Source organism: Vitis vinifera, chromosome 8 (genome assembly GCF_030704535.1).
Source record: "Vitis vinifera cultivar Pinot Noir 40024 chromosome 8, ASM3070453v1".
In the NCBI taxonomy this organism is placed as follows: domain Eukaryota; kingdom Viridiplantae; phylum Streptophyta; class Magnoliopsida; order Vitales; family Vitaceae; genus Vitis; species Vitis vinifera.
In genome coordinates this window covers 4,927,707-4,999,795 of record NC_081812.1, presented here as the reverse complement: position 1 = coordinate 4,999,795, position 72,089 = coordinate 4,927,707, and the positions used below count along the sequence as shown (strand labels likewise).

At 33.8% G+C, this 72,089-nt stretch overlaps 3 protein-coding genes across 4 annotated transcripts; 2 read left to right on the top strand and 1 right to left on the bottom strand.

The window, feature by feature from the left end:
- The first annotated feature begins 11,438 nt into the window (after positions 1 to 11,438).
- Positions 11,439 to 13,037, top strand: LOC104879997 (uncharacterized). Its single transcript, XM_010654974.1, has one exon. It carries the CDS (start codon positions 11,439 to 11,441, stop codon positions 13,035 to 13,037), a length of 1,599 nt encoding a protein of 532 aa, XP_010653276.1.
- Positions 13,038 to 51,857: 38,820 nt separating this feature from the next.
- Positions 51,858 to 55,258, top strand: LOC100247849 (putative pentatricopeptide repeat-containing protein At5g06400, mitochondrial). The gene has a single exon (XM_002269247.4). It carries the CDS (start codon positions 52,016 to 52,018, stop codon positions 55,160 to 55,162), a length of 3,147 nt encoding a protein of 1,048 aa, XP_002269283.1. The 5' UTR covers positions 51,858 to 52,015; the 3' UTR covers positions 55,163 to 55,258.
- Positions 55,259 to 56,602: 1,344 nt separating this feature from the next.
- LOC100254709 (iron-sulfur cluster co-chaperone protein HscB homolog) lies at positions 56,603 to 66,847 on the bottom strand. Of its 2 annotated transcripts, none has more exons than XR_786349.3 (8): positions 66,338 to 66,847; positions 65,651 to 65,747; positions 65,482 to 65,571; positions 64,438 to 64,503; positions 58,510 to 58,578; positions 57,929 to 58,071; positions 57,618 to 57,708; positions 56,603 to 56,975 (listed from the first exon to the last, which is right to left on the bottom strand). XR_786349.3 is itself a non-coding variant. In XM_003632513.3 (8 exons), the coding sequence occupies exons 1-6, from the start codon at positions 66,679 to 66,681 to the stop codon at positions 57,934 to 57,936; spliced, it is 804 nt and encodes a 267-aa protein (XP_003632561.1). In that variant the 5' UTR covers positions 66,682 to 66,847; the 3' UTR covers positions 56,603 to 56,975; positions 57,618 to 57,659; positions 57,929 to 57,933. The 2 variants fall into 2 exon arrangements, 1 of the variants encoding a protein (XP_003632561.1); XM_003632513.3 differs by having other exon boundaries at positions 57,618 to 57,659.
- Positions 66,848 to 72,089: the final 5,242 nt, after the last annotated feature.

Sequence of the window (72,089 nt, the reverse complement as noted above, 5' to 3'; positions counted from 1 at the left end):
ATGAATTTCAACATTAAGGATTCAAGGCAAGAAGCTTTTACCCAAAATATTGAGCATTTGGTCTTAACCCTTAACATGTAACTCGTTTTTTCTACTTGTGATATAAGGTTTTTTTAACTTAGTTGATTTATATACTAGTTCCTCTTATTAGAAATATTGGCAATTTACGAAATTCATGAACCCCCATCGTCAACTAGTTAAAGAAGAAAAATTTGTTAAAGAAATAGAATAAATAAAGCTAGAACAACATAACCTAAAAGAAATATTACAAGGAGTAAGGGTAGCAAACTCAAGCTCAATAATATTTGAAATTATCCAGTAATTATTTAAATAATTAAATTAGAATCATGTATAAAGAAATTTAAAATAAAATATTACACAATTGAATATAATATTCATTTTATTTCTAAATATTGTAAATGAATAAAATAAAATTATGGTCACATAAGTAGAATAAATAAATAAAATATAAAAAATTTAGTATTTCAAGAACATAACCAACAGCCAAATTAAATTATTTTACATAACTTCTAACTAAAAAAAAATTGAGAGTAATAGCTTATGGCTAATACTAATTTTCTTATTTCTTGTTTCATAGCTTTTGGTTATAACCAATTAACAAACAATAATGTAACTAATGGTTGAAAAAAATTAAAATTTTAATTATTACAAGCTTTTGGTTTAATCATATAAAATTTGTCTTACATAGATTATAGTTGTGAATGGTTTTTTAAAAGAGCTTCTAGCTATATATGATTTTAGAAATGATAACTTTTAGCTATACAAGTGATTTTTCAAAATTTTATAAATATTTTCTAAAATTTTCCAAACTCCTAGGGTCCATTTGACCATATTTTTTGAAACTTTGTTTTTTTAAAAATTGTTTTTAAGTTTAAAACAAAAAATAATTTTTTAGTGTTTTATAAAAAGTAGCGGGGTTGGCAAGTTAGTTTTAAAAATAAAAAATAAAAAACAAAAAACTTGGTTGGATAAGTTGTTTTTGAAAATATTTATTTTTTGTTTAATTTTTTTTAAAACATTGCAAATTTAGTTGTATAATATAAATTAAATTAAATTCAAGTCTTATTAAAATGAAAATGGTTTTTTAATTACAAATAAAATAAAATAAAATAAATAGTTTTTGGAAAAACATGAATAATAGTATTATAATAAAATCATAAATTATATATTTATATATATTTAATAAAGGAATACTATTTTAGTATATGTTACACACATAGATGTTAACATCTTCGCCAATTTTTTTTTGGTTAAAAATGAATAATAATAATTTTTAACAATAGTTCATTTAAAATGAATAATGAATAAAGTTGAACTTTTTTAATATATAAATGAGTCACATTTTTCATTTCATATACATATTAGTGCTAAATTAGGAACATAATATTTTAGAATGTTTTGATTTAGTTTACAATTAAATTGATCAGATTTTTTAATTCAAAATTATTCTAAAAAATTAAAAAATTCTTTATAGAATTTAAATTATTAATTATGTCTTACTTAATTTATAATTTATTTACCTAAATTCAAAAAAAAATATTTATGTATAGGAAAAAATAATGACTCATAATATATCAATTTTGATATATTAATTTTTAATGATTAGATCCATTTTTTTAGTTCCAAATTATTTTAAAAAAATATTAAACACATTAATAAATTCAATACAATGTGTCACTTGATTTGAAGTTCATTTTTATAATAAAAAAATTTATAAAAACATAATTATGTGCAGAAAAAATAATAAAATCGTGATAAACCAACTTTTATTTATAAATTTTCAATATTAATGAATTTATTATTTGAGTTTCAAATTATTTCTAAAAATTAATATACTTGTTAATGAATCAAACAAGTTAAGTATTGTTTAATTTGGAGCTTATTTTCATAGTTAAAATAAAATAAAATAAAAAATAATACTTTTATGCAAAAGAGAAATAATAGTCTTTTTTTTTTACCAATTTTTATCCATAAATTTTTAGTATTGATTGGATCATTATTTCAAATTTAAGTTATTTTTAAAAATTACTAAACTCATTAATGAATCCAACACATTAAGTCTTGTTTAATTTGAAGTTCATTTGTCTAGTAAAAAATAATAATAGAAAATAAGGATTCTATGTAAAAGATAAACAATAAAGTTGTTCTAAACCAATTTTTGTTCATAAATTTATGGTATTAATTGGTTCACTATTAAAGTTTTAGATTATTTTTAAAAATTACTAAACTTGTTAATGAATCTAATGGATTAAGTCTTGTTTAATTTGGCATTCATTTGTTTAGTAAAACAAAATAAAAAAAATAATGATTTTTAAGTAAAAGAGAAACGATAAAGTAGTCATGGACTAATTTTTGTCCATAAATTTCTAGTATTAATTGATTTATTATTTGAGTTTTAAATTATTTTTTAAAATGACTACAATTATTAATGAATCCGATATATTAAATTTTGCTTAATTTGGAATTTATTTTTCTAATAAAAAATTTTTAAAAATAATATATATACATAAAACATAGATACATAAGGAGAAATATCTTACAATGGGAGGAAAGCTTTGAAGAAAGCTTGGGGCTTGAAAGACTTACATGTTGAGAGAGAAAGAAGAGAGAAGAGAGCATAAGCTTAGGAGAGAAAATGGAAAATTTCATATGCTTACAAATGAGGATCAAGCCTCCTTAAATAGCCAAAAAGATGAGACAAAACACTGTTTGCTTTTTGACTAACTACCATGAATAGTGAATAGTGAAATTCACTTTTCCACTGAATTCCACCGAAAAACCTACTTTCGACTGAGAAGACTATTGACAGGCTACTTTAGATTGTGTAGTCACATGCTTGCTACTTTTGGTGTTGAAACTGCCAAGCTGGAAAATATTCTTGATGATAGGAAGACATAAGGCTGATGATTACTTGGATCTTCTTATTGGAGGAAGGATACCTTCACAATCATCGCCATTGTCTGGAAGGTAGCTTGTTGAATCATCAGATTCTGCATAAGAATTTTTCTTGGGAAAAGCTTGAGCTTCCTTCTTCAAGGATTTTCTAGAAATCTTGAGGGGTCTTAGCTGCTGCAAGCATGGCTTGTAGCTATTGCTTTTTGAGGAGAAACTGAGACATATCATCACTGGCTGAGACTTGTGTGGGGTTCTTGAGGAAATATTGCTTAATTGCATCAATAGATGCATCATTTTTCAAGGCATCCCACCATTTAGTTTTAAAAGTCCTTCCCAGAGTTGGGAAGGCTGCTGACTCATTTGCAATGATAATATAGTCCCATTGGACTATCCAAGCAAGGTCAAATTTGATGAAAAAGAATAGTAAAGGGGGAAAAGCTGAAAGTTCTCTAAGGATAACAAAAGAACTGCTGAATAGCTCAAAGCCATCCAAGATGGGCTTAGGAAGAATCTTAATAGTCAGACCATAATAAGTCCACCAACTGTGGAACCAAAATGGGAAAGAGGAAAGTTGATTCTTAGATGGAAAATAGAACATCCATGAATGATGGAAGTTCCTATTCTGGATCAGAAAAGCATTGAACCATGCTCTCTGATAATCCCAATAATTAAAAAACCTTGGCTTTGATGGTTCAGAAAATTCCCTTGGAAGATTAGGATTTCCACCCCATTGTTTGGCAGTAAGAATCTTATAGATATGGCAGGTGGAGAATGTCAAGCCCATATTGCTGAATTTATCAGCGTTATGCTTAATTTTAACAAAACCAGTTTCTGTAAGGAATGTTTCATAAAACTCTCTTGTTTTTAAAATATCACCAAAGGAATAATGAAAATTTTCTTGAAAAGCTTTTACAGCAATCTCTCTAGTCTCTAGGGTTTTTAGAGAAAAATTCTCCTTTAATAACCAAAATAGGTTGATTTAAATCATTTTTCCAATATCTTGATTTTGTTGAAAGATGTGTGGGGTTGGTAGCCACCACAATTTGCTTGTTTGAAAAAGAGGAGCTTGATGCTAATTCCTTTTGAGAGGGATTAGCCTTAGTGACTTGCTAGAAGGTCTGAGACCTTGAAATGGCTGGGTATTGGGTGGCCTTGACTGGATTAGTTAGATCAGAATGATCATAGTATAAGGTCATCATCTTATTAGGCATAAGGTTAGAAGAATGAAGCCTTACTTCTTCTTCTTCAACTTGTTGGCTCCATAGCATTTTATGGGGAGAAGAAGCTTGACTGGATTGGGTTTTCTGGTTAGGAGCTTGGGTATTCTTTTTAGGGTTCATGGTCTCGTGAATCCTACAAATTCCAAGATTTGAGTGATTAGGAATGGAACTTTCTCCTTTAATAAACTTAATTTGAAAATTAGGGTTTAAAATAATCTAATCAGTTAAATTATACTTAAAGGCTATATACTTAATTGTTTTCTCAGATGTGAAAACAACTTTTAAAAATCCTTGGTTCAAAATATCAGTTTGATATTTTGAAATGCATAAAGGAATGCTTAAAATATCATTTATAATGAGATTATGAATGAATTGGGTACCTAATATCTTAGGTAGATCATCTATTCCAACAAGATTAATTTCTTGATCACAAGGAGTGATGTTTACAATAGGATTAGCAAATTCAAAAAGAATTTCCTTATCAAAAAGCTTTGTTCTTATACCTTGGTTATTTACCCACAAGGGATAAATATAGCTTAAGAAGGGTATTCCTACAAGGGCTTTTTCCTTAAGATCCTTAACAAGGATAAAGGTTTGCTTAATATAAATGTCATGGTTACGGATATGAACATCTATTAATTTATACTTAATGGCAAGTCTTTTGCCATTGGCTCCAAATAGAGACTGACTAGTCTCTTCACATAAAGGAATAGGTACAAGACCTTCTTAAAGGCAATTTTCAACTGCTCCTGAATCAATCAAAGTAATAATATCAAAGACAAATTTATCTTTGACTACTATAGTAAGGGGGACTTCCCACCTCTGGAAGATAACCCTACTCACAGTATTCAAAAAAGTATCTATCTCATTATCATTAACATGAGAAGATTCTGGAATATCCCTAAGGTTTCCTTGGTTGACAATTCTATTGATTTGTTCTTGGAGATTAGAAAGACCTAAACCTATGAATTGTCTTAACTCCTTAATCTCCTTTCTATACTGTCTAACTTCATCATGAAGATCCTTAATGCTAACTTCCTTGGGAGACTACTAGTCAAACCTGTTTAAGATATCATTAAGGTTATAAGGATTTGCAGTCTTCTTAGCTTATGTCTTAACAACAGATTTCTTAAAAACTTCATAAAGATTTTGCTTAGTCTTTTCATCTTTAACTTTCCTTAAAGTATCTAGGATAAATTCCTGATCTTGTCTTATGACATTTATAGTTTTAGGACGGCAATTACAATTACCCTTAATATATTCTGCTTGGTCACTAGAAGATTGGTTAGAAACTTCACCACTACTGTCTAGTTGATTAATATCATCTTCATTATCTGAATCAGTCCTTGATTCAAAATCTGTGGAGTTTAACATTACCTTACAAAGCATATTTTTTAGGTCATCTGAGACACTTAAGTTATTAATCTTTTGCTTAACTCTACAATCTTTTTTATAATGGCCAACCTTGCCACATTTAAAACAGATAATTGGTTTGACATCTAAAGGGGCTTCCTTTTTCTGGGCATCTTTGTTGACTCTTCTTTGGACGTGTCTTGACTGCTTAGTATTATTCATCCTATAGTTGTCATAAGTACCTCTCTTACTGTGGTAAAACTTATCTTTGCTAGGCTTCCTACTTGGTTTTTGCTTATAAGGAGGCATAGTTTCTTTTTGGCTGAAACCAAATTGGCTACAGAATGATCCAAATTCATTCTTGTAGATTTTTTGTTTATTTTTCATTTGTTGCTTAAGCTTGAAGTCATTGCACAACTTAATCCCTTCAACTGTGACAATGCTTATAATCTCACCATAGGTTAGCTTATCATAAGGGATTTGACCATTATACTGTTCCCTTATCTTAATCCTAATTCTCTTAGAGAAAAGCTTGGGTAATCCTGAGATGAATTTTTCGTTCCAAAAAGACTGGTTACAATTTGATCTTAGCATAACTTTGGTTAGGAAGACTTCCTTATACCACCTAAAATCATGAAGCTTGGGACACTTAAGGTTGGTTAAGAGATTTGCAATTTTATCTTTAATTTTTGCAGGATCTCCAATGAAGTGTTTGGCTATTAAGTAGGTTAGAGTAGCCACTGCATCCTCTATATCTTGGCCATCTTCATCCTTAACAACGTCACTATTCTCATTAATCCTATAGGCTTTTAGGATACTATTTCTATCATCAAAAGTGAGATAATTATCCCACCAACCCTTAAGCTGACCCTGTAAACCCAACAACAATGGTCTGAGCTACAGCATGATCTAGCAGTCTATTGTTTAATTTATAGGTTGTACTTACCATGGTCGTTTCTTGAAGCTTAGTGAGTATGTTATACTCGGTCATACCATCTATATTCCATTCATAGATAGTGCCACTAGTGTATGAGGCTTGAGTATACTGATTTCTTTCCTCAAATGACATGTCAAGAAAGGTAGGTCTAGGATAGTAATTCCTAGTTTTAAAGGCTTCCAAATTGTTAATACTTTTTGAAATAGTTTGATTATGGGGTTCCTCAAACATCTTAATCAGTTCATCAGCTTCTTCTTCTGAACTAATATCACCTTTAACCATATTGATTCTCTTATGAGGCTGGATAGTCAAAGGGGCAACAAGATTATCCTTAATCTTCAGGTTAATCCTATCAACAAAAGCCTAGTTAATTTGGAGATTTTCCTGGAATTCCTTAGAAAATTCAAAAGACTTAATTTTATCAGTGCTCTTTGTGTTATTAACATGCTTATAGGGATAATCTGGATATTCCTCTTGTTTAAAGAGTTCAAACCAAATCCAAAACTTAATATTTTTCTTTTCTTGTCTTAAGTAGGCATAGAATTCTTCCTGGTAAATGGCTCTAATGACTTTAAGGATAGTGCTAAAGAACCAATCATTTTTTTGCTTATTGACTTCAGAATAGAAGTCCTTTTTTAAGAGATCCTTGTTGACCTCAAAGTCCTCATCACTTAGGCTTATAGTGTTAATCATCTTGGAATAGGTAGGAGACATAACAGAGGACTCATCCTGTTGGGATTCCTGAGTAGACTCATTTTCCTCTATGTAAAATGGTCTAGCTACGTTGGTGTGACTTCTAACACCTGTTAGCTTAATGTTCTTAGGATTTCCTGAGCTGGAACCTTCCTCTTTCCTAGTGGTTCTAACTAGGATAGAAGAGCTTGAAGCTCTAGAGGGTTCATAAACTGAAACTCTAGGGCTGCTAGAATGTCTGAAAGAGTTGGAGAAAATCAGATCTCCTCCTCCATCAGGATATTGAACAATTTGTTCAATCCTTTCAGATCTCTGTTCAATGGCTGGAACGGCATTAGCAAAATTCCAGTTTTCTGGAAACTCAACATCTTTCCACAAGATCTTCTTGGGGATGATGAAATATGATTTATCTAGCATATCTGAGTGAAAGTAAGTGGTCCCACCCTTAGGACTAGTGCAAAGAGCCCCAGATCCAACGCTTGTGTTCATGCTCTTATAGGCAAACCTGGTTATGATTGAAACAGGATTGTTTCCTGGTTTGATCTTAAAGCCATGGGTCTTAATATGTAGGACAACAGAATCTAAGATGTCTGCATCTCTTATTCTAACTATGAAGTTAGGGAAACACTGGAAATAAACTAGGTCATCATTCAGTCCAACTTGGACTGCGCCTATAATAGAATCTCGATATTTGAGATGTCTATTATCCCTTAAACACATGACAATAGAGGTGTTTAAACCTAATCTTGTCAAAGGCTTAGCTCCTACTTGAATCATACCAAATTGTATGAAATTATAGCCATTTTTCTTATGCTTTTCAATGGACTTGTTATCTAGGAGTCTTATGACTTGGTCATCTTGTTCTAAGCTAACTAACATTTAAGAGGTTTTGATGGTATAATCTATGAAAAACTTAAAGGTTCCTTTCTTATAAATTTATTGATTAGACACCTTGGGTAACTTCCAATCATCTAAATCATTTTGGATCTTAGGATAATTGATCTCTTCACTGTTTACAACAGTATCTTGAGAATCACTGGATCTCCTAGACATGGTTTTGAAATTTGAACTCACTTTAGGGTTTTGATCTAGAGCCTAATAATAGATTGACAAACCTTATGAGACGTCACCCCAACCCTCTTACAGCCTAACAAACTCCTATCCATGGCTAACAACGGCTCAACCGGTAGGGCTCGTGCTCCCAGGCACACTACTACCTATCCTAGGATAGCTCAAAACACCCAAAACAAACCCAAAACAATATTATATATATATATATTTAATATTGAAATTTATTTGCTTGATAAATTTTTTTAAAGAAGTTAAAAGAAAAAAAAATGAGTGTAATTTAAAAGAATATCATATTTTAAGATTTTTTTGTATTGACAATAGATTGTGGAAAGCGAGAGAATGATACCACATTCAATTTTATTTTATTTTTATGGTTTTTTTTTTGTAATAAAAAATTTCTATATTTTCCTTTTTTTTAAAAAAAAATTAGTCAAAACAATTTGTAGTTGTTTTCTAAAAATTGTTTTCCATTTCACTTTGTTTTTAAAAAACCCATTTTTAGAGATCAATGACTAAACAATGTTAGGAAATTTTAAAAACAATTTTTTGTTTTTAAAAAAGAAAAACCTATTTTTAAATCATTCAACCAAACAAACTCCTATTTTTTTTATAAAAAAAAAAACGCTTTCTATAATTACAGTCAAAGGACTCTTAGTTTCTCCTTTTTCGATTTAAATATTGATGAATTATAATTAGTTTATTATTCTTTTGTGTTGTTTCGAAAAACATTGGTCGAACAAACTCTAACATAGGTATTGCTATAATTTCCAAATTCAAAAGAGATATAGATTTAGTTGTTAGGAATTTAGAACATGCAAATAAAAGTTTTGCACTTGAATATAATAACTAAAATTAGAAGATCTTTTCTAAGCACATTGGATTTGATCATATCATGTAATTTGAAAAAACCCACAACTTATTCAATCATAAACTTCAAGTTACTTACCATCATATTTTTCATTTGTTGGCTTTTCTTAATTAGGAAAGTTGTACAATTATATAAAATTAATTAATTTTAATGAAAATGAATTATATTCAATTTTTTTGACAATATTATTATTCATCTTTGTACTTTGTACTTTTACTTTTTAGAATAAAAATGAAATTATCATAAAGAAAAAAAAAACAAAAAAAAAATCCATTTTTCTCCACTTAAAGGCCTTTTATTAAGTTATTTAAAATATAAAGGGAGTGTTTGATAAAATATAATACTTATTATTCAATTACTTAAGTTAATTTAAGTTAAATTGTTATTAAATTATTAACTTAAAACTTCTTACTTATTTTTTACTTTAAATATTAAGGTTGTTTAGTAAAATTAATTTAAAATTTATTCTAAATTATCAAATTGATATATTTACCTTTGTTAATTTAAATAATATTTATCTTCAATGATTTCAACTCATATTTATTTTTATCAATTTTAAGCAATAAATTCATTTATAAAACATTCATATTTAAAGTCTTGTAGATATATAAAATAACCATAAAATATTAATTATAAAAATTGAATCATGAATATAGAATCATAATGTTAAAATATATTTTTTATTAGTGTGGACAAATAAGGTAAAAAAATATTTGAGATTAATAATAAGTTTAACTATTTTAACTTAATATTTGAAGTTAAAAATAACTTTAAGTTATAATATTAAGTTATTTTATTAAATATGTTTAATCTATTTAATAACTTAATTAACTTATTAAGCTATATTAAGTCATTAAATTATTTTACCAAACACTCAAATGTATAACTTAAATTCATTTTCCTATTTTAACCCCTATTTATAAGCTCTTAAAAACCCAAAATTATAAGTCAAATTATTTTTTCCAGTTTAAGCCCTACTACTAGCATGTTGAATGTAAAAAAATCAATTTAAATATACACCTTTTGTAATCATCACACCCAGTATTACTCCATTATAAATAAAACACCAATTTAACTCTAAATCATCTTCAAAGAAAAAAAAATTGCAACAAGGCTTACTAATAATAAAGCAAGTTAACTCTAGATTGGTATTGTATATAAAACTTAATTGGTATGTTTTGCCATCTATATATCTCTTGATCTGTCATATATCTAAATGTGTTGGGTTTAAGAATTTTTATTTAGACTACATTTAATAGTGATTCTAAAAAATGTATTTAACATTTCTAATATTTGAAAATCTTTATTTTTTAAGTATTAAGTATTAAAAATGTTAAAAACACTTTTCAGTTAATATTATAAAAATTTTATTTTTCAAGTATTAAAAATATTAAAAATAGTTTTTAGAATCAGTGTCAAATATACTCTTATTACATCATAATTAATTACTCAATGTTTATAAATTTGCATTGTATGAGACGGTAAAGCAACATAAACAATATGTTGTATAAAAATTTAATTAGTAGAAATTTATCAATTATGATCCAAATTTTTGTTTACAAAATTACTAGTGCATTCGATCGGGAACTCCTCTTATATGTGTAAATATGGTTGTAAATGCATGGATAGAGATAGGCATTTATCAAGGAATTTGATTACAAAGAAACCAATCTTTAAAATGAAACTCAAATGGTTTGTGCCCACTTATATTCTATATATTTGATTTGGTTTTATTGACCGATTAACATTTATATCTCTTACACATGAATTATCCATGTATAGACAATATTCCTTCTAATAGAGGAGTTTCTGTTTTTGGTGGTTTTTTTAATTATCTCATTTGGTAAATTGTAGGGTGCCCAACCAATCATGGAATAAGCTTACTCTTAATTGCATGAAATCTAGGATAAATTTCCATTTGAATATGTAATAATTGGATTCATTAATGGTGAGTTAAGATAATTAGAGACCAAATTGAATGTTGTTTTTGAATTGTAGTCTCATGTAATAAATGCTCCCTTTTCATGCTTTCTATTTCTTTATTTAACACCCTTAATGTCACAACATTAATCCATTTAATGGGTGATGAAACTAGAGATTCAATCGTTATAAAATCCACAATCTAGATATGATTATGAAATATCTTATTAAATAGTTATGATAGGTGTTTCCTACAACATCTAGGAAGGGAAATTTAAAATCTCACGTGTAAAAATGCTATCAAAGAATCATCAGTTGGGTACGTTTTTCACCCAGATACATTACTTGCCTGAGCAAGACTGCATTTATTCTCCACTCAGTCGTGTCTTTTTCTGTTTTCTATATATGAAAGGGGTGGTGGATGGCTAGGGCAACACAGTAGCCATCAAAAAAATTAGCCATGGCGAGAAAGAAGGTTAGACTTGCATGGATAGCGAGCGATAGTGCTAGAAGAGCTTGCTTTCGGAAAAGGAGGGCTGGCTTATTGAAGAAAGTGATGGAGTTGTCTACTCTGTGTGGGGTGGAGGCTGCTATCGTCGTCTTCTGTCCAGACGACGAACCAGCATTTTGGCCTTCTAAGCCAGCGGTGGAACAGCTATTCAGGAGGTATGAGGAGATTCCTGTTATGGAGCGAAGCAAGAAGATGTTGAGTCAAGAGAATTTCCTGAGGGAGAGGATAGCCAAGATTAGCGAACAGACAAGCAAGTGCCTGAAGAGGGTTGTAGAGATGGAGATGAATGACCTCGTATATCAGATTGTTAACGGGAATCGAATGTATGAACTTCCCATTAGTGACCTGACTAATGTGATGCGGTTCTTGGAAGAGAAGAACAGTGAAATCAGCAAAAGGGCCCAACATCTTCATGAGTTTCCTCCCCTTTCCGGGAATGGTACTCCATCATCATCGTCTCTTCCTCCTGCCCTTATCTCTGCTCTGGAAAGGGCAGCCCCATCTGGAGGCCTTGATACAGAGGGAAGGGGTGCCATCGACAATCCAAGGAGGGATAAGTGGATCACTGATAAGAGTTTGGTTAACAATATTGCTGCTAACGGTGGTTGGAACGAGATTGGGATGCAGCAATACAAGGATATGCTAGGGTTGCTCCATGGAATTTCCAATATTCCAATGCAGCCAAGCAGTGCAAGTAATAATATAGAGTTTTCCCAGGGTAATACTCATATTCCCATGGCTGGAGAAGAGATGTGGCTACCATATGGAAACATGGGTGGTTCCGGTACTGGTGGGATTCCAATGGAGTCACTTCACGGAAGTACTGATTTGACAATCAACCTGATGGGGCCCCGGTATGGATTTAACATTCGCACATCATCTGGTGGAAATCAGATGGGGTTACCCCATAGGAATGCTGATCTAGTGGCTGGGAGTGAGATAGCGTTTCCATATGGAACAGGAGGTGGAAACATCGATTTTCCCGTGGCTGCCAATCAGATGGGGTTGCCGGACAGATCCAATGGTAGTTTGATCACTGGAGTAAATCACCACGGAAACACTGATTTTCTCATGGCTGGGAATCAGATGGGGCTGCCATATGGAATCAATGATAGTTTCGCTGGTGGAAATGAAATGGGGGTGCCTCATGGGAATAGTACTGGTATGACAATGGTGGGGAGTGAGGCGGGACTTCCAACTGGAAACATAGGCAGCTCTACCCGCGGACATCAAATGGGGGCTGTTGGCCTTATGCTAGGGAATGAGATGGGGCCGCCATATGGAAATTTCGGTGTTGGGGTACCCTATGGAAACAATTCTACCGGTGCCATTGTCGGGAATGAGATGGGGCAGCTGCCATATGGGGATGTTGTAGGAGGTGGAATGGAGCTACTTCATGCAAATGTTGGTCCTAGCCGTGCTAGTTACAATGGAGTGAACATCATGGGACTGCCTCGAGGAAATATTGCTAATAGCAGCGGTGGAAATGATCGGGGGCAGCTGTATGATGTCAATTACCAGGCATGGTTTGACAGTTTGGGTGTTTAACAAAGCTAAAATGTTTTTCTCCAGTCCTTATTCCATGTAGTAGCTAGCAAATGTGTTATAGGCCTCCTGGTTACTATTTGTTTCAGTTGAATAATTTGTGGCCTAGTGTTTCCTTTTTCAGTGTGTGTTGTTAGTACTTCTGTTTGAAACGGGTGTTTTTTCTGTCATAATTTTATATGATAAGTATTCTTTCTTTTCTGTCAATAACATTTGTATAACCAGGAACAATCAAATAATTAAACTGAATGGCAAGCTTTACCTACATTTATAATTGGAAAGCAGTCAGCAACCAAATCAAACTTTTGCATACATAAAAAGGTTAAACAACAACTTTGTTTGCTTGGACACATTGGCAATAAATTAAAATCAGTGCTAAGGCTCTCTTTTCAGTTGTAATCATGAGTTACCATAATAATAAACAGAAAAAGCTAGCAACATATATACAATCCAACTAATACTTGGAAATAATCAGGATATGTACTTACTCTAATTTGGTTATCCAAAGATAGATGTGCATGCAAATCTCTTGGCTTTAATTTGTTTCAATAATTGTGCTAAGTATATGCAGGATCTGCAATTGTTAGGAGTTTGCTTTTGAAGTATTTTTCACTCCTTCCGGGGTCTTTGAATTTTTGTTTAGATAGGAATTTGATAAGCACCAACAATTCACTACACAACAACAATTTTATATAAGAGAGGCCTCTATTCCTTCCTTACGGAAGGAATAGAGTGAGGCCTATAAGATAAGCCGTGTTCAAGGGTCCATAATAAAGTTTGAAGAGCCCTTTCAACACCTACCCAACCCCCTCATCATTGGATGAAGGGTAGAGTTTCCAACTCTACCTCAACATCGAGAGGATTGTTAACGGGGTTTGAGCTAAGAACAACCTATATGGAGCATGTGAGTTTTACAAGCTCTTTTTAGAGTTTAACCCCTTTTTGAGTCTGGCAGTTTAGGAGGTCTAGGGGTAAGAGAAGAACTTCTAAGGTAACGAGTAAGTGACCCTTATGCCCAAGGTAACAAGTGAGTGACTTTCGCGTTTAAGGGTCACGAATGATAAAGGGCGACTATTCCTGCAAGGGATATAGGGGGTTTAGGAGTCCTTCCCTAATAAGAGAAGAACTACTAAGGTAACAAGTGAGTAACCTTTGTGTCTAAGGATCGCAAATGATAAAGGGCGACTATTCCCGTAAGGGTAATGTACATATATATCGTTAACCATATGTTGAATTTTAGTTTAATTTGTTTGTACATTGGTCTTTGTAAATTACTTCCATGAAAAATATTAAGGTAGGGTTATGCTATTGAAACTACATCTTAGACAAATATAGAAAACCTTCACCATTCTTGACATGCGATTTTAGGGATGATAAAACAATGTATAAACCTTGGAGGGGTAACTAGAGTACTTTAGGTTGGATCCAATACTCTTTAACAATTTACCCTAGATTTTACCCAATTTGATTTTATTTTACATTTTGGTGAAAGTAGAAATACTGTCACAATTTTGATTTATTGAGAAATTACAAGGATCAATTAAAGACAATCTATATGATGTTTTGATTGCTTATAAAAAATGATGGTGTTCAATAATAAGTTAAACAAATCATATTTATATATCTTTAATAGATTTAACATAAATTGGTTCATCTTATTCAACCATTTTGTTTGTTATTAATTTTTTAATTAGTTACTCATAATCCTTACAATTTATATAGGAAATTCTTGTGGGTCTTTGTTTTCTTCTATATATATTAATATGACTGGTTAAAATTGTGATTTTGATTTTAATTTAGAGTGTATTTGACAGTAATTCTAGGAAGCGTTTCTAACACTTAGTAAATAAAAAATTTTAAGTGTTTAAAATATTAAAAGCACTTCCTAGAATCACAACCAAACGGACTCTTAGAGTATATTTAGGAATGATTCTAGAAAGTGTTTCTAGTATTTCTAACACTTAAATGATAAAAATTTCAAGTATTAAAAATATTAAAAGCGTTTCTTAGAGCCCGTTTGGTAGTGATTTTAGAAAGTGCTCATAACCTTTTTAACACTAAAAATTTTTATCTTTCAAATATCATAAAAATTAGAAACGCTTCTTAAAATTACTACCAAATATCCTCTTAGTAAACCTCTTTGAAATTTAGACTTAGTACTACCTCTCAATTTTTGTAGTCCCACATGAATTCACAAGAATTTCTCACCTTTCTATGTTTTCTTTTAACACTAATGACCTTTTTTTTAATATATACAACTACAAAGGATTAAAATGGATAAAACAGGCTAATTATAATTGGATAAATTCATTAATTTTATTGAGACTTATTCATCCACCTTTATTGTGGGCGAGTTATATGAGTTACAAAGATTATCATAGGTTTTTTCATATATAAAAAAGGGTGAATATCAAAGAAAGGCATAAATTGTTGTTACAATTAAGGCTTCTTTTGGATACAAATAGAAACTCTTATATAAAAGGTATAGATTTCTCTTATATCTTAAAATTTAATTTTAAAGGTTTTAAAATTTGAATCCCTTAATTTTTTTAATCAATGTAAGCTTCTTCTATTTTATATAAAAGTCATATTATTTTTATTTTTAAGAATAGAAAAATGAGAAGTATATTAAAAATATACATTTAGTGTCTGTTTAGATTCGCTTTTTATTTTCTGTTTTTAAAATAAAAAATAATAGTTATGTTTATACAAGATACAAAATTCTTAAAGGCTTATATTGGAAAATAAATTATTTTAAAAGTTAAGGAATCAAAATTTAAAACTTCTAAAATTAATTTTTGAAAATATGAGATGAATCTATCCTTTTTGTATAAGACGTTAAGCACACCATTTTTATTACTTGCAACTCCTAGGATTGACGACGGTATTTAGAAAGCCGAAGAAGGATATAAGAGCTCTTAAAGACATAATGTGCAAGGGTAATGGTTTTAAAAAGTGTTTAAAAAATTTGAGGTATCAAAATGTTTTTAATATCTCAAATTTTAAAATTTTTAAAAATATAAGGTAAATTTATACTTTTTGTACAAGATGCTATATAGAAATTTCTAATTTTAAAAATAAAAAAATGGAAGTATATTTTGATACCTCAAATTTTAAACCTTTTAAAAATATAAAATAAATTTATATTTTTTGTACAAGATGCTTTATTTATATGTAAAAATTTCTAATTTAAATTTTTTTTTAAAAAAAAAAAGTATATCTAAATGTTACTCATTTATTCAACTTTTATGTTATTTTACTCTTTCAAATATATATTCTTATTTTCATCCTTCAAAATTTATTTTTTAATCATTCCTTTTATTATTAAACAAAATCAATTTAAATTAAAATTACTTATTGCAAAAAGGTCCAAACCCTTTGGATCATATAACATTTCTTTTATTTTAAAATTTTCCACATAGAAACTATTTAAAGCATACTCTTTAAATTTTTTGGATTATGCGCTATTTTATTTTTCTTAACTTTTATTTGTGTCCCTGCTTCAATCTTTAAAATTTTAATTTCTCATGATTCTTTTATGCACACCTCTTTATTTTCATGCTTAAAGAAAATCAAATTTAGGTAAAATCATTCCTTGCATATAGGAAAAAGTGTGTTTTCATACACTCATATAAAAAAGCCACAAAATAGGAACTCAACTTTATAAAATACCAATTTCAAGCAACTATTTAAAAATAATTAGCATTTCATGCACTTTTTGGTCAAATGTGTTACCTTTGGCCATTCGGGTACTATCTTTTAATGATATAGATACTACCTTTGACTTTCTTAGGTACTACCTTTATTTTTAAAGAGTTTCTATTTTATGATTATTTTTATACTAGTGTGTGGAAACTCAATTTTTTCCTCACACATAAGTGCAAACCTTTTGGATCTATACTATTTTATTTTATTTTACTGTAAAATTTTCCACATAAAATTATTTAATCTTCCCTATTTCAAGCTTTTTTTATAAGAAAAAATAATTTTAGGAGCATGGTGAACAAACTCTTTGAAGCCAATTTTAAAACAAAAGAATTACATTTAAAAGGAAAAAAAAAAAAAAAAAGAGGAAATAAGAATTTTTTATTTTTTATTTTGGGTAAGTATACAAAAATGGAACAAACAATATATTTCTATTTTTGTTTCTATCTAATAAACATGAAATATATTTACTTGATATTTTCTAAAAGTAGTTTTCAAGAGTAACCTTTTTAAAACTCTTTACTAAATTGTTTTAAGATAATTGACTTCATTATTTTTGTTATCTAAAAAAATTTCAAATAAGATTTTGGAAATATAAATTTTTTTAATATGAATAAAATATAATCTCTCTCTCTCTCTCTCTCTCTCTCTCTCTCTCTCTCTCACACACACACACACACACACACACACACACATATATATAATATTATTTTTAAAAAATATTGTAAGTATTTTATATTAGAAAAATTAGGCTAATCTAACCTATGGTAATCACCCTAGAGGGGGGTAAATAGGGTTATGGTATCTTTTTGTAAATTTAAAATATGTGAATGCAAGAGACAATTATATGCAAGTATATAATAAAACAATTGCATATAAAGTAAAAGAGTAGGAAAGAGATAATGTAAACAAAAGATTTTATAGTGGTTTGGCGTAACTCGGCCTACATTCACTCTCCTCTAGCTTCAATCCCAAGCTTGAGGTTTCACTAATTCGAGACTTCCAAACCAAGCCTTCAAGCAATATAATTGGATAATGGTTCCAATCCACCCTCTTGGACTTTTAGCTTCAAGCACTCTTTACACTTCTCAAGAGATACCCCACTCTTAAACAACCTCTCAAGTGATACCCCACACTTGAGAATCCCTAAGTGATACCTCACACTTAGATTATTCCTCTCAAAGATATACAAATAATTTCACAAACTCCTAGTACAAAACTTTAGGTTCAAATGATACAAGTAAACTAGGATTGAATGGTGTATTAATAATATGCAAGTTTTAGAATAATGGTACACTCAAAACTCTCTTCCAAGGCACAAATATATTCAAGAAAGGTTTGGGAAGGTTAAGCTCACAAACAATGAAGATTTGGAGCCTTTTTATATAGGAAAAAAGCCAAACTAGCCATTGAGGGTTCAATCGATCGAGTTGGGGGTCGACCAGTTGACTAGTCGTTAGCATTTAATACTTGGCAAGTAACTGTTGGACCTTGACTGGTTACTGTTCACACCTTGACCGGTTGAACAACCATTCTGGAAGAGAGATAAGGTTTTTTACATTCCTCGATCGGCATCCGGTTCAACCGATTGAGCCGTTTTTTGCTCAACAACCAACTTTTTCAACTTAAAACCTTTTAAACAAGTTTGAAAAACATTTGACACAAGGTTCTATTTGAAAACATGAAATCATCCTTTTTTTTTTATTTTTAAACAAAATAACTCTTGGATGATTTTGGTGCATAAGTAAAGAATGTAATGCATGAAAATCCTAATGCACCAACAACCTTACAAAGAGATCTTGTGAAGCTTGGGTCTTGAAAAACACTTCTCTTTGAGGTCTTCTTCTTCTTCATGATTTCTCTTTGGCTTGATTTGTCTTTGTGATTGCCACTTTGGAGATCGTCTTGCCTAATCACACTTGAAATATAATCATTAGTTCCAAACCTTGTTTTGTTATCATTAAAATCGAGATTAACCAAACCTTGGTTTCACATTTTATTTATTTATTAGACTTTAAATGATTAAATGATTATAAGAGGATGCATCTTTATATTAAAAAAAACTAATTCATTCCAATTGATTAATTATAAGCATACTACAATATTTTATTGCAATATATTCAAATTGAATATTATTGATTTGAAAAATGATGTGGATACAATTGGATTTTATGCTCTAATTCTTTTTTTTTTCTTACTTGATTTAGTTTTAAGTACCAACTTTGATTTAGGTTTTGTCTTGACTTGGGTCTTAACATTATTTGGACCTTGGCATACTTTTGGTCTTAGTGTGCAAACCTTGACGTGACTTGAGCCTTGATGTTGCTTCAAACTTTAGCATAACTTGAACTTTGCCTTAATTTGGGCCTTAGTGTAAGTTAGGCCTTAGTATAACTTGCTCCTTGGCATAACTTAAGTCTTGATGTGGCTTGAGTTTTCATTTGACTTGAACAATGTCAATCAAGATTTGAGCAACTTGATCCCAAGTCAAAGAGGTCTTTTGTAGATTTTAATGTTAGGGCTTGAAACTTAAGGCTTTGAAGATCATGACATTTTAAAGATGCTTTGAAGAAATTAAAGATTTATTAAAGTCTCCTTTCAAAATTTGAAGAAACTTTGGATCGCCCTTGAAGAGTATCCTACCAACTCTTTTGAATAATTTTTGACTTATCTTGAAAGCTTTGAAAATGACTATTTATGGATTTATAGGGACAAAAAACATTATATCTGAATAATTTTCTAATCTTACCATTTTTTTGTTAGTATATACACATGAATAAAAATCATGATATAATTATGTACAATAATACATCCCATATCATGGTACATATATTGTACAAAATTTTATTATTATTATATATGCATTATAAAAAAGTAATGTGATCATTTATAATAGTATATTTTATAATATTTTTTACCATTTTTTAGTAGTGGCTCCTGATTACTACTCAAAAAGAGCATATTTTAGATAATAATTCTCATGAGTTTCATGTCTTTTGAGTAGTAATTATGCCTAAAATACTCAATTAGCATGTTGTTGCCCTTGCAAGAGTTACTAACAAGTTTTATGAAGTTTTAGAGTCATTTCAAGGTATGTTTTTTATAAATTGGTAATAAAAGGAGATGAATCAAATTGAAGAAAACAAATAAAGTTGATGATGATCCAAATGCATAATGAAAGAAGCAATGCAATCGGTTTGGATTGGGATTTGGAGCTTAATTGAAGGTGGTGGAGATGGATTAAAATTGAAGAAATGGGAAAAATTGCAAGGAGGAGTCGGAAAAGCATATTTCTCGAGTTCGCATGACCATGCGAAATTTTCGCATAGTCATGCGAAATGAAACGGCATGGGTATTGGCTACAGCACATAAGGGAATTGTGAAAAGCAATTTCGCATGACCATGCGAAATTTTCGCACAGTCATGCGAAACACTCCAGAAGAACGAAAATGAAGTTGATGGACTCTCCACTTTGCACCATCATGCGAGATTGCTAGGGGCTCGTGCGAAAATGCATTTTCTCCAGATTCCTTGATGAAGAAGCATCCGGAAGACCTCTAAAATGTTGCCAAGTGTCCTTTTAACCTTGGCCTATAAATAGAAACGGGATTTACTCATTTAAAAACCTTTTGATATATTTTCTAATTATAGAACTTTTCATACTTCTTATCTCTATATAATTCTCTACTTTCCTTCATTTTCTCTCATTTTCTCGGTAGCCAAACATGTCTTGTGAGATCAAATCTCCAAGTATGAGTGGTTAAATCTCGTTTTTCTCGGAGAAAGGAAGATCTAAAGGCAAGATCTATGGTGAATTAGAGAATTGAGCTTGATTTGCAAAGGTAATTTGATCCAATTGATTGATTAATTGAAATTTGGGGATTTTTCTCTTCAAATTATCTTGGATGATTACTACAATGCAAGCTAGATAAATTCATCAAATTCTTAATGCTAGATTTGATGAGATTGAATAGTTGCATTGTATGAATCATCGGAAGATAATTTAAGATGAATTGAATATATGATTCGAATTGATCTCTTGGATTAGATTACCTAATTTGAAGATAAATTAGATCTAGACCTAAAGCTAAATCAAAAATCGGTTTAGATGAAAATTTAGGTTTTCAATCTAACTTGATGAAAATTAGATCTCAACACTTATTCACCATGGAAATTGCTTTCTAGAAAATCCTAACTCCGAGAATCTCACATCTTATTAATTTTCTTCTCTTTTACACTTCATTTTCCTTTCAATTTGAATACATTGTTATCTTGAGATTTTATCATGCAATTTCAAGTCAATTTCACTTGATCACAATCATTTCTTATCATCTCATTCAATCCTTAATTACCGAGAATAATCCATCCTTGTGGACGATACCTAAATACCACTATACTACAGTAGTTTGTACTAAAATCACTTTTTGATCCGGTACAAATTGCTATAGAATAGTGAATTAGGTTATAAATTTTGTTTTGATCCAATAAACGACAAAATCCGAGCGATCAGCTCCCTTCCATGCCTTACATTTCATGGAGAACCTTGAAGTGACTCTACTTCATTATATTTCATTCATATCCAAATTCCATTCTTTTAATATCCCTATGGTGTCATTGACATAAGAGATGCCGTTTTTAGTTTATATATTTCTATAAATGGAAAATTAAAAATTTATCATATAATATCCAAAAATTACAATAGAAAAGAAAAAGGGAGGTCTATGATGATTATAAAAATTTTCTACTAGGTTATCTAGACTTTTGACATGAGAAAATAGTAGACTTTTCTCTTTAGAAGAAAATTAGGATTCACCCTTTGGAGCCATTATAGAAAAAGACAATAAAAGTATGTAGGAAACGCTTAGGTACATATAGGGCTCCTAGTAGGACTAAGTGACTCAAGCTCAATTGGATTTGGGTCGTCTAATTCAGCCTATCCAAGTCTTAATTAATTAATTAGCCCTATTGGCTTTCAATTAATTAATCTAACTCGTACTAGAAAGTCAATTCATAAGATCTAGTATAGCCTTATGAGCCTAAAAACCAATATCCTAAAAATAAAGGTGTCTCCTTGATTTAGGAGCTCAATCAACAATCATTGGGACCCATGGGAAAATATTGTCTTCCTCAAAATCCAATTTTAAAGTTAATTCAATATTCTACTATAGAGATCAATTGTATATCAGTATCCTATGTAATTACAATGAAGTGAATACTTAGGTTCGTGCCCTATCATCTATTGCATGCAAACTCCCCATAAACTGGTATCCGTAATCTAACAAGATAGTGCTATCACCTATCAAGATTACCTCTCCAATCCTTGAGTTTCAGATCCCTCTTGTTAAGTGATCAATTAAAATACTTTAACTTGAATGAGCATACGTTAAATTCTATTAAATGAAATGCTATGACCATGGTCTTCGAAATCACATGTCATTTGGATCATCGAAAGAGACACATTGTCTTAATACTATAAGATATCACGGTTCCTCTATTGAGAATATTTGTTGCCACTAATCTCCATCAAAAGTGACTCAATCCATAGGGATATATGACCACATTAAAGTATCATCCATAGGTCAAAGACACTTATTGATTTGGGCATAGACTCAATACCCTTTCAAGGTTGAGAGTCCATGCAATAAAAGGAGTTTGGTCAATCATGGTAGTTGACAACCTTGTATCATGATTCGTTGTAGGTCTAATCCAATGAGCATACACATTAGTGCACTAATCATGGGAAACCCATCTCAATGACCAAGATGAGTCATCTCTTCAATTATGTGGTAATGTACTACAATCTCTACTAGATTGTCCAAATCCATGAACTAACTATAAATAACTTATCCACTTATAAAGAACTCATGAGTTGTATCATTTTTGCAACTCATAATGCACCCAAATCATATACAATGTAAGAGATATGAGCATGTATGCTCCAATATCCAATTAATGCATATGGGATAATAAAAAAGAAAACCAGAAACATAAATAAATAAATTATAAATGAATCTCAATCAATTACATCATGTCATGCTTTCTAAGACTCAATCCCGACTAATTCCCACTAACCTTAAAACATGTTAGGAACACATCTGACACCTAAGCTATCTCTATAACCATCAAAGACTCTAGTGGACAAAGTCTTCGTGAAGGGATCTGCCAAGTTCTTTATAGAAGCAATCTCCACAACCACGTCTCTTTTTAAAACTATCTCATGCATTTATCAAGTGATACTTTCTCTTAATGTGTTTTTCCTTTTGGTGGTTTCTTAGTTCTTGGATTGTATTATCACCCCATCGTTATTACAAAACAATACTAAGGGTGATGCAATAAGGGGTACTACCCTAAGTCTTGTCAGAAATTTTCAAAGCCAAATGACTTCATTTGTTGCTTTAGAAGCAGCAACATACTCAGCTTTCATGGTGGAGTCGGCAATGCAAGGCCGCTTTTCTATTTCTTTATTTAACACATTTAATGCCACAACATCAATTCATTTAATGGATGATGAAACTAGAGACTCAATCATTATAAAATCCACAATCTAGATATGATATTGAAATATCTCGTTAAATAGCCATGAAAGGTGTTGTCCTCAACAACCAAGAAGGAAATTTAAAATCTCATGTGTAAAAAGGCCATCAAAGAATCATCAATTGGATACATTTTTTTACCCGAATACAGTATAGCCTGAAAAAAACTACATTTATTCTTTATGTAGTGGTATCTATTTCCTTTTTCTATATATACAGAGGGTAGTGGATGGCTAGGGCAACACAGTAGCCATAGAAAAATTAGCCCTGGCGAGAAAGAAGGTTAGACTTGCATGGATAACGAATGATAGTGCTAGAAGAGCTTGCTTTCGGAAAAGAAGGGCAGGCTTATTGAAAAAAGTGATGGAGTTGTCTAATCTGTGTGGGGTGGAGGCTGCTATGGTCATCTTCTGTCTAGATGATGAACTAGCATTTTGGCCTTCTAAGCCAGCGGTGGAACAACTATTCAGGAGGTATGAAGAGATCCCTGTTATGGAGCGAAGCAAGAAGATGTTGAATCAAGAGAATTTCCTGAGGGAGAGGATCACCAAGATTAGATAACAGACAAGGAAGAGCCTGAAGAGGTCTTTAGAGATGGAGATGAATGACCTCGTATATCAGATTCTTAACGGGAATCAAATGTATGAACTTCCCACCTGACTAATGTGATGCGGTTCTTGGAAGAGAACGGTGAAGTACACAAAAGGGCCCAACATCTTCATGAGTTTCCTCTCCTTTCCGGGAATGGTACTTCATCATCACTGTCTCTTCCTCCTAGCCTGATCTCTGCTCCGGAAGGGGCGGCCCCATCGGGAGGCCTTGATACAGAGGGAACCGGTACCATCGACAAGCCTATGAGCAATAAGTGGATCATTGATAAGAGCTTGGTTAACAATATTGCTGGTAACAGTGGTTGAACGAGATTGGGATGCAGCAATACAAGGATATACTAGGGTTGCTGATTACTACCCAAAAAGTGCTATTTTATAGCTTGTAAGTAACTCTTTTAAACACTTTTGAGTAGTAGTTATTACCTTTTAACTCAATTGGCATGTTAAGGACCCTTGTAATCAATTCTAATCAAATTGTGTTAAGTTTTGGTGTTTTGATAGCTTTTTGATCACCAAAGCAATCTGAGATTGAGGAGAGTTCTTTGGAATACATGGGAAAGCAATGAAGAGCTCAAAAACATGAAGAACCGAAGCTTTGAAGTCCTTTGCCAAAAGCAAATCCGGAATGCAAGGAGGGAAAGCAAAGAGAAATCTAACATGAAGCATTCTAGATGACAGTTGTGTCAGCCACTTTTGGAGCACTTCCTGGAGTTCAATTTATGCATGCTATATGTCGTTTCGAAGCTCAGGAAGTCAAAAATCCAATACTTCAAACGGTACACGATTCGGAGTTGAAATGAAGGAGTTACAGCCATTGCAAGCAGATCACTCCAAGCTAAAGGAAATTTTTGCACGGCTGCGAAATCAGCCTTGGGCTGCGAAAATGTTGTCCTTTTGCTGCGAAAATTTCGCAGCCATTTTGCAAAGTGCAACGGAATTTCTCCTGAAGCTTCCCGATATTTGCAATCGACATTTTGAGATTTTTTGCTTTAGATATTTGATGTCTAAATCCCCAAACTCTCCTTGTAACCCACCTATCATAGGATTCCTTAGTCTTTAAGTAAGAACAAAGGGTGAATAACCTCTTATAAATAGTTTGTAATTTTCTTTAAAGAATCGAGTCGAGAGCTTGTTCTCAGAGACGCATCCTTTGTACAGTTTTGTAAGGAAGTAAAATACAAAGCCTTTGCTCTGCCTTACCTTCTCGTTTTGATTGTATTGTATATTATTTACTTTTTCTTTCTAGCCAACCAAACTCTGAGGATTTTTCCTCAGAGGATGAGAGGCTAGGCTCTTCGTCTCTTGGAGTGAAGAAAGTCGGGTAAGTTTCCACATGCATAAATTGGAAGTTTTGTTGTTTTAGTTTTTAATAAAGAGAAAGTGTGACCCGTTAATGGTTTTTATCTTTTTAGTTAACTTAAAACGCCTTTAAATCACCTGGGCCAACACTTGGTAAGGCAAGTGATCTCCGTCTATTGAGATGCACTAGTTTATCTCTTGCAAGCCTTTGGGAGGTGGTTTAAAGGTAAGATTTTCTAGAATAGCCAACACTTGGTAAGCTTTTGGACTCTAAGGAGACATCCATTAGTTATCTCTTGTGAGCTTTTGACTGGTAATCCAAGGTTAAAGATCACCTTGAATGGAAAATGCTAGGTGAGAGGCATGAGCCATTGCAAGATGCATTAGTGGGAGGGATTTAGTATTTGAACCCATTAAGGGGAAGCATCTGTACCACACCGGTTAGAGAATTAACTATATGTTAATTCTCTAATGCGAGGAAAAGAAACAAGTGACCGGAACTCCCTTTTTGTACAAGGAATCTGAGCCTAGTGATCTAAACTCCAAGAAACACTTTTCTTTGTAATTAAAATCAATTACTATTTTTGTTAGCTTAAAACCAAACTTTTTTCACTCAAACATCTTTATGTTTTCTTTTAGAGCTAACCTTGAAATGAAAAATCACCAATTCATCTTTGAATTGATATCAATTGTGAAGTGAAAACCCATCCCAGTGAACGACCCTAGAGCCATTATGCTATGCTAGCTAAGTGTCACGGACTTAGTCGTTCACTAAGCTCGTGCGGCACTTAGACAAGCCAAAACGCTTGATCTTGCTAAGTAAGCCTTGCTCCCAATACTTAGCTCGCTCGGCTAAGACACTCGCGACTCAAAAAGCTTAAGAAGCTTGGTAGGCAACTCCTTAAAGAATGGAAGCTCTTTATTACTCAAAGAAGCTTTTACAAGTGCTTGGAAGCTCACTTGCTTGGTTAGGAAGTGATTTGGGTGGTGCCTTGGCCAAATGAGGCCCTCACCTATTTATAGGCACCAAGGGAACTCTCTAGAACCTTGGAGGGTTCCTTACAAATCAAGAATATTCTAGAACATCCTACCCTATTCTATGTACAACCCTATGTACAAGAATATACAAGAGATTCTTAGAAGTCTCTAGAAAGCCTTGGACTCCTCTCATGCCTTCCACCATAGTGTAGCGATGTGTGGACATCTCTAGGCATTTCTAGAACCTTCCACACTCTTCCCACCAATGGCTTAGTGTAGATGGCTCCAAGAGTCTCCAGAAACTTCCCTCCTCCTATAAAAAGCCCATGGGGAGGGTCATTTGAAGCATCTTATGACACTCTCCCCCACCGATGCCGTCGACGTCCTCGTCGTTGCCTCATTCTGAAACTTCTCGATGTGTTTCCAGAATTTTCTCAAGGCATCCGCATGTTCCCATCTTACCTGCCTCTTAGGTAGTCCTTTCCATCGGACTAGATACTCTATCACAGGAGGGACTCCTTGTCTCTTGGTGACCCGTTCAGCCAGGATATTCTTCACCTCCTTCTCTTGTGAGGCCTCAGATGGATGCAAACCCGTGCACTTTCGATGCTTAGAGTGTTGCTTCCTCTTACCCATTGAGTTCACCTTTCCCTCGGTGACCTCTTCCATGTGTGTGCGGGCTACCTCAGCTCGCTCCTCTTTTTCCTCCTTTACTTGCACCCCTGCTAGTAAGGAGGTCTCAGGCGTACTAGGCTTCGGGTTGAATTGGAGGGCACCTAGTAGCTGCATTGAGCCCATATGTGCTTCGCCCTCCTGCTCCCTCTCCTCGATCATGGCACTGAGCGCCTTCCTCTTTGGACAATCCCGTGCCCAATGTGGACCGTCACATAGGAAGCATTTGATTTTAGGCGTAAACTCCTTCCTTTCCTCCTTATCCCTTCCTTCTCGGACGTTAGACGTCTTGCCTGATCCCTTTTTTGGAGCATTGTGGTCCCTTGGAACCTCGTCTCTCCCACCCATGGCGTGGCAATCCTCTAAAGACTCATTCTTGGAGGAGTCTCCCCTCTTATGATCCGTTAAAGATTCTGCTATTGCCATAGCAGTGGCTAAGTCTTGAACGCCTCGGCGCCTTAATTCCTGCTCGGCCCACCCTTGTAGGTTATCCATGAAGTTGAATAGCAACTCCTCCTAAGTTATGTTAGGAATCTCAAGCATGAGCGAAGAGAATTCCTTGACATAGTCGTGTATTGAGCCTGTGTGCTTATGACGCCGCATGTTTTTCCTAGCCAGGTAAGCCACGTCCTCCGGGTAGAACTGCCTCTTGATCTCCCTCCTGAAGTTCTCCCACATCTCTATGGTGCAAATGCCTTTCTCCATATCGGCAAGCCTTCGACGCCACCATAGAGTAGTTGTGTCAGTAAGGTAGAGGGTCGCAGTTCTCACCTTAGCCGCCTCATCCGTCAATACGATAGCTTCGAAGTATCGCTCCATATGCCATAAGAAGTTATCCAACTCCTTGGCATCCCGCTTGCCACTAAACCCTTGTGGCTTCGACACCTCCACCCTAGATGCCCCTTGTGTGGCCATGACTCGAGCCGACACAGCAGCCTTGTAGATGGCCAACTCCTGCCGAATCTCCTAGTCTCGGGCCTCCATGCGCGTAGCCAAGGCCTCCATCCTTGACTCCACACTAGCGAACATGCTCATGACCTTGCCTTGGAAGGACATAAACTCCTCGTGTGACACCGGCTGAACTTGTGAGCCTAGCACCCCCTCGCGAAGGTCTTGGATATGCTCCCTTAGATCCTTTAATCCCTTCTCCATGCCTTGCTCGATCAAGTCCACCCCTTCCCGAGTGTCCGCCATGGCTAACTCCACCTTGGCTAGCCTTGCCTCCATGTTGGCTAAGGCGTCACGAGACTTATCCTTCCTACCCCTGCCCCCTGCAGTAGGCTCGGTCTCCCTCCCACGGGTTTTCTCGCTACTCTCTTCCATGTTAGAGCCCGACATGCTTCCTTTGCTATGCCCACCTTGTAACCGTGCTCTGATACCACTTGTCACGGACTTAGTCGTTCACTAAGCTCGTGCGGCACTTAGACAAGCCAAGACGCTTGATCTTGCTAAGTCAGCCTTGCTCCCAATACTTAGCTCGCTCGGCTAAGACACTCGCGACTCAAAAAGCTTAAGAAACTTGGTAGGCAACTCCTTAAAGAATGGAAGCTCTTTATTACTCAAAGAAGCTTTTACAAGTGCTTGGAAGCTCACTTGCTTGGTTAGGAAGTGATTTGGGTGATGCCTTGGCCAAATGAGGCCCTCACCTATTTATAGGCACCAAGGGAACTCTCTAGAACCTTGGAGGGTTCCTTACAAATCAAGAATATTCTAGAACATCCTACCCTATTCTATGTACAACCCTATGTACAAGAATATACAAGAGATTCCTAGAAGTCTCTAGAAAGCCTTGGACTCCTCTCATGCCTTCCACCATAGTGTAGAGATGTGTGGACATCTCTAGGCATTTCTAGAACCTTCCACACTCTTCCCACCAATGGCTAAGTGTAGATGGCTCCAGGAGTCTCCAAAAGCTTCCCTCCTCCTATATAAGCCCATGGGGAGGGTCATTTGAAGCATCTTGTGACATAAGGCTATCCTAGTACATGGTGTAGTAGGTTATAAATTTTGTTGATTACTCCCTTATGAGGACCGCAATCAAGGGACACCAGCTGGACACGAATCAAATGGCACCATTATCAGGGACCATTAAGAGGACATGAATCAGCTGAGACACCAATTGGGCACGTATCAGTTGCTCCATGGAATTTCCGATATTCCAATGTTGCCAAGCGGTGCAAGTAATAATATGGAGTTTCCCCAGGGTAATACTCATATTGCCATGGCTGAAGAAGAGATGTGGCTACCATATGGAAACATGGGTGGTTCCGATACTGGTGGGATTCCAATGGAGTCACTTCACGGAAGTACTGATTTTCCAATCAACGAGATGGGGGCCCAGTATGGATTTAACATTGTCACTTCATCTGGTGGAAATCAGATTGGGTTACCCCATAGGAATGCTGATCTGGTGGCTGGGAGTGAGATAGCGTTGCCATATGGAACAAGAGGTAGCGTCACGGCCCCTGGAAACATTAACATCGGTTTTCCCGGGGTTGCAAATCAGATGGGGCGGCCGGATAGATCCAATGATAGTTTGATCACCGGAGTAAATCTCCATAGAAACACAGATTTTCTCATAGCTGGGAACCAAATGGGACTGCCATATGGAATCAATGATAGTTTTGGTGGTGGAAATGAAATGGGGGTGCCTCATGGGAATAGTACTATATTACAAGGGAAAATGGAGAGAAAAATTAATAGATTCTCCTTTCATTGATTGAACAAAATGAGTTGTATAGAGAGCCCTAAAACAGAGGAGCCAAAGATGCCCTTTATAATAGAAGTCACACATAAGGAGCTGTAGAGCTTTATAGATAAAATAACAACCTAACCAACTATTGGTTATAACAGAAAAAAAAAAATAAAAAATAAAAAATAAAACTATTATGCTAAAATTCCCCCTCAAGATGGAGAATATAGATCATGAATTCCCATCTTGTCCAAGAGACCATGAAATTGATTGGGATGGAGAGCCTTAGTAAGAATGTCAGCAAGTTGGTTTTCAGAGGTAACATGTAGAGTCTTGAGTCCCAGCTTGAATCTTCTCTCGAATGATATGACAATCAATCTCAATATGCTTGGTGTGCTCATGGTAGACTGGGTTTGCTGCAATGTGGAGAGCAGCTTGGTTGTCATAGTAAAAAACAGTTGGGCCATGATGGGCTATCTTCAAGTTATGAAGAAAAGATAAGAGCCACAAAATCTCACAAGTAGTGTTGGCCATGGATCGGTACTCGACTTCAGTAGATGAGCGAGAGACAATCGGTTGTTTCTTGGACTTCCAAGAGATGAGAGAGGTCCCAAGAAACACACAAAAACCAGAAATAAAATGATAAGTGTCAGGACAAGAGGCCCAATTAGAATCTGCGAAGGCTTTGAGTTACACTTTGGAATTTGATGAAAAGAAAAGTCCTTGGCCCAGGGTTCGCTTAATGTACTATAAAATGTGAAAAACAACCTGAAGGTGAGGCTTGTAAGGGGCTACTAAGAATTGGCTGACACTATTTACAGAATAGCTCAAGTCAGGACAAGTAATAGTAAGATATAGCATCTTACCAATGAGTTGCCTATAGCTAGTAGGATTTTCAATCAAGTCACCATCATCTTGAGATAGTTTCAAATTAGGATCCATGGGAATGGTGGTAGGTTTGCAACCCAAATGTCCAGTGTCTGAGAGCAATTCCAACGCATACTTATGTTGACGAATAGAGATACCAGTAGTAGATCGAGCCACTTCCAAGCCTAGAAAATACCTGAGTGGCCCCAAGTCCTTCATTTTAAACTTGCAGTTGAGGGCATGCTTTAAAGTATCCACAACAAGTTGATCATTACTAGCAATAATGATGTCATCAACAAAGATCAAAAGAGCTAAGAAAGAAGTATCTTGATGTTTTATGGACAAGGTGTGATCACTGGTTGATTGAACAAAACCTTCTAATAAGAGAGCATTGGAGAACTTATGGAACCATTGACGTGAGGCCTGTTTCAAGCCATAGATAGACTTATGCAACCTGCACATAGCATTAGGAAGCAAATGTTCCCCCTCACGGCAAGTGCATCCAGGGAGAAGACTCATGTAAACTTCCTTTATAAGGTCACCATGAAGGGATGCATTAGTGACATCAAGTTAGTGAGAGACCAGCCATGAATTATAGCTAAAGAAAACAACATTTTAATAGTAACTAGCTTTACAACAAGAGAGAAGGTATCAAGATAATCAATACCTTCTTGTTATGTAAATCCCTTAGCCACAAGGCGTGCTTTATACCTATCCACAATGCCATCAACTCAAAATTTGACTTTGTACACCCATTTACAACCAACCGCTTGTTTGCCAATGGAAAGAGAGCAAATGGATCAAGTGCCATTACTTTCCAATGCCTGCAATTCAATATTCATAGCATCGTACCACACTTGAGACTCAATGGCCTGGGAAAATGATGTTGGTTCGGTTTGAGGACTAATGGCGAAAACAAATTCATAGTATGGCTTGGAAAGCTTGTGGTAACTCAAGCAAGAGGAAATAGGATATAGAGAAGGTTTAGAAGAAACGTGTTTGGTTAGCTAACAGTGATAATCAAACAAGTAAGTTGGTTTTATGGTGACACGGCGTGGACGTAAGGTTGTTTGAATTGGGGCTAGTGAGGAAATGCACTCTGGACTATGGGAAGAAGACATGTTGGGCTGACTGCAAGAAGGCTCAGAGATGGACTGAATTGGCTTAGGAAGGACACGATCATTAAACAAATCAACAACATTGTTACTCACAACAGAATGAGCAAACAGAAATAGTGATTCATGAAAAATGACATTCCAAGAAATGTAGATCTTATTGTTTTCTAAGTCAAGTAACTTGTAACCCTTATAACCAAAAGGATAGCCAAGAAAAACAGAGGCTCGAGCACGAGGGGCAAACTTTGTACGTTGGTTAGAAAGCGTAGAAGCATAACATAGACACCCAAAAAATACGAAGATGACTGTAGGTGGGTTTGTTGTTATTCAACAGCTCAAATGGGGTTTTATTGGATAGTAATGGAGATGTTGTACGATTGATTAAATAAACAGTAGTCAAAACACAATCACCCCAATAACAAAGAGGAATACAAGATTGAAACAATAAAGCTCATGCCACATTAAGTATGTGTTGATGTTTATGCTTTACAACTGAGTTTTGTTCAAGTGTAGCAACACAAGAATGATAAGGAATAAAAATCTTGGTACGAAAAAAATCATGGAAAGCTAATTCAGGGGCATTATTGAACCGGAGAGATTTAATTACAGTGTTATATTGAGTAGAAATCAAATTGAAAGATTCAGGAAAGACAGTGAGAACATAAGCTTTAGCACAAAGAAGATATACCCAAGTAGCACGTGTGCAGTCATCAACAATAGTGAGGAAATATCTGTGTCCAACTGGTGTACTAACATTAAATGGTCCCCAAATGTCAATGTGAACTATATCAAAAGGATTAGCAGACATATTATTATGTGAAACAAAAGGTAAACATTTTTGCTTGGCCATATGACAAATTTTACAGTGAGAAGACAAATGGGATAAGGAATTGGGAATGTGTAATTCATTGTGAATAATTTGAATTTTTACATGAGATGGATGTCTAAGGCGAAAATGCCAAATATCACTTTTCGATATTACAAAATTTGTAAAAACAGAATTACAAAATTCATTCCCTAATTCTATAAAATAAAGGTTCTTTTATCTTCTACCTTTCCCAATCGTCAAGTCTCGAGTGAGGTCTTGAATGACACTTGAATTTGAAAGGAAATTAACACTACAATTACGGCTAAGAGTAAGAGCACTAATGCTGAGAAGATTGAAAGTGAACATGGGGACAAACAAGACATTATCCAAGTTCAAAGTATTAGACAACTTCATAGAATTTACACGATTGATTGCAACAACATGACCATTAAGAAAAGTGACTGTGGTATTAATTATGAACCAGTCTGGAATGAGAAAACAGAGAAATATTGCAACAGACATGGTGGGTGGCCCTTGTGTCAATTACCCAAGCATCGGAAGGAACAAAAGGATAAGAAAAAAAACTAAGTAGAACAATTGTTACCATAGATTTGAGAAATTGAAGGTCCTGATGTCAATAGAGACTCAAGTGGGTCGATAGTTTGTTGTTGAAGGTACGTGCTAAGGTAGGTAATGAGTTGTTGAACTTGATCCGACGAGAGAGAGACTGGTGGTGGGGAAGATCCCACCAAAGCAGCAGTAACAAAAGGAAAATAATGAATATCTTTCAATGGTTCAGTAAAGGAGCTTGGTGAAGTAGATTGGGATTGAAGGGGGCTCGTTTGGGCCATTTATGTTTGGGCTTTCACTTTGGACTTATAACTTGGTGGAAACCCATGCAATTTATAACACTTATCTACTGTATGCCTTGTGAGCCCACAATGGGTGCAAACTGGGCGTTCACGTCTAGGCTTGTTGTGAGTCAATGCAGTAGCTATAGAAGGAGCTGGAGAAGAGGTATTGAATGCCATGGAATTCGATGGAGCTAAGGACCTAGATCTAATAGACCATTGGCGTTCTTCTTTAACAACAAGATTGAATACTTTTGCCACAGGAGGAAGCAGATCAAGCATTAGAATTTGGCCTCTCGTGCTAGCATAAGATTCGTTCAAACCCATTAAAAATTGCATCATGTACTCCTGCTGTTGATAATCCATCCAAGCTTTCATACCTCCACAGTGGAAGACGGGAACTAGTTGATAGTTTTTTAGTTCATCCTAGAGAATCTTCAATCAAGTATAATAGGTATTAAGATCAAGCGAGCCTTGTGAGAGACCATGTAGTTGTTGCTTGATTTGGAAAATTCGTGGAGCATTGCTCTAATGGAAGCGTTCATGCAAATCTGCCGAAACAGCATGGGCACTCTCGAGATAGAGAAGACTATCAACTATCTCTTTTGAGACAGCGTTGAGGAGCTAAGACGTGACCATGTTGTTGCATCGGGACCAGATTCTGGTTGTAGAATCGTCGGTCATGTGCTGCAAAAGAATGACATCCACAAATTCAAGCTTATTCTTTGTGTTGAGAGCCATTAGCATGGCCCGACTCCATGTACTATAGTTTGGACCAATGAGGACATGCGAAACGAGCACCAAGCCTGGATGATCACCATTATGTAAGAAAAATGGGTTATTAATGTTCTCCATGAGAGATTGATCTAATTGTGTTGCCATGCTACTAGAGGAAGGGAGTGTTAAGGGTTGAAATCTATTATGATTGTTATGCTAACCACCACAAGCCATTTTAGTGAATAGCAGAGGTAAGATGCTCTGATACCATATTACAAGGGAAAATGGAGAGAAAAATTAATAGACTTAGCAAAATTAACCATCTCTTGATAGGCTAGGAACGCACCTCTTATTCACAATTCTTTTCACTTACTAAACTTAACCAATTCACCCATGTAACAAGCAGAGGATCGATGACTCCCAACCAATAAAGGCTTAGGGCACCAGGCTTTAAAGGCTTTCGCCACCCCTTCGGACCATGCTCAGGTTTCAAGGCAAGCAAAGAAGTTTATTCTATTTTTTTTTCTTTTTCTTTTTCTTTTTTTTTTCTTTTTTTTTTTTCTATTTTTTCAAAGACTCATTGGTCTTTATGAGGTGTCCCAACACTATTAAAGAGAAGTTAAAGGTGTAAAATTATGATTTCTCAAGCTTAGAGGGTGAGATAGTTTCACATCTTATAATCGGAATCTAATGTATGTGTGTGCGAATAGCTTAAGGTGGAAGAGATAAGTTTGCATGCAATGGGAGTTTCAACCATTCATCAACTTTTAGAAGAGCATAATACAAACTTTAAGACTCATGTAATCAAGTTGAAACTCGACTTCTCTCAATTAATTTTGAGAGTTAATCCTTAATATCCATGGAGTTTAAAGCAAAAATTTTTAAATTTAAACAAAAAGTAGCTAATTTAACTAAGTATGATAAAAATTTAAACTAATACTTACTTCCTCATCTCTCCCCCCAACCGAGATGAACATTGTCCTCAATGTTTGAATCGAAAATAAGGAGGAAGGAAGTGGTACCTCATGTGATGTGGACTTGGATTTGAGAAGGTTGAACCACTTGTTTCAAAATTCAAAAATTGAATGAGAGAGGAATTTATACTAAATATTTACAAAAATGATGACTGGGCCCCACTTTGAGCAGTTGAGGACAAGGCTCAAAGGGTCCATGCCATGATGGTATACTCATATAAGTTGCAATGACATTTGAATGTAGCTTGCAGGGGTGTTAAAATTGGAGATTTTTGGCTAAAACAGGGGAAAACAAAGGAGGAGTGAACAGTGAGTGCCAAAATTGGCACAGTCACTGTTCACCTCATTTGAAGCCCGACTCTGTGTTTTCCAAGTTTTGGGAAAAAAATCAAAAATGGTTTTTTGAAAGGTATGGTTAGGCTCTAAACAAGATTCCTAAGGTGTTTGGGTAGTTTTTAAATGATGAAAAACAAAATTAAATGATGGAAAATGAAAATCAAAGTGGACGGCCATGCATGGAATGGTTTTGAAATTCGATTTTTAAAAAAGTTTTGGATGGATGAGATTTCTAAAATTGGGTTCCTAAGGCTTAGAATGGTGTTTGTTTTTGGAAGAAATTGGGTTTGGATTTGAAAACAAAAGGTTTGGAAATGCATTCATGAATTTTTAAACTTGGAAAAACATGGAATTCAAGAAAAAGGCCTTCCCGAGAGCTTTTTTTTTAGAAGTTAGCTTGAAAATCATTTCGCACCAAGATAAACAAGGTGCGAAAGTTTTCGCACTGGTAATTGAGGTGCGAAGATAGCATCCCGGGAGGCTTGGCTTTCCAAAATGTATAGAAATTCCTTTTCGCACCATGCACTGTCACTGTGCGAAAAATTCGCACTGAGTGTGTTCATGGTGCGAAATTCCACTGAGAGCTTTGCTTATGCATTTTGGCTCCCCTGTTTCCTCTGTTTCACCTCCATTTCGATTTTTTTTTGCATGCATCGTACCTGCATGAACACTTCAAAACTCATCTTAAAAACATATTAAAACTAAATTAAAGCTAAAAATTCAAACTAAAACATGCATAAATTTAAAGAAAGCATAGAATTTAAATGAAGCTGATAGCATGTACCCCAAAAAGAAGATGAACTATTTAGCTCATCCTCACTCACACACCCACTTCATGCTGAATCCCCCCTGGATCCCAAACAAAATTGGCATCCCTCACTTGAGACTTGCTTTGTATGATCTTGCCATACAAAGCTTGGGGGAAAGGTGGAGGGATGTGATTCTTCATCATTTCTTCCTTGATGACTGTCCTTTGTGGTGCTCCTTGTACATTAACATCATAGCCATCTTCCTCTGTACTTTTCCCATTTTTCTTTCCTTTGATTTCCTCCCTCTTTTCTTTCTCTGTTTCACTTTCTTCCTTGTGCTCTAGCTTGCATGTGGGCAGATCAACCTCTTTATCTCCCTCCTTAGCCTCCATTTCATGGATACCCTTTTGATTTTGATGAGATTGAGAAGGAGAGTTTTCTTTCTCTTGCATTGTGTTGAGGTTGGCAAACCTCGAGATTGAATCTTGGAGATTATCTATCTTTTGAGATAGATCATTTTGCACTTCATCCATCCTCTTAATTTGAGAACTCTCAACATTCTCAATCTTTTGGTGCAATTGGGAGTTGATTTCCTTTTGTTCACCCACAAAGTCACCCATGACTTTAGTTAGGTTCACAATGGCTTGCTCCACTGAAGAGGTTTGTTGAGGTGCTTGGGTTTGGGCTTGAGGTTGGTATGGAGGTGGCCTTGGTTTCCAAGAAAAATTTGGATGGTTTCTCCAACTTGAATTATAGGTGTTGCAATCACCAAACATGTCTCTCGCCACTGGAATGATAGGACACTCCTCCACCAAGTGCTCAAAAGACTGACAAATGGCACAAAGCATAGCTTGCAATGGTGTCTGAGAGATGGCTTGCACTTCTTGCATCTGGTTCTTTTCTAGCTCTTCCAATCTCCTTTCCATAGCTGCAATCTTTGCCTTCATGTCCATGCCATCATTCAAAATATACATCTCACCCTTAGCTTTAGGTTGAGACGTCATTCTTCCCATATCTCTAGCATTTGGTTCACCCCATTCTCTTTAAAATTCAGCCACATAACTGAAGTTCATGGCTTCCTCTGCTATCTCATATTCAATATGGCATGCACAACTAGCAATTTGTGAATTAAAAACAGAGAAAACAAAAGAAAATAAAAGAAAATAAAATTCTAAGGAAAAAAAAAATTATTAAGATTAACTAAAAACTAAATAAAAGATATACTAACACATGAACAAAGAAAAATAAAATAAAATAAAAAGTTAGTAAAAGGAAAATGAGATAGAATTCACCTCACTCATGAGAAGTCTCACAAGTTACCTCCGGCTGATGTATTCACAGTGAAGTAGCACCTTCCCCGGAAACGGCGCCATTTGATAACCCGACTCTTGGTAGCTTGGCATGTAAGGGTATCAACAAAATTTATACCTAAGGTCCTTACACTAAAGTAGCAAAGCTACTATAGCATAGTGGCTCTAGGATTGAACACTGGGAAGGGTTTTTTCTTTAACTAGTGAAGTTCGGAGGATGGAGTGAACTTTTCTTAATAAAAATTAGGTTAAGATGAAAACATAAAAAGATGAAGGTGTGTAAACTAAACTAACATGAAAATAGGTTAAAAGATGGAAAAAGAAGTTTCTCAAAGCTTTGGATAGCTATGTTTAACTCACTGTGTAAAAATGGAGATTTTGGAACTTTTCACCTCGAGTTGGGGAAGCAACTAAGGTGATGCTTACTTCCCGAACCGGTATGTGTTTAACAACTGAGTTTTAGTCCTTGAAAACTTACAAAAAGGGTAGCTGAACCTCATAAATGCTCTTTTAATGATATAGGTCATCTCCTCGACTTGCAATACAATGGCTCGTAGGAGATAACTAATGAACGTCAGTGGATCTAACAATAAGAATCCACTGAGACCAAAAGGTTATCAAGTATTGGTCATTCAAAGCAAGTCAGAGGGATTAAAAGCTTTACTTTGAATGAAAACATTTATGACGCTCAGTTACTTACATTCATGGCTTGGAAATCTCCATCCTGACACGGGAGCTTCACATGGCATCCATTACTTCAAGAAACTAAAAGGTTTTAGCCTCTCATCCTTGGGGATTTCATCCTCCAAGGATGTTTGGCTACTAAGAAAATGAGAAAGAAAAGAGAAAAGAAGCGTATGAACAAAAGTGCTCTTATAACTTATAAAGTTACAGGTTACAAGATTAGATGATGCGTGTCTGAGGCTCTTCACCTCTATTTAAAGATAATAACAAGCTAAATTACAAGAGCTATTACAAAAGCAACCTATTCATTGGTTGATTACAAGGGTAAAATAGGTATTTACAAAGCTAAAAATCAAGCAAAATATCTTGGAGAACCGGTAGTGGAATAACATCAACAACGTCTCAAAACAGGGGATTCAAAGGAATTTCGCAATGTGCCTAAATCCACCTTGCGAAATTTTCGCAAGGTGTTTCTTCATGGTGCGAAGTGGCAAAATTTTGCACCATGAAGAAAATCTCCTTGCGAAATTTTCGCAATGTGAAATTCACCTTGCGAAATTGGTCATTTGACATGATGCAGTTGCCTTCCAAAGGCCATATCTTCCTCATTTCAGCTCCAAATCATACACGGTTTGAAGCGTTGGATTCTTGACTTCCTAAGCTTTCAAATGGTATATATCATGAAAAAAATGGACTTCGGGAAGTGCTTCAAAAGTGCGAAAGGAGACTGCAGTTGTTTTCTTCACTCTGTTTTCCTCTTTTCCATTGCTTGTGCTCGTGTTTCCACTTGAAATTCAAGCCTATAAACGTACAAAATCCTTGCTTAACTCGCCCAAGTAGCTCCTCCAGCAATTGGCATGCTTGAATTGGTTCATAAGCTAATAAAAACATGTAAACTTGCCACAAAATGGTTAAAACCAATTACTAAGGACCTTAATGAATTAATTGGGTTAAATGAATATGATTACTACTCAAAGGTGCTTAAAACCATTATAATTAGGTCTACAAAAAAGCACTTTTTGGTAATAATCAATTCTCTTTTCATTGATTGAATAAAATGAGCTATACAAAGAGCCCTAAACAAATGAGTCAAAGATGTCTTTTATAATAGAAGTCACGCATAAGGAGTCGTAGAGCTCTACAAAGAAAATAACAGCCTAACCAACTATTGGTTATAACAGCAAAAAAAAAACCTAAAACTAATATGCTAAAATACTGTTATGACAATGGTGGGGAATGAGGCGGCACTTCCAACTGGAAACATAGGCAGTTATACCCATGGACATCATATGGGGGTTGTTCGCCTTATGATAGGGAATGAGATGGGACCACCATATGGAAATATCGGTGTTGGGGTACCTTATGGAAACAATCCTACCGGTGCCATAATCGGGAATGAGATGGGGCAGTTGGCATATGGGGATGATGTAGGGGGTGGGATGGAGCTACTTCGTGCAAATGTTGCTCCTAGCCATTCAAGCCGTAGTGGAGTGAACATCATGGGGCTGCCTCAAGGAAATATTGCTAGTAGAAGTCGTGGAAACAACAATTTTATATAAGAAAGGATGTTATTCCTTTCGTAAATAGAGTAGGGCCTTCCATACAAGATAAGTCGTGTCCAAGGGGTCCATGATAAAGTCTGAAGAGCCTACAAGAGAAGTCGCGTGTTCAAAGGATCCATAATAAAGTTTGAAGAGCCCTCTAAACACCGACCCAACCTCCTCATCGTTGGACAAGGGTAGAGTTTCCATCTTATAAAAAATAACCGTGTTGAGTAATAAGTTAAACAAATCATACTTATATATTTGACATATTTATCATAAATCGGTTCATCTCGTTCAACCTATTTTCTTTGTTATTAACTTATTAATTAATTGTTTGTTATTGTCATCATCATACTAGATTAAAGTTGATAAAATAGGCTAGTTTTGGTTTGGTAATTTATCAAACTTTAGTTTGACTTAATTATGGTTTTCTCCACTAAATTTGTAATCACTACAATTTATATAGAAAATTATCGTGGGTCTTTGTTTTCTTCCATGGTATGATTGGTTAAAATTGTGATTTTGATTTTCACCTAGTAAACCTCTTTGAATCTTGGAGGCTCAATTTCTTATCCGTCTTTATTTCATTGAAACCAATAATTGTTTTGATTTATGAAATTAGACCTCTTCCCCAGCTCTCAATTTTTGTAGTCGTATAATTCACAATAATTTCTCATCCTTCTATGTTTTCTTTAACACTAATAACCTTCTTTTATATATATATACAACTGTGGAGGGATTCAAATGGATAGAATAGGCTCATTATTATTGGAAAAAATCATTAAATTTTATCTAGACTTATTCATCCACCTTTGTTGTAGGAGTTACATGACTTACAATGATTATCATTGTTTTTTTCTTTTCTTTTTTTTTCATAGAAAAAGGTGAATATAAAAGAAATGCATAAATTGTTGTTACAATTTAGGTTTCTTTTGGATATATTTATTATTTTTACTGAAAAACCAAATGGAATTTTCTATATAAAAATAGAAACTCTTGTATAAAAGGTATAAATTTATCTTATATCTTAAAATTTGATTTTAAAAGTTTTAAAATTTGAATACCTTAATTTTTTTAATTAGTGTAAGCTTCTTCTATTTTATATAAAATAATTTCAAAATTTTAAAATAAAAAATTGAACTACATCTAAATGATACTCAGTTATTCAACTTTCAATTTCTTTCACTCTTTCAAATGTATGTTCTAATTTTCATCCTTCAAATTTTATTTTTAAATCTTTGTTTTCATTACTAAACAAAATCAATTTAAATTAAAATTACTTATTACAAAAAAAAGTCCAAACCTTTTGGATCATATACCATTTTTTTTTTTTTTTTAGAATTTCCCATATGGAAACTATTTAATGCATACTCTTTAAAATTTTTGGATTATGTACTATTTTATTTTTCTCAACTTTTATTTGTGTCCCTCCTTGGTCCTTTAGATTTTAATTTCTCATGATTCCTTTATGCACACTTCTATTTTCTCATGCTTAAACAAAATTAATTTGAGGTAAAATTATTCATTGCACATAAGTACAAACCTTTTGGATGATATATTATTTTTTATTTTAAAATTTTCCACATAAAATCCCTTTAACAATCCATATTTAAAGCTTTTTTATAAGGAAAAATAATTTTTGGAGCATTGTGAACAAACTCTTTGATGCCACTTTTAATGCAAAAGAATCACATTTAAAAGGAAAGAAAAAAAAAAGGAAATAAGGATTTTTTTTTATTTTTAGGTAAGTATACAAAATGGAACAAACAATATATTTCTATTTTTGTTTCTATCTAATGAATATGAAATATATTTACTTGATATTTTCTAAAAGTAGTTTTCAAGAATAAATTTTTTAAAACTCTTTACTAAACTGTTTTAAGAAAATTGTTGTTATCTAAAAAAAATTTCTAATTATATTGTTTACAAATTAAATTCTCTTTGAAGCAAAATTATATGTGGTCAAATTGAATTTTATTGATTTGAAAAATGATGTGGATGCAACTGTGTTTTGTACCTTAATTCTCCCTTTCTTCTTACTTGATTTAGTTTTAAGTACTGACTATAATATTTGGGTTTTGTTTTTACTTAGTCTTAGCATTATTTAGACCTTGGCATACCTTTAGCCTAAGTGTGTAGACCTTGACATGATTTAAGCCTTGATGCTACTTCAAACTTTAGCATAACTTAAGCTTTTCCTTAATTTGGACCTTAGTGTAACTTGAGCCTTGGTGTAACTTAGACCTTGGCATAACTAACATCTTAGTGTGACTTAAACTTAATTTCACTTGCCTTGAACAATGTCAATGAAGATTTGAGCAACTTGATCTTAGGTCAAAGAGGTCTTTCATAGATTTTAATGTTAGGGCTTGAAACTTCATGACATTCCAAAGATGCTTCACATTAAAGAAATTAAAAATTTATTGAAGTCTCCTCTTGAGATTTGAAGAAACTTCGGATTGCCCTTGAAGAGCATCTTTCCAACTCTTCTTAATTGTTTCTTACTTATCTTTAAAGCTTTGAACTTGACCCTATTTATAGATTTATGGGGAAGGAAAACATTATATTTGAATAGTTTTCTAATCACTTATAAATACTATTTCTTAATTAAATTTAATATCTTGAAATACTATATATTTAGTAACATTAAACTTCAAATATTATTTTTAGTTCAAAATAATATTTAAGAAAATTTGAAAAACTATACTTAGTAGTCTTTAATTTATTTCTTAATAAGACTTGAAAATTACATTTTCAATTATCAATCTTACCATTTTTTTTCCTTTGTGAGGGACCATACGACACACGACATTATTTTGTCTATAAAAAAAATTATGTAATGAGGTAACCTTTAATTGACTATAATTTAAATTAATTTTGACCATTTGATTTTTTTATTGATCTATCTACCTATCTATCTATCTATCTATATATATATATATATATATATATATATATATATATATATATTATAATCATTTACAATAATACATCTCATATCATGGTGCATATATATTGTATAAAATTTTATTGTCATTAATGTATAACATTATTATATATACATTATAAAAAGTAATATCATTCTTTATAATAATATATTTTATAACATGATATATATGTTATATAAAATTTCAATTGTATTTTTTTTTTACCATTTTTTTTGTAGTGGCTTCCTTCCATTCCTTATTTCATAAGGATATTGAGATTGAACCCTAGAAAGCATGACATGATATAATAGATTGAAATTTATTTGTAAATGTATTTATTTATATTTCTTGGTTTCCTTTTATTATCTCATTAGCATTAATTTGTTAACTAAGCATACATGCTCATATCTCTTACATTGTTTATGACTTGGGTGCATTAAGAGTTGCATAGATAATACCAAATCTTGGGTTCCTTGTAAGTAGATAAGTTTGTTAGAATAGTCTTTAAAAGCATGTCATAATGTAATAAACTTTTGGATTTTATTATTTATTAATAAATTTTCAGTTTACCTTTATTTATCATAATTTCATGCATTATACCTTGTAAAATTCTAGTATCCATCTTTTGTATTGTACGTAATTTAGGTGCATCAGGAGTTACATGAAATATTCAAGTCATGGGTTCTTTGCAAGTAGATGACTTGTTCACAATCGATTTGTAGGTTTAGACAACCCATTAGAGGTTATAGTGCACTATCTCCTAATTGGAGGGATGACTAGTCTTGGCCATTGAGATGGGTTTCCCATGACAAATGCACTATTGTGTATGTTATCTTCAACCATCCAAATTAGGTTCCCCTCAACTTTTGTTCCTACCCATATCTTGTCTTCAACCACTCCAACTACCTCTAACAACAATATTTTACCCTTCCCGCTTACAACAATAATCAAACCATGAAAAAGTAAAAGCTCAAAGCATGAAAATAATGTAAAGTCCAAGCCCAAAACAATATCGAAATAAGCTCAAATCAATAATAATATATAAGGCCTAAATTTTAGTTTACAAAAAGCTTTTTCTTAAAAAAAAAAAAAAAAAAAAAGTGATTCCATGTTTTATTCTATTTATACAAAACAAAAAAAAAAGTTTTTAAGAAAACAACTAAAGATTTACAAATGTACAAAATAAAAAAATAAAACATAAAATATAAAAAAACAGTTTATCGAAATTATTTTTTAATAAAAAATTATTATTAGTTTATTAAAAGATATTTTCAATCATTAATCCTCATTTTACTTCTTAGAAACATTCAACTAAAAAAACAAAAAAACAAAAATTAACACAATGAATTTTGCATTAATTAGTGAAACAAGGCATAACTAATAAAAACCAAGAAAAAAACTAGTAGAATATAAACTATGAGTCAAGCAAAACAAAATAAGAAGAAGATATATATACTCAAGAATAGGAAAATAAAACAAATAGAACAAATATATACAATAAAGAATGAAAGACGACGGGGATGAACAAATGTACCTTTTATAGTGCAATCCAATGTTTAATAACTCTCCAATAGCTTTTAAGATAAAACACAAAAACACAAGAAACATCTCAAACTTCTCACAAAAATAAAACTTGGAAAATACAAAGAGGGTAAAGAGAGATCCCAGAGATGGCCTCTACTATCAATCATCCACACCCCTTTATTTTTTTTCTCAAATCCTTGTTTTAATCCAAATAATGTTCCTCTCAATTTCCACTCTTGCCCATGCCTTGTTTTTAACCACTCCAATTGTCTCCAACCAAAATACTGTGCCTTTTCCTACTTACAGCAATAATCAAACCATGAAAAAGTAAAAACCTAAAGCATAAAAATAATGTAAATTTCAAGCCTAAAACAATATCCAAATAAGCTCAAATCAATAATAATAAATAAGGCCTAAATCACACAAATTAGAAACTCAAATACAATGACAACTTCTGAGCCTAAATGCAATCAAAATTTGATAAATTTAATCAAGTCTAACAAGATTGCAAGGAACCTTGGATGTCTCTATTCCCTATCCTAAAATCAAGTTAGGAGTATGAAAATATTTCTTAGGGCTCTAGATCTTCATCAATAGAAGCAAAGCATGCATTTTTAAACAAAAATGGATCTAGATTAATAGTTATAGAAAGCTTTTACCTTAATTTGGATGTTCCCAAATCAAATCCCTATGGTGAAGAAGTTAAACGTACTTGTTGGAAGTCTCGTAAACCAACTATTTTTCCTTGTGATGACTCTACCTTGATCTTAGCACTCAACTGATGGGGAGGTTTGATAGGGTCGATGCTAAGTCTCTCTTTTCTTTCTAGATGGCGGAAAACAACTCACTTGAAACCCTAACCCATAAGAGGGTTTCCCTAACTAGGCTTAAGTGACTTGAGCTCACTAAGGGCTTAGATCACTTAATCTAGCCCAAAATGGGTCCTAATTAATTATTTAACCTAATAAGGCTATCTAATTAATTAATTAGCCCTATTTAGAGACTTTATTCACTAACCATTGTGCAACCTTGAGTAATTAACAAAATACCCTTGTGCACAAAATCAAACCAAAATCCAATCTAACCCTCATTTGCCATGCCATATAGATATATGAGCTCAAGTGTGAACCATTAGGACCAATATGATAGTATTGACTCCATCATAATCCAATTCTAAAGTTGATTTAATATCTCACTACAGAGAATCAACTCCACTTTAATGTTGACATCTTAGATATATATAAGCAATAAAAACAATACCAATTTTAAAAAAATAAAAATTGATCATTAGGGTTAAAAATCTAACCTTTAGGTTTGGATGTTCTAGTTGAAGACAATCTTGAAGTTGTCAAAAGTCTTGTAGACCCAAGATCTTCTGCCTAATAGCTCTTTTTTTTATCTTGGCACACTTCCAATAAAGAGGAAATGAAGGTGTTATAACTCTCTTTCTCTCTAGAAGTAGAAGACAAAGTGATGGGAACCCTAACCCCTAAAGAGGTATTTATAGGGTTCCCTAACTAGGCTTAAGTGACTTGAGCCTACTAAGGCGGGTCACTTAATATACTCGAAAATGGACCCTAATTAATTAATTAACCCAATAGGGCCTACTAATTAATTAATTACTCAATCTAGAGATCTTGTTCACTTACCCCAATGCAACCTTACGTAATGACCAAAACTTCCTAATACATAAAAATTAATCTAGAGCTAATTCAATCCTCATAAACCATGCTAAAAAGGTGTATGAGCTTGAGCAAGGACCATTAGAACCCATATGATAGTATTGGCTCCCTCATAATCCAATTTTGAAGTTGATTCAACATCCTACTGCAAGAATCAACTACACTTCAATACCGTATGTAAATAATAATGAGACATTATGTGCTTAGGTCTGTGATCAACTACCCATTGTGTTTAGTTTCCTCATGAACTGGTGTTTGCAGTCTAATAAAGTGAAATTTATTAGTCTTTTAAGATTACTTTTACAATTCTATATATTACATATCCTCTTATTGTGTGTTCAAATGACATATTTTAGCTCTCTAAAAGATTATGTTAAGTTCTACTTAAGGAACTACTATGGCCATAATTTAAATGAACATACCTCCTTAAGATCACCCAAGAGGACACTGTGTCTCAATCCCATGAGATATTATGGTGTTTCTATTGAGAATAACTATTGTTACCGACTTCCATTAAGAGTGACCCAATACATAGGTAATATATAATCAATTTACAATCTCACCAATGGTTAACTTTAGCACAAACTCAATATTTTCTCAAGGTGTAGAGACAACACAATGAAGTAGCTTGGAGAAGTCATGACTACTTAATAGCCTTAACTCATGACTCACAGTAAGTCTTGTTCAATATGTAAAAATACACACTAATACATTCACCATGGGAAACTCATCTCGATAGCCAAGACCAACCACTTCTCTAATTAAGAGGTGTTGTATTATAGCCTATTGTAAGACCTCAGGCGCTACCAACTCTCCTAAAAGCAATTATTGTTAGGAAAGACACATACTCTAGCCTTATAGTGCATTCACCCAAGCGCCCATGGCGAACACAAGGGGAGTTGATGAACACGGTCAACCCTCCGATATGCCAACAATCTCACCAACCCTCTAGGGTTCGAACCCGTGACTTCGGCTCTGATACCACTTGTAGGACCTCAGGCACTACCAACTCTCCTAAATGCAATTGCTGTTAGGAAAGGCGCATACCCTAGCCTTATAGTGCATTCACTCAAGCGCCCACAACTAACACAAGTGGAGTTGATGGACGCGGACAACCCTCTGATCCGCCAACACCTATAATGGGTTGACTAAACCCATAAATTAGTTGTGAACTAATCATTTATTTGCAAGGAACCTATGACTTGGATCTTCCATACTAATACACCCAACTCACATACAACCCAAAAGATGTAGGCTAGAGTGCTTACAAGATATAATGCATGGAAATAAGATAAATAAAAGTGAATTGGAACTTTGTTAAATAAATAATAAAAATCTATTGTAAACCCTCCATTTCACCCTAAACCCTAAACCCTTATTTTATTTTCCCTTAAAAAAAATCGAAAAAATAAGTAGTGACTCTAGTTTTTACAAAAATACAATTTTTCCTTACATAAAAGCGAGTCTTGCCAGTTGAGTGGGGGATGCATGTGAAAATGTGGGTCCACATCTACATGTTTATTGCATCATGTCATGCTTTTAATGGTTTTATTTTAACATTTTTCCACTAGTCCTCAAAGCATCATACTTCTAAAGCATAGTAGGTACACATCTGACACCTATGTTATCCTTGTGATCATTAAAAACTCTTTTTGTCAATGTCTTGGTGAAGGGATCTACAAGTTATCCATAGAAGGCATCTTCTCAACCACTACATCACCCATCCAAACTATCTCATGAATTAAGTGGTATTTCATCTCAATGTGTTTACCTTTTTTGTGGTTTCTTAGTTCTTTAGACTACATCACAACTCCACTGTTGTCACAAAATAGAATTATGGGTTGTATAACCAAGGATATGACCCTAAGTTCCATGAGGAACTTCTTGAGCCAAACGGTTTCCTTTGCTGCTGTAGAAGCTACAACATCCTCGACTTCCATAGTGGAGTTAGCAATGCAAGATTACTTAACACTTCTTAAACTAATAACCATACCACCAAAAGTAAAAACAAAACAAGAGAGAGACCGACAAAAATCCTTATCAAACTAGAAGTCTAAATCTGTGTGTGCTATAGGTACTAACTTGTTACTCTGGAACACAAACATATAATTGTGGGCTTGTATTTTTCAAGTGCGTCCCCACTCGATGATGAGACTTACTTTTTTAGTGAAAATTTTATTTTTGTAAAAAAAACATGGAGTTGCCACTTTTTTTTTAAAGGGAAAATAAAATAAGAAATAAAACCCTAAAAAAAATGACTCCTTATTTGGAAAAGTATGTCTTTGAAAATCGAGTCTAAGTTTGAGGGTCATGTAGACCCTCCATTTTGTCTTCTTGGTACATGTTATCTAGTGTTTGTCTTCCCTCATCCATGATTCCTTATGACACATTTAGGATCCATTTTTGAGCTTTTATTATGTCTTCATTATTGGTTCGTTGTTATTCACCTTATCATTATTATTTTTTACCTCTTTTGGGAGATATATCTTAGAGGAATTATATGAATCCCTAGTGTGATTTTTTTTAGTGGCTCTAGTTCTAGTTTAGGATTTTGTTTTCTAGTGAGTCCTTCTTTTGTTTAGGCTTTGTTGTTTTTAACGCATTAAGTTTTATTTTGATTTTTATTCTACATTTGTAGGTTAGATAAGCTTTGATTTATTATTTGATTTTTAGGGTGTGATCAATTTTTGATATTTTAAGTGCATAAGTGATTTATATATATATATATATATATATATATATATATATATTTCATGTGCATGATTGATTGATTTTATTTCATGATTAATTTGTAGTGTATGAATAATTTTAATTTTGAGTTCATAATTGATTTTTGGTTGATTTTAATTTGTAGTGCTTCCTTAGCATGGCTCACTTAGTTGCATTTTAGTTTTACCTCACTTAGTTGCACTTTAATTTAGCTCACTTAGTAGTACCTTAGCTTAGCTCAGTTAGTTGCATTTTAGGTTTTGCTCACTTGTTTCATTCTTAGTCTACCTCACTTAGTGACACTTTAGTTTAGCTCACTTAGGAACGCCTTAACTTAGTTCACCTAGTTGCACCTTAAATTAATAAACTTGGTGGCACCTTAGGTCCAGCTCACTTGATGGCACTTTAGCTTAGTTCACTCAGTAACACCTTAGGTTTAACTCATTTAGTTGCACCATAGGTTTAGCTCACTTAGTTGCACTTTAGGTTCAACTCACTTAGTTGCACTTTAGGTCTAGCTCACTTAGTGACGCCTTAAGTTCATTATCACCATTGTTTTATGTATATTCTTTTTGTTGTCCATTGGTATCCATTGGTCAATTAGTCCAATTGCCTTAGTTCCTCTACTTGTTTAGAAGAGACCTCTTTAAGGCTTAAAAGGGTATTATCCTATGGTACATTCTCAATAAGTAAATTGGCCCCTAGACTTAGACTTAATTTTCGTAGACATGTTTTCCTCTTCATAATGAATCACTCTTAGGGTTTTATTTCTTATTTTGTTTTTCCTTTTAAAAATAAATAAAAATATGCGGTAACTCCATTTGTTTCAAAAATCGGGTTTTCATAATAAAAAATGAGTCTCGTTGTCAAATGGGGATGCATGTAAAATATGCAAGTCCACGCAATGTTTTTTAATGCACATTCTAAATCCTATTATTATTTAAAATTTTAACTTTTCTATTGTGCATAGGATTTAGAAAAGCCTAAGAAGTTTTGCATGCATCTAACCTGGTTCTAGGATAAGGAATGGAGAAATTCAAGTTTCCCTACATATCTAGGTTTCCTCATAGGGAGAGACCTCTTACTCTATTGATTTAGTTAGACCTATGACTTCTTTTTCTAGCCACTCAAAGATGGTGGATGGGGTTTCTTCTTAGTTCTAACATAACTAAGATTCTTGAATAAATGTGTGAGATTAGTCCTTAGGTACTGATGTAGGCATCTCCATTATTTCAACAGGAAGGAGAGGTCTTGCCTATAAGGTCTCTCTAATACAAGGAGGTCAAGGTTCTCCTATATTAGGGTTTTTTCTTCCTCTTTTGATTCACTTCTCTCTCTATTTAGCCTTATGTTATTACCTCAATAATGGCCTTTCAATTGCCAAATTGCCTTTCCAATAAGTCCTTAATCTCATCCAACCCATTCTTTAACTATATCATTTTAAAGATGAAGGTCCTATCCCTATATGTAGCCTCTTCGCTTTTTTGAACTAGTTCTTTCAATTCTTACAACCTTTGCTCTATTGTAGGTTGAATGGTTGTTAGTTTTGAAAGAAATGTTGCCCTTAGCAAGCTGCTTTCTTTTGAAGTCCTTCATTTGCTACAACCATAGAAGTATCTTCAAGCTTTGAATTGGCAAGTGAATTGAGATTGTATTCCTATACTAAAGGATCAAAAAAGTAAGAATCATCCTAAGGTATAACCAAGTGGGACCCATTTACAAAGTCATGAGACTACTTATATTTCCTTATTTTAAAGTGGAATTGGATAACTTCGGACCGCAATTAGGAGACATGGGAGTGGAATGGGATCGTATGGGAGTGAAATCACAAAAACATTCCAAATACACATTTGTTAACTTCTAGCAACACATATATGTTATGAAATTGATAAATTAATCACATAATTAGCTTCAAGGTAAAAAATAATTTGCCCAAGGTAGAAAGAAATGAGACAAAGTGAAATATGGTTACAACCAAATGAGACATGAGTACAAAGTCATGGGACTATTTATATTTCCTTGTTTTGGAGTGGAATTGAACCACTTGAGATTACAATTGGGAGACATAGGAGCGGAATGGGACTATATGGAAGCGAAATCATAACAATAAAAATAAAATGTTTAAAATTTACATATTTTAACTTCCAACAACACTTACATATTATAAAATTAATAAATTAATCATATAGTTAATTTTAAGGTTAAAAAATGACTTAAAAACACTTCCTATTTAAAAAATAATCACTTTTAAGGTACAAAGGAATGAGACAAGGGTTTTAGGAAGTAACAAAATGGGACTTGTGCACAAAGTCATTAAACTACTTGTATTTTATTATTTCAAAGCATAATTGAACAACTTGAGAGCCCAATTAGGAAGCATGGAAGTGAAATGGGACTATATAGCAGCAAAATTACAATATATATATATATATTCAAAATTCACATTTTTTCTTTTAAGCTTCCAACAATACTTATACGTTACAAAATTGATAAATTAATCATATAATCAACTTTAAGGTCAAAAATTACTTAAATACACTTCATTTTTTAAAAATAATCAACCCAAGGAATAAGGAAATAAAATAGGGTGCTAGCAAATTAGACTCAAGTACAAATAAATGGGATCATAGTACAAATACATTAGATCTTTAAAAAAAATAAAAATAAAAACCTATTATTCAACTATTTATTCGTAAACGAGAAAATCAAATGACTAGCATTGCAAAGATCATATAGTTATGATTTATTATAGCTTTTTCCCCTGATTTTTACACCCAAATAGGTCATGAATTTATTTATTTTTATTACAGTATCATAATTCTTTTCCTTTTTAAATTATTTCCCATATCTATCACTTTAATTTTATATCTTAATAAATTATTTTTTATAATAATCAATGGAGTGAGACAATATATAAACAAATAAGACCCGGGTACAATAAATGGGATCACGATACAAATACATTAGATTTAAAAAGAAAAGCATCAGTGATTTATTCAAAGAAAAGAAAAATCAAATCACTGGCATTGCATAGCTTTTTGTGGCAATTTTTTACACCCAAACAGGTCATGAATTTATTTTTTTAAGATAGATAATAAGTTTTCCCTTTTTAATTATTTCCCATATTTACAACTTTAATTTTATATCTTAATAAATTATTTTTATATATAAATTTAGTCTTCAAAAATGAATTTATTTTCTTAAAAAACAAATATATTTCAATTATACCTTCATAAAATTAAAAAAAAAATTATATTAAACAAAAAAATCCTTACTTTTTAAAATAGTTTATCTTAATAAATACTAATAAATTTTCATATTTTCATAAAAATAAATAAATAAATAATTCTACATTTTTTTAAAGGAAAAAAAGTCTTCACATTCTAAAATAGTTTATATTATTAAAATACAATTAGATTTTTATTAGTTTATATTATTAAATAATAATAGATTTTTATTTTTTTATAAGATTAAAAAAATAAAATAAAAAATCCCAATCCATCATCCCACTTCATGCATACCAGAGGTAATAAATTTTGAATTTTTTTCTTCTTGAGACACCGAAAAACAAGCCTTCGGTTCCTTGGGGAGATCCTCCTTTATAACTTCTTGTTCTATTGGATGCCTCGTATTCTATATTTCATCTTTTCTTCAGCTTCTCGATACCCAAACAGAGAGTAAAAGTGTGAAAAGAATGAGGTATTTGTCCAGGCTCGGATCCTTAAAACCAAGCTCCACCGATAATCTTTTTTACTTACCAATCAGAAAATCCCAAAGTTGTCTTCTTTCATCACGTTCTAAGTTATCTAAGCTTCACCCGTCCAAGAACGATCACAACAAAAGTCAAACAGAATCTGAAGACCAAAGCGTTGGTTCGCTCTTCAATGAAATAGCTGAGATTTTAGGAGCTGAAACTGTCACAGTCGGTAGAAACCCAGCTGGGTTTTCAGCATTCAAAGGAACCCAGTTGAGTGTAGGTGAGATTACTGCAGAATACAGATCGTGCACTCAAGGTGTTTGTGGAATTGCTGAGGATAATGCGCGAGAAATGGTTGATTTATCAGTTTTGGAGGATACCCAGACGAGCCATTCGGGTGGAAATGATGTTAGCCCCATGGTTGACGAGATTACAAAGATTGTACGGGCTGATATTGGTACTGGTTCGATGGAGGAGAAATTGGAAAAGTCGGGTTTTGTATTTGATTCAGAGGTTGTGGAGAAAGTATTGAAGAGGTGCTTTAAAGTGCCGCATTTGGCTTTGAGATTCTTTAATTGGGTGAAGTTCCGGAATGGAGGTTGTCATACAACTAGGACTTATAATACAATGTTGTACATAGCTGGCGAAGCAAAAGAGTTCGGTTTGGTTGAGAAGTTGATTGGGGAAATGGAGGAGAAAGGGTGTAAAAGGGATATTAAGACGTGGACCATTCTTATCTCACATTATGGGAAGGCAAAGTTAATTGGCAAAGCCCTATTGATCCTTGAGAAGATGTGGAAATCTGGTTGTGAACCTGATGTGGCAGCTTACATGATTTTGATACGTTCACTTTGTAATGCTCAGAAAGCCGACATTGCTTTGGAGTTTTACAAGGAGATGGTCCAAAAGGAAATGGGATTAGATATGAGTTTGTACGAACTGCTACTTACTTGCCTAGCGGGATCTGGAGATATTGCTGGGGTTCAATTGGTTGCAGATGACATGATTAGGCGTTCTCAGATTCCTGAACGGGATGTTTTTTCGTGCATGCTGAAGAGCTTTTGTATTGCAGGGAGAATAAGAGAAGCCTTAGAATTGATTCGTGATCTAAATGATAAAAATTTAACTCTTGAGCCTAATGATTTTGAGACATTGGTGAAAGGACTGTGTAGGGCTGACAGGATTACTGATGCAGCAGAAATTGTTGATATAATGAAGAAAAGAAAAGTTGTTGATGCTAAGGTTTATGGGATTATTATCAGTGGATACTTGAGGAGAAATGATATTCCTAAGGCATTTGATGTGCTTCAGACCATGACAGAATCCGGCTATTTACCTACAATTTCCACATACACTGAGCTGATGCAGCATCTCTTCAGATTGAATGAGTATCAGAAAGGCTGCAAGCTATATGATGAGATGTTGGAAAGAGGAGTTGAACCGGATAGTGTGGCGATCACAGCTATGGTTGCAGGTCATGTTCGTCAAAATCATATATTTGAAGCATGGAAAGTGTTCAATAGTATGCAGGAGAGGGGCATCAGAGCTACTTGGAAATCTTATTCAGTGTTCATTAAGGAGCTCTGTAAAATTTCAAGGACAGATGAGGTTATCAAGGTTCTGAATGAAATGCAGGCATCCAAGATAATTATTGGAGATGAGGTATTCAATTGGGTAATATCTTATTTGGAGAAGAAAGGAGAAACAGAGATGGTAAAAAAAGTAATGCAGATGCAGAGGACATGTAAATTTTACCCTCAAGAACACGAGGCATCTGGTAGTATTGTCCCCAAGAGACAACTGCATAATTTGGACTTCAACTTTAATCAATTGGAGTCAGGAAGGATGGATCTTCATCTGGTAGAGCACCTTCCAAAGACTTATAATGAACAGGACCTGCAAGAAATTTGTAGGATTTTGTCAACCTCAATGGACTGGTGCCTAATTGAAGAAGCTTTGGAGAAATGCACTGTTCAGTTCACATCACAACTTGTTGTGGAGATTTTGCGTAGCTGCAGTCTGCATGGTCATGCTGCATTACTTTTTTTCTCCTGGGTAGGAAAGAGAGATGGTTATAGCCACACCACAGAGACTTACAACATGGGAATAAAAATCTCAGGATGTAGCAAAAATTTTAGAAGCATGAGGAACCTCTTTTTTGAAATGAGAAGAAAAGGTCACCCAGTAACACCAGATACATGGACAATCATGATAATGCAGTATGGTCGAGCAGGCTTGACAGAGATTGCTTTGAGGAATTTCGCAGAGATGAAAGCAAATGACTGTAAACCAAATGGCAGCACATACAAGTACTTGATCATATGTCTTTGTGGGAGAAAAGGTAGGAAGGTAGATGAAGCCATCAAAACATTCCTGGAAATGATTCGTGCAGGGTATGTTCCTGACAAAGAATTGGTTGAAAGTTATCTTAAATGTTTATGTGAAGTTGGAAAGCTTTTGGACGCTAGACGATGCACAGAAGCTCTATGTAAACTTGGTTTCACAATTCCACTTAGTTATTCCTTGTACATTAGGGCTCTTTGTCGAGCAGGAAGGTTGGAAGAAGCTTTAGCATTGGTAGATGAGGTTGGGCCAGAGCGAGTTACACTGGATCAATATATTTATGGAAGCCTAGTTCATGGACTACTTCGTAGAGGAAGGTTAAAAGAGGCCCTGGAAAAGGTGGATTCCATGAAACAGATTGGTATTCATCCAACCGTCCATGTTTATACATCCTTGATAGTTCATTTCTTTAAGGAAAAACAGATGAGAAAAGCATTGGAAACTTTCCAGAAAATGAAAGAGGAGGGTTGTGAACCAACAATTGTTACCTATTCTGCATTGATCCGTGGGCATATGGCCATGGGGAACTTCGTTGATGCTCGGAATGTCTTCGGCCTTCTACAACTTAAAGGACCATTTCCAGATTTCAAGACTTATTCCATGTTCATTAGTTGCCTCTGTAAGGTAGGTAAATCAGAAGAGGCCCTGCAGCTTCTATCTGAGATGTTGGACAGTGGGATTATTCCCAGTACCATCAACTTTCGAACAGTGATGTTTGGGCTAAATAGAGAAGGTAAACACAGTTTAGCTAACATTGTTTTACAAAAGAAATTAGCTCTCAAAAGTAAACGGAAGCTTTAACATAGGTTCCATCCATTAGTTTTCTTGTATATATGTAACATTGGAAGCATCTGATATTTTTCTCTTTAATATCATGATCTGAAGTTTATTCTCTCATTATTTGATAGACTTTTCTATTGAATTAGTAATAACAACTCGTATTCAATCGTGTAGATATTGTTCGTTCTAAACCCAAAGGAACCCTTACAATTTTAAAACGTGTCTACATAATTAAGAGGAATATATAATGTCATGAACTTTGTTCTCTATCCGATTTTTGATATCACAATATAGATGATTATTTTTTAAAAAAATCACTTTTGTACTATATAATATATTTTAAAAAGTATTATCAAAATCTGTTTTTTTAGTTTATATTTAAATACAATTGTCTTTAAATGAAAGCATGGTTGATCAAAACGTTCCATACAAAAGTGCTTTGATTTGAGTTACTCCAAAACAGGTAACTTTTATATATAAAAGTGCTTCGATTAGGATTACTCCAAGACAGGTTTTATAATGCTTTTAAATCTTTGAATTCGTATCATATACAATAATTCACTGCCTCTGAATTTTTGTTCCATTTTAGTTTCATTTAGCCTCAAAATTCTTGTTATCCACTGCTTCATTGCCTCCGAGTTCTTGTCACTATTGGTAGTTTCATATAACTCTTGGATTCTAGTCATTCATCACTTATTATTGAGTCCTTCGATTCCCGTTGTCTAACACTTTATGGAGAAATCATTTAATATTTAAATACAAAAAAATGTGTTTATGATAATGAGAACCTTTTTTAAAAACATCATCAATTAAGATAATAATTTTCTAAAAATCACGTCGAATATTTCTTTAAAGATTTAAAAGAAATTTTGACAACCTTACCAAACAACTGAAGTATTTTTTACTAGATATTCTATTATCCTATATAGTTGTGCCGTGTACTTTTTGTAGTTTGCTATTTCCTCTCCATCCTTGTCACTAAATCCCATGGTTTTAAAAACCAAATCAGACTGAGACCACCGACTGGTTACAAGTAAAAAAAATTGTTAAAAAACTCAACAATTAAAATAAATATTGCCAAAATTTAGATAGAATTTATCATTTTAATTTTTTAAAATATAATAATATATAAAATATATATTTATGAATATCGATCTGACCAGTAAACCGTGAATTGGTAACTTTGTTCATTCAATGACCAATCCAATTTTGAAAACATTACTAAATCCTTTTCCAGGCTCCAATGACTAGAGAAAGAACTTCTGCACCATAACCTTCAAACCTTTCTGATATTATTCGGTTGGTTCATCAATCTAAGAGATCTGCTTTAGGTTTCTCTAGTTTCACATGGAATCTACTGGTATCCAACGATTCTACATAAAGATGCTACCAGTTTCCACACATACAAAAAGCAAATGTTATATCATAGTCTGGTGCTATGTTAGCTGGAATAGAAAACGGTAGGAAAAGCAAAGAAATCAGATTATGAATCTAGGGTTTTCTGTCATATGGGAACAGATTTCTTCACCTCAGCACAGGAGGTGAACCCAGAAAATCAACATGAGACCCATTATTTCTCTTCTTTTATTGGTGCATGTTTTCTTGGCACATCATTCTTTTTTTCTTTTCTCGGAGGATGAATTCCAAAATTTTGAAAAAGAAGAAAAAAATGTAAAAAGGACATCCAAGCTCATGATAGGAATTTTCTGCAATAAATATATGCTTGAGTTTGCCTCACTATCTTCATCCCCAAGCCCCGTTTCAGAGTGAGTTTATTGTCTTGCCTTGATGGTATAGGAGAGAATTGCCGACCAGGCCATCATCAAAATTCCATCTGAGAAGAAACAAGAGTTAAATCACACCTCCAGAGATCACTCAAACAAAAAACACATGCCCGCAATTGTGACTAAATAAATTTTACAAAGTATAACCATAGCAAAGTGGATTATGCCAAAGACTTTTCTCAAGAACTTAAGTTTAACCACACCTTCTTAACTTTTCATTAGGCATAACTGATGCTCTAACATACAATTCATTATTTCAGTATAATCCTCATATATCCTAAGCATTCCAGTAACTCCAGAGTAGCAACATATGGTTCTCTTTTCCTAAAATCCATTGCTGTATCCCATACAGACTCATCTGTTTATTTCTTGCAACTTATTCATAAGAATTACCTGGTTAATTTTCAAAATTAACCTATTACAGGAAAAATTCTTACTCACATGGAGAAATGAATTCCTAGATCCCAATTTTGTCGCTATGAATCAAAAAGCAGAAAACAATAATTCAGCATGGATCATGAGTAGGGAATTCAATAATTTGTTACCAACTAGTCAAGGCGGTGGCACTGCCAATCACAAGAGGAACAAACCACCTGTTTTAACCCTGGATCCCTACCCCACTCATCCCCTAAAACAAGAATGTCATACCATTAAAGCTAAGATGCAATGCCTTAGAAATATATAATACATACCCTAAGATCATTGTTGGAGCCATCTGCTTGCAAAACTTGAGCCTGTAGATTGTTAGATGATGTCATGATCAGAAAATTTTCATTACCCTGCCTGGCAAACATACATTCAACAGGTAGAACCTGGCATCAGTCATAGAGTTCCAACTGTCTAGAAACAAATTGGGAAATTATTTGGGTAGAGAATCAGAGGAGATCACTTGTGACTCATGGTCATGATGTCAAAATCAATCCTCATGCTCCCAGATCATATGCAAACATGCATTGTCTCATGAATTGAAGAGATTTAGCTAAAGAATCCTTAAATGGAGTACCTATATCAGAGTTTCTTCATGATTTCATCATTTACACGCACATAATATGTCATTCTCTGAACAGAAATCACAGCTTCTTCAAATTTCCCACTTTGAAATGCATTTGAGAAGGATTGAGACCAGTGTTTCAGCTTCTCCTGTACCTGGATGACAAACAAAAGCAAGATGGTTTTGTCAAAGTAGTCATCACACAAGTTACAGATATAAAAAGCTAGTGTTCCCAACAACTGGAGTCAAGACCGTACATTTGCAAAGTGGGAGAGAAATTGACCAATCATAGCATTTTTAACCAGCAGATGTACACAGTCCAATTATCATTTTGTGGATGATATTAACCATCGTATTTAAGATCGTTTCTTGAACAGCTTCCCATTTTCACTTTTCTAGCAGTTTGAATACTCTGAATTTAGTTTAGGTTAGAGTTACAAAGCTACATGATCATCCGGCCTGAAGTGACCCAAATTCAGCATGTGGATCATGCAAATGAGAAACTCTGACATAAACATCTATATCTTAATCTTTGCCACGCCAAACCAACAACTCCATTGTGACAAATAGTTCATGAAAATAGTCTCTCATACCTGAGACTGGATCTGAAGTAAAGTCTCAGAGTTCACAGCCTCTTCAACAGCTTCCCTGATTTCCATAATCTGCAAGTCAAACACAAGAAATTAACTATCAAATCAAAAAGCATAACAATTCATATAATGAAAAGGCTCTTGTATAGATACATTCAAGCAAACCCAGTGAATCCATCAAAATAATTAAAAAAAAATAGGGTTATTTGATTAAAAGGGTTTTTGAAAACCCAGTTTTTGAAATTCCAATTTTTGAAATTCGACCTCCTACCCTTTTTTGGCCTCATTTGGACAAAAATGCCCTCATAATTTTCTTGTAAAAATAACCCTCTCTTTTAAAACCTACCTATAAATACTTGAAATGGTAAAGGGCATTTATATCAATAATGAGTTACTTAAAAAAAAAAAAAAAAAAAAAAAACAAACAAACAAACAAACACGAGAAGGGTTAAATTCACAATTTAGGGATTATTTCATCCCTTTTAACCAAATATTTCTAAAAAATAAATCATTTTCTTCACTTTGCAATTTCTTAGAACATATTTACTTTTAAAATTTTACAACAATAACAGAACAAACTTGAAACAATTTTGCAAGAATTGTTTTGTTATCTTGGGAAAGAGAACCTAAAACAATGACAAATTCTCAAAGCACTAAGTTTTGGAAAAAAAAAAAAAAGGAAAATGAGGAAACAGTGGACTACTGTATACACCAGTTCTGCCACAACACAACAGCTCCAGCCACCTCCAGGTCCACCATACCACTGCAACCACTAATACCAATAACTGAACCAGAATCTCCACTCAAAAACACCAATCATATTTTGGCTATTTTGGATTTTAAATATAACTTTAACTGTCCTATTAAAAAAGATAGATTTATTTGCAGCTAACATGGTTATTCCAGAAATCAACAAAGTTTAAAGAGACAAGAATTGGGAAACACATTATGCAAGCAAACTGAAAAACCATAAAATTCATTTAATTATCATTTTATTTTCAATACAATACTGGAAGTTATTGAAAAGGAATTATAAAAAATTTAGCTTTCAGAATCATGTTCATATCATTTATTTTCAATAAAATACTAGAAATTATACACAATTAAGCATAATTTCAAATACCTCATACATGCATGCAAGCAGCTCAACTTTAGTTTTAAAATATAAATTTCCTGTAATGCAACATGCTCACACCTCAATTTTTTTTATTTTTAAAATATAAAATTCCTACTTTACCATAGTCTCTCTCTCTACCTCCCTGGCTCCTCAACTTTGATTTTAAAATAAAAGTTTCCTGTTATGCACACACTCACACCTCAACCTTTGGGTTATAAAATATAAAATTCCTATAATCACTCATCACCAAACCGCACCAACCCCGACCAACACGCCCTCCCTCGACTTAGATTTTAAAACTTAAATTTCCTATTTTCCTCTCTCCCTCACACATGCACATGCAAACACCCTCACTCACTCCCTCCCTTACACAAACATCTCATGCTCGCTCACTCATCCACCCTTAACCATAATTTGTTTTCAACAAGAAAGTTGTACTTTTATTTTCAAGGGTTTTGACAAAGTGTCAAGAATGGTGAGAAAATTGCACCAGATAGGAAGATCACTTAATTTTCTACAATAGCATAGGTTATATGTTTTAAAATATATATATGGTCAAAATGGGCTTTGGGTCGCGGTGGTTGGAGTGGATTTGGTGGTGCATCTCTACCGCCAAATTTTCAGTCATGATCAATGGGGTGCCAGCTGGTTTTTTCTCGAACTCTAAGGGGCTAAGACAAGGAGATCCTATCTCTCCGTATCTCTTTGTGTTGGGGATGGAAGTTCTTAGTATTCTAATTAGAAGGGCGGTTGATGGGGGTTTCTTATCAGGCTGCAACATTAAGGGGAGAGGGGAAGAGGAGATGATAGTGTCTCACCTGCTCTTTGCGGATGACACAATTATCTTTTGTGAAGCTAATAAAGAGCAAGTGTCCTCTCTAAGCTGGGTGTTGGCTTGGTTTGAGGCGGCTTCCGGCCTTAGAATCAACCTTGATAAAAGTGTCCTAATTCCGGTGGGTGAGGTGGAGGATATTGAGGAGCTGGCTGTGGAACTTGGCTGTAAAATAGGAATGCTGCCCACTGTGTACTTAGGGCTGCCCCTTGGAGCTCATCACAAAGCGGTTTCCATTTGGGATGGGGTGGAGGAGCGAATGAGGAAGAGATTAGCCCAATGGAAAAGACAGTATATTTCAAAGGGAGGGCGTACCACCTTAATCAAGTGTACGATGGCCAGCCATCCTATATACACTATGTCCCTTTTTCGAATGCCGAAGAGAGTGGTAAAAAGACTCGAAAAAATACAAAGAGACTTTCTTTGGGGAGGGGGCAGCTTGGAGAGGAAGGTCCACTTAATTAATTGGGAGGTGGTGTGTTCTAGCAAGGAAAAGGGTGGACTTGGCATGAGGAGGATTGACTCCTTGAACAAAGCACTGTTGGGTAAATGGGTTTGGAGATTTGCTGTGGAAAAGGATAATCTTTGGAGGTTAATGATCGGGGTGAAGTATGGTCAGGAAGAGTTTGGGTGGAAAACTAAAGAAAGCCGGGGAACCTACGGAGTAGGGGTATGGAAGGAGATCATGAAGGAAGCTAAATGGTGTTGGGAGAATATTAAGTTCAAGGTAGGGAAAGGGACTAGAATAAAATTCTGGTCGGATCAGTGGTGTGGGAATGAGAGGCTGTCCCATGCTTTTCCACAGCTTTATGAGATGGCGGTCAACAAGAATGCAACGGTAAATGAGATGTGGGACCATAGCAATGGTCCAGGTGGCTGGAATCTCAGTTTTCATAGACTTCAATGACTGGGAGATGGACATGATTAGAGGATTGCTTATTAGGCTCAGGGACGTCAAGCTCTCTTCAGAGGAGGACGGGGTGATTTGGAAAGTGGGGGGCCATGGGAAGTATGGGGTGAAGGAGGCCTATAACGGGCTGGTTGTTAGCAATGCTTGCGACTTTCCGCATAGAGGCGTTTGGGTGAACAAGGTCCCTACCAAAGTGGCTTTTTTTGCTTGGGAAGCCGCGTGGGGGAAAATTCTCACCTTGGATAGGCTGCAAAAAAGGGGCTGGCAGTTCCCTAATCGTTGTTTTTTGTGTGGTTGTGAGGAGGAGAGGGTAAATCACATTCTTCTTCACTGTACAGTGGTAAGGGCCTTATGGGATATCGTTTTTGCCCTTGTGGGGGTTCATTGGGTGTTCCCAGAGATGGTGAAGGAGGCTTTATTCAGTTGGAGGGGCCCCTTTGTGGGGAAAAAGAGGAAAAAGTTTGGAATTCTATCCCGTTGTGTATTTTTTGGACGGTATGGAAGGAAAGAAATAGGTTAGCATTCAAGGGAGGGGTGTTAAATATACAGAAACTCAAAAATTCTTTTGTTTGTACCTTGTGGAGTTGGGCTAGGGTGTATATTGGAGAGGAGTCCTCTTCACTCGTAGGTTTTTTTGAGTGGCTAGCGACCACTTAAGGGAGGGTAAGGGTCTTTGTTTTTGTGCTCTCGTTTTGAGGCAGTTTTGTATACGTCCTGTATACTTGGAGGCCTATGCCCTTTAATATATTTGCGATATTTATCAAATATATATATATATATATTTTTCTATCTACTCTTCTTCCCTCTCCTTTTTCTTCTCTTTTATTTTTTTCCCATGCATAAAGAAAGAGAAGAACAAGGTGAAGCAGCAACATCCATTGATGGTCACTACCAAGTTGTTAAAAAGGATTAAAGAAGAGGTATCTTCGGCCTTAAATTCAGACAAAGCTCATACAATTGACAAGATAAAAAGGATTTTTTTTTTAGAAAAAAAAGTAGGATTAGGCACTCTGCTGTTGTCAAGGAGGATATTTATGCAGATGAGGGGGGTACTTATCCAATGCTTGGGATTTCTAGCATGCTTCCTACATCTTTGAGGGAGTCACTGCTAGAGTAAAATGAGAGTTTTGTTGGGAAAAGGCAAAGGATGTTATGAAGGCATGCGCCTTTGTGTGGTGCATTTCAAAATATGAGAATAGAAGAGGTTTCAAGAGTGACGAATACTTGGAAGTACTGGTAAAGAGAAACTTTTTTGTGTTCCTGATCTACTGTTTCTTCATATTTTAATGTCAATTCCTTGTTAGATTTCATTAAAACTAGTGAAGTATTGGTCATGTTGCCTAATTGGTTAGGGCAAGTGCCTGGATTTGTGGTGACGCGCAGAGTCGTAGTTTTGATTTTTTCCAACAATTGAATCCCTTGGATTATCTGGACCTGGTTCTGGCAAACAGAGTCAGCACCCCATGGTGAAGGGCTCTGCCATAGATATCCTTGGTTATCCAAAAATAAAAAATAAAAAATTACATAGGAGGTAGCTTTGCTTCACTTTTCTTTCTTTGATGTGCTTCACATACTACATGTGTACTTGGATGAGGAGACTCAAATAATCTTATTTTAATTTCCCGTAGAAAAAAAAATGTTGCTTCAAAAGAAGCTTATATCTACCTTTGTTTATTACCCCTCAAAAAAGAGAGATGGTTGATATCAAGTCAATACCCATAATGTGGACATATAAGCTCATAAAAAAAGTACCATCCATAAGCTAATAAGCCTCTAGTAATCAACTTGCTTATGTTAGTGAATCATTGGAAGAAAATTCTGATGCACAATTCTTATTAGAAACAAATAATTGGAACCTAGGACACTTACAAAAGAAATGTGGTGAAGACTATGAGTATATATATATTAATTAGGCGTTCAATTTGGGGAGAGATGGAGAAAAGGGATTAATAAGTATATCCTTTTTGTTTCAATCAGCAATTGATCTTAGGAGAGAGGAAGGGAAGAGGGGCTCCAATTTTCCTTATCATTGGGATGCCTTTGAGATCTTCCCCAAAAGCTAATGTGGTTTGGGATGTGATCATGAAAGAGTGAAAAGGCATCACTTGAACTCCTATTGATTTCATGATTTCTTTTTTCTTTTTTGAAATAAAAAATAAAAAAATCCTAGATTTAATGGTATCTAAATTGGAAAGATCACAAGAATATTTTTGGCTGACTGGTAGGAAAAAGTTTAGGTATTACCTGGTGAGTTGGAATTCCATTTAATTGCAAGAGATCTTAGAAGATCATTATCTATTATAAACCAAGTTCTATTTAGACAGTGACTTTGGTGATTTACAACAAAAAAAGAGAGTTTAGCATTACAAGTATAGGAAAGGGATGGTGGTATAAGCATATGAGAGGAACTTATGGCATTGATGGATTATGGGGGTTGTGTAACTTAAACAGCTAGTTCTAACTAAAGAACTCTATAACAAATTGAGAGGCTGGGAATACGGAAAGCATTCTGGTCAAAAGGGTGTACAGTTCTCAGTATCCTTTGACAGTGGCTATTTTTTCTGTTTTTCTTTTTCTTTTTTCTTTTTCTAATTAGCAACAACTGGAGATAATGTTTTAGCAGTGGACAGTATGATCAGTTCTAATGATTGGTTCCAAGTAAGTGTGGTATGTGCAGGAGGAATGAATATCCATAGACTAATCTCATTCCATCATTCCATAGCCAAGAAGCTCCAGGTTCTTCTTTTTAATTTGGCAGAAATCTCTTGGGTGTTGGGTCATGCAAAGGTCAATGAAGAACCTTCAATCCAGTTGGTGGATGGAAGCTAGAGTTAAGAAATGCCATAATATGTGAAGGCAGTGTTGCTTGGTCTCCTTTACTATGTTTGGATGGAGGGAAATAGATTATATGTCTTCCATACATCATGAATTTTTGGGCTTAGTTGTCATTTTTGGAAGGTAGACCTTATTTCACAAATTTCAGATTTTAATCACCTTTGTACACCCCTAGTCAATGAACATGCCATTAATGATTAATCAAGAATAGATCAACTTAAAAGTATTGCAAATTACCTCAGCCAGAAAGCTGATATCTGAAATTGTTTGCTCTTCATCAAAATCCACGCCTTCAAGCTTTAACTGACAAAATAAAAAAGTCAAAGTCAATTAAATTTTACAAAGACAAAAAGAATGGTACAGGAGATTCATAAGAAACCAAAATGAAAGTAATGCACATGGTTATTGCAAAGCACAAATGAGAAATTCTGCCAAGACAGTGTTTCCTTTCTTCTCATGGTATCCAATCAATTGCCAGAATCATTGAGTCGGGTCACAAGCCAAAAGCATAAAAATCAAACAATTAACATGCATTAAATCTACAAGGAAACAATTTCATTATCTAATTAATAACAATTTTCTTCAACTAATAGTCTACTGACCCTAAATAGAGAAGGAATTTTTTATTTTTTTCTGATAGGTAAAATCACAATAATATATATATAAAAGAAAAGGGCACCCAAAGAACAACCCAAAGTATACAAGAAGTATACAGCAGGCGCCCAAGGCAGAAACAAAAGAAAAGATGGGCTACAAAAAACCTCACCCACCCTCACCTAGAGCCCAACCAATCAAAAAAGTTAATTAAAGGTAAAGGTTCATCATCTATAAACAACTTAATCCAAGGCCAAAAACTACACACCCTTATCTTTGTGAAGTACAAACAAATACAAAATGTAAAAAAATAAAAATAAAAATAAAAAAACAAAAACAAACAAACAAAAGGAAAGAAAAAGAAGGCAACAATCTGATCTTTTCCTCCAACAATAAAAAAATTATGTGTAACATCATCTAGTTTCCTAGCCATTGAAAAAAAGATATATTGTATGTTGCTATCCCTTAAATGGCCAAGTCATTATTGGCATTATGCCAAATAAAACACCCCCAAAATATGTTCCTATCCCTCAAACCTAAATCCAATTAAGCATACAATCACACAAGAATTTTGAAGTTAAAATCATGAAAAGGAAATGATACAGGTGGCTAAGATTTTAGAATTCAGGCTAACATCTTCAAATATAAAAACCAAGTATAGAGCACATAAGTAGAAACCATGCTTACAATGTATATTGCCCTTGCCAATGGCTTACTGAGAGTTTGATATGCATCAATTACCCGGGCAGACTGTTCAGCAGCATACTCTTTTTCTTCCTAACCAAAACATGAGACTTTCAACATGAATTGCTACCACGAGTAATTTTTTCCAAATCACAAGATTATAAGACCAAACCTCAGATTTCGAATGAACTAGATCAGGGTGCAATTTCTTCTGCCAATCTTTGTACTTCCCTTCAAGATTATTATCCTCAAGTTCATACTTCTTTTCCCTGTAAAGTTTCAAAAGGAGGTTCCTAATTCATCATTTTCCATTACCCAAACACAATGGCATCCCAAATGATGAGAAATTGCCAGAAAACAAATTGAATCTTTGAAGATAAGATTTTGTATTACTTGATAGCTGATATGACAAAAACCTTGACTTAACCTAATTCAGAACAATTTGATTGGTTGAAACGACTTTTCCATTTATTTTTCTTTAGAAAATTTCAGCAGCAAAACATATTATCTCTCCTTGTTTGGTTATTAAGTGTAGGGAAAGGGAAAGGACGAAAATTTTGACTCCTAAAATTTTCATTATTTAAAACAATTCCACTGAACGGAGCTTAATAAAAGTACACATCTACTTGACTTCTTCCCTTCTTTTGGAGTTCTGAAACCAAAATAAAAGATCCACAACATCCAAAACTCCATTTCCTTTTCTTCTCCATTTTCTCAGCAACCAATTAAGGGAAGAAGTATTCAAGATTTCCGTTTCCTTCCCTATTCTTCAGTTTTTTCAGCAATGAAATTAAAGCAATACAAAAGAAACGCATCTGAAAAAACTTGAAAATAACAATAATAACATCCAAACACTTACAGTCCAAATATCTGGAAGTAATCCACAGAGGGATCAACAGGTTGAACACTGCGACAAGAGTCGCAAGCCAGAAATGGCGTCGTTTGGGCAGCAGCTTTACAGTTCCAACACCTGACATGGACTTGCTCAGCCGATTGCGCGGAGCATAGTTTCCGAGAAAACTTGAGACTCCCGAGAAAATCATAACTTGAAGACCAGAAAACCCTAGAGTATTGGGCAGTTGAGGAACATGGAGAAGAGAAAATGGTGGAAGAAGGGATGTTTAGAGTGGAATTGAGTGAGAATGAAGGGAAGCGTCTGCGGAGAATGGGGGAGAGGGGAGTCCATAGATTCTTCTTCCACATATTTGGAGCCACTGCGGGGAGCGAATCAGAGGAGATCTCCCATATCAGATCATTTGAGTCTCATGGAAGACACGTTGAAATTCTGAAACTGGAACCCTTGGTTTGAAGGGTTACTTGATCAAAGGATGAAATAACTCCCGATTGAAAATGCAACCCTCCATTTTTTTCACTTTCCCTTTTATAAAAATATCCTCACCTTTTCTTGTAAAATTAACCTCTCACCAAAGGTTACTTAGTGAGGCGAAACAAAATAAAGGTGTAAAGGTGAGATTGTAAAAGTAACCTCATGGGTTAATCGTTGGGGACAATTATGAGAGAATTACAAACAAAGTTTTTAGAACCGACGGTCATTGAATAAAAAAAGTTACAAGTTCACGATTCACTAGTTGGACCAGTGGTCGAATTATGGTAGAACCGATGATGTCATAAATATGTAATTTATATAATATTAAAATTATAACATTTCGTTTTTTTGTATTTGATATTTCTATTAAATGATAAACATAAATATAAATGTATTAATATATCAATTTTTATTGAATAAAATATGTATAATATTTACATATGAGAAGAAAATTATAATATTTAATTTTATCTATATATTTATGTATTTTATTATTTTAAAATTTTTAAAAATTATATTAATTAATTTATATTTTCATATTTATTTTTAATAATTATTATAAAAATAAACATGAATACAAATATTTATATTTGTTTAAATGTTTTATATTATAAAAATTTGCAAACAACATTAATATAAAACATCGTTACCTAATATGTATCAAAGGAGTCATGCAACATAATGGTTGGTATCATTCTATTGTAAACCTTTGATCCAAGGTTCAAATCCTCATAATGCAACACAGTTGCATTAGCCCACACACTGAAAGAACAACTGCTCAATGGGCTGCTGTGGGTAGGCTGCTTATGGGCTTGGCTGGCTGGTGGTGGGTAGGTTGTTGTAGGCCCAATGTAGAACACAAAGCCCACATGTGTTTTGGTCAACCCACATGTTGACCGGCTCACAAAGAACCGGACAAACCGTCCGGTTCAACCGTTGGTTCATCCGATTCAATGCTAGTCCAAAGCCCTTTACGGTTCAAAAGTTGAACTGAACTGGATCAGGGTCTGGTTGATGGTTGAACCGATCGGTCGGATTTGTAAATCATTGATTACAAATGTAACCTTCTCCCACTTTTAATAGCCTAAAAAATAACTCATTTACTTGACTTATTTTCCTTCCATTTACCTATTTTATTCTTTCTTCCTTTTTCATTTTATCTTATCATATCGGTTTTCTCTTTTTCAACACATTTTTTTCAAATTTTACTCACAAATTCTCTTCAAATCTCTTCAAGTTAAAGTGCTTAAAGTCGTGGTTGGATAAACAATATACATTTATTTTCTTTTTCTCATATATTTTTCTTTCAAATTTTAATTTATTGAATATTTTAAAACCTTTAATGAGATATAGTAAATACTAATGTTTTCAGAACTGGATCGGTCATTGAACCGAAAAAGTTACCGGTTCACGGTTCACTGGTCGAATCGACAGTCAAACCACGGTCGAACTAGTGACGTCATAAATATATAATTTATATATTATATAAAATAATAAAAATATTTATAAGAAATTTAAAATATATATAATTAAAATTTTTAATATTATTTTATTTTTATATTTGATATGTTAAATTAAATTATAAAGATAAATATAAATATATTAATATTTTAAATTTTATTAAACATAATATATATAATTATAGACCTCAAAAATTATTTTAAGCCTATTTTTTAATTGTGGTTTTTAATCTTTTTTATTTTTATCGTTGGCCTTTTCTTTGGTCTAACATCCAAACTCATTTCTTTATATCCATTTTTAGAGAACTAATGTAGACCCTCCATTTTTAGGCTTCATCCTAACCGATCATTAAAAAATAAGCCCTAATTGCCAACCCATTTCCCCTCTTTCCCTTCTCTTTCTTTTCTTTCTTCTTTCTTCCCTCACCACACCTACTGCAACTTGTCATCATCGACCCCTACTGCTGCCACTCTCGTCAACCATCGTAGGTGATGCGACTACAGGCACTACCTCGGCCAACACCCCCTTCTTCCTTCTCATCTCATCATCTTTCTCTTGTAGCTCACAATCTCTCTTTTTTGCTACCCATTTTCTCTCACATCCCACCTAGCCACACCATGCTAGTGGACGTCAACTAGTCTCCGACATCGTCCTTCCGGTGGATTGGAGGTGGAGACCGTTGGAGACTTAGAGGCAAATGAGCAAAGGGGTTGTTTTGAATGGAAAAAAAAGGGTCATTCAACCGTTCGGTTCACTTGGTTTACTGATCCAACCGTTAGTTCAGACAGTTCATGACCTATTCAATAGCTAAACAATTTAGAGGAAGGGATTGAACCAGGAAGGCCATCGTTCGACGGTCTGATCCGATTTTTAAAACGTTGGTAAATACTTAAATAAATTTAAATTTGCTATAATTTTTTTAATATCATTTATAGTCATGAAAAAGTGAGTTAAAAGGAGGAAACAACCAACCTAAAAAGTGTGGAGAAACATTGTCTATATGGAAATATCAAATGATGGTAAGTAATAAAACCTATGGAATTTTATGATGCTTTTGGTATTGTTTGCATATTTGTTTTTTGTCTAGATAAAAATATACGTAGTAATAGGGTTTTGACCTAATATATAAAGTTTTTTTTTAGTGGTATACTAAAACTTTATTGATTTTAAGTTGAAGTAGGTTAAGTTTATATATAGTTATTTTATAGTAATATTATTATTATTATTATATTTTTTTATTTTTAATTATATTTGACTCAAGTTGAAGCATCTACAAATTACCCTTGACATTAAATGAATTACAATGTAACCAATCTTTTAGTAAATAAATATATTTTCATTGTTAAAAATAGTTAAGAGTTACAATATCTGAATTTATTTAATAACTAAAAACATTGTATTTTTATAACATTGTTAGTATGGTTTGAGATAGTAAAAATAATTAATAACATTCTTTATTTGTTATTATTAAAAAATAAATATGAGTAATGAAATAATATGTATTTAATAACGAATAAGTTTTTTAAAATGAATACCTACTTATTAATGGTAATGCTCAATTGTAACTCAAAAATATTTTAATATTGTATGTTGGTGCCAATAATTAGGATTATTTTATTGTTTCAATGGTTGATGAAGTAAGAATAATGCTTTTATATGAAGAAGAGTGGGTATGAGATGAAAATACTTTATATTTTGAAGGAAGTAAAGGTAAAGACATTGAAGTCCCGAAGACCATATTATACAAAGAGTTATTAAGGGTTATCCATCATATTTTGAAGCTAGATCCAACGAATTATTCTCTTTCAATGAAGTATGTATTCAACGTCAACATACCCACAAGTCCTATATAGCTAACTGATAATGAGGATGTGAAATTCTTTATTGGTCTAAATTGTACAAATAGTAAGTTGCTCGTTCCATTGTGCATCACAATTGAAAAGAGAATTGAGAATCATATTCAAAAATCAATCTGCAACTTTTATTCTAAATATCATATGTCATTCGAGATTGATAAAGAATTAGATGGGGACCCAATGTTGACACATAAAAGTAGACATATTCATTATGAGTCAATTAAAAATCTCAGTGTTGATGATGAAAATAAATTAAGATTTCACAATGAGCCACTTGAAGGGTATAATGGTCATGATTGGAACATGAATGAGATTGTTGTTAATGAGGAGGATTATAGGATGGATACTAACCCTACTAATGATGAGTAAGTGACCCAAATTGGCTCTTTTAGAACTAGTTCAACTCATAGTTCACAAATTATGATCATCATTGATACAAATGATGGTTTCATGCATGACAATCCCACCATAATCCAATGTGTAGCAAATGAAGGACAAAACATGAAGCAACAACCTATAGTTTGTGGAATTAGTGATGACCATCTAGAAGAACACCAAATATACTCAATAAGAAAGAATTACAAAGGAAGTTGTACATGATGGCTCTAAAAAAGAAGTTTGAGTTCAAAACAACTAAATCCGTGACTAAGTTATTGCTTATTGAATGTTTTGATAAAAAATGCAAGTGGCGAGTTTGTGTTAGTGAACTTACAATATGTTTTAGATAATGAAATACTATTCAACTTACACTTGTTGGTTAGATATGATGTCCCATGACAATCAACATGTAAATAGTTGGTTGATTGGTGAGAGAATAGGAGAAACATATCAAGGGGTCAATTGTGAATATCGACTAAAAGACATTGTTGCAAATATTTGAAAACAATATGAAATTCAAATTAGCTATGATAAGGCATGGAGAGCAATAAAACTTGTTTTGGGTTTTATTAGGGGATCACCTAAAGAATCTCATAGCATTTTACCATCATACTACTATGTTTTAGAGCAAAAAAATCCAAGTATCATTAGTGATATAGTTTTCAATTGTGATAATCAATTCAAGTACTTTATATGTCTATTGATGCATCTCTTGTTGAGTTTCACACATCAATAAGGCCTATGGTTGCAATTGATGGGACATTTTTGAAAGCAAAGTACTTAAAGACTTTGTTTATTGTAACGTGTAAAGATGATAACAATTAGATATGTCCTTTACCCTTTGAGATTGGTGATTCAAAAAATGATGCTTTATGGGAGTGGTTTCTAAAAAAATTGCATGATGCAATTAGACACATTGATGATTTGTTTATAATATCAAAGTGACATGGGAACATTGAGAAAATAGTACATAAAGTATTTCTCCATGCAAGGCATGGTGTCTGCACTTATCAATTGGATAAAACTTGAAGACAAAGTTCAAGAATCCTGCAATTCATAAGTTGTTCCATGATACCACCCATGCTCATCGTACTTGAAAGTTTAATCTTATATTTGGGCAACTAGAGATGATTGACTCAAGAGCAACAAGATATTTGATGGATATAGTAGTTGATCGATGGGCTTGTTCACATTTTACCGAGAAAAGATATAATATCATAACCATAGGGATAATTGGAAACCTTAATGTTGTGTTGAAAAATGCTAGAGATCTTCCGATTTTGCAATTGGTTAAAGAATTGATCAACTTACTTTAAAAATGGTTTGTGACTTGTCAACAATAAGCAATGTCAACTAAACTTACCATGTGGGATGATGGAGAACTTTGTTCAAGGTATAATATGTCATTGGCATATTAGTTGGAATCTATAAATTCTAATTAGTGTAATGTTAAATATGCTAGTATCACTGCTCAAGAGAATTTAGACACTTGTTTATGCACAAGTCGACAATTATCATGTGCACATGCTATTGTTGCTTGTAGATATTACAACATTTTATTTTATAGTTTGTACTCTTGGTATTCCATG

Coding starts and splice junctions, on each gene's coding strand:
- LOC104879997 (XM_010654974.1), top strand. CDS start 11,439: ATGGCGAGAAAGAAGGTTAGACTTGCATGGATAGCGAGCGATAGTGCT.
- LOC100247849 (XM_002269247.4), top strand. CDS start 52,016: ATGAGGTATTTGTCCAGGCTCGGATCCTTAAAACCAAGCTCCACCGAT.
- LOC100254709 (XM_003632513.3), bottom strand. CDS start 66,681: ATGTGGAAGAAGAATCTATGGACTCCCCTCTCCCCCATTCTCCGCAGA. Junction 65,572..65,650: donor TAGTTCATTCGAAATCTGAG/GTTTGGTCTTAT, acceptor TGTTTTGGTTAG/GAAGAAAAAGAGTATGCTGC. Junction 58,072..58,509: donor TACTTCAGATCCAGTCTCAG/GTATGAGAGACT, acceptor TTTGTCATCCAG/GTACAGGAGAAGCTGAAACA.